The sequence below is a fragment of the Prionailurus viverrinus genome, chromosome X (genome assembly GCF_022837055.1).
Source record: "Prionailurus viverrinus isolate Anna chromosome X, UM_Priviv_1.0, whole genome shotgun sequence".
Classification (NCBI taxonomy): domain Eukaryota; kingdom Metazoa; phylum Chordata; class Mammalia; order Carnivora; family Felidae; genus Prionailurus; species Prionailurus viverrinus.
In genome coordinates this window covers 114029939-114102027 of record NC_062579.1, presented here as the reverse complement: position 1 = coordinate 114102027, position 72089 = coordinate 114029939, and positions in this window count along the sequence as shown.

Below are 72089 nucleotides of genomic sequence, written 5' to 3'. Positions count from 1 at the left end.
GGAGAAAATATTTGAAAATCATCTATTTAATAAGAGACTGATATCTAGAGCATATAAAGAACACTTACGATACCATAAAAAGAAGACAATTCAATTAAAATATGGATGAAGGATTAGAATGTACATTTCTCCAAAGAAGTTATACAAATTGCCAACCGGTACATAAAATATACCAAGAAAATATAATTAGTCAATAGAGAAATTCAAATCAAAACCATAGTGAGACACCACTTTACACACAGTAGGATGACTGTAATAAAAAAGAGACAACAATAAGTGTTGGTGGGAACATAGAGAAATTGGAATTTTGTGTATATGGTGCTTTGCAGTCATCTAAGGGGTATAACTGTGTATAGTGAACGTCATTATGGAGACATAAATTTTTAAACTTTATTTTAATTGCAGTATAGTTAATATATGTTGTTATATCAGTTTCAGGTCTATAATATACAAATTGAACAATTCTGCATGTTATTTAGTGCTCATCAAGATAAGTGTATCTTAATCCCCTTTACTTATTTCACCCATCCCTTCACCCACCTCCCCTCTGGTAACCATCAGTGTGTTCTCTATAGTTGAGTCTGTTTCTTGGTTTGTTTCTCTCTCTCTCTTTGCTCATTTGTTTCATTTCTCAAATTCCATATATGAGTGAAATCATGATATTTGTCTTTCTCTGACTAACTTTTCTCTAGATCCATCCATGTTGTTGCAAATGGTGAGATTTCATTCATTCATTTTATGGCTGAATAATATTTCATTATATATATATATATATATACACACACACACACACACACACACACACACACACACATACCACATCTTCTTTATCCATTCATCTATCAGTGGACACTTGGGCTATTTCCATAATTTGGCTATTATAAACAATGCTTCTATAAACATAAGGGTGCATGTAGCTTTTTGAATTAGTGTTTTTGTATTCTTTGGTTAAATACCAGTAGTGTGATTACTGGATCATTTGATAATTTTTGAGAAACCTCCATTCTGTTTTCCATAGTAGCTGTCCCAGTTTGCATATCCACCAACAGTACATGAGGGTTCTTTTTTCTTGACATCCTCGCCAACAATTGTTTCTTGTGTTGTTGATTTTAGCCATTGTGACCGGTGTAAGGTGATATCTCATGTGGCTTTGATTTCCATCTTCCTGATAATGAATGATGTTGAGCATCTTTTCATGTGTCTGTCTGTATGTCTTCTTTGGAGAAATGTCTGTTCATGTCTTCTGCCCATTAAAAAAATTTTTAATTGGAGTATTGTTTTTTGGTGTTAAGGTGTATAAGTTCTTTATATATTGTGGCTACTAACCCTTTATCTTATATGTCATTTGCAAATATCTTCTCCCATTCTGTCGGTTGTCTTTTAGTTTTGTTGGTTGTTTCCTGCGCTGTGCAGAAGTTTTGGTGTAGTTCCCAGTAGTTTATTTTTGCTTTTATTTCCCTTGCCTCAGGAGACATATCTAGAACAATGTTGTTATGACTGATGTCAGAGAAATTACTGCCTATGCTCTCTTCTAGGATTTTTTTTGGTTTCCAGTCTATGAAGACATAAATTTAAACTGACATAATAAGTACCATCTACATGCAAAACTGGTACTTTCAGAGTTCTCTATAGTCATTTTGTTTTCCTTCTATTTTCTCTGTCTAGTTTGGGTCTAAAAATTAATGATCTGTATAACTTTAAGGAGTTTCACAGAAATGTCTGATATGGCCAAAATATTCGATGTAGGCTCAGTGAAGTCTTCCTTGCTGCAGTCTGCTCTGGAGAGTGTCTGTCACAAACATGTCACCTTTTAAATTTGATGTGTGGACAAGATAAATTTCGGGAGATTATTTTAATCCTAGTCCCCCAAAGTAGAATATGAGATGAGGATTCGTGTTAAAATGACTTATTAGGAAATACTCCCTGGATAAACTAGTAGAAAGGGGGGGGATTGGAATCGGGAATGGAAGGAGGTCAAGCAAAGTTCTGTATCAAGCAAAGTTCTTCAAGGCTGAGACTGAGTCAGTCCTAGAGAACAGTCCTATAGATAACATAGATCACATCTTGGGAACTGTTCCACTCACAGGTGAGGGAGTAAGGGTGTTTATACCTGAATCCATCTGTCATGGGCTGCCTGTGAGTAATGGAAATCTTCCATCAAAAAGCCTGTACCAACAGAGGTGCTGGCTTTTGGAAGTTAAACCCCAGCAGGAGTCCAGGTGCATGAGAATGGTAAAGGGATCTCAAAGAATGTGAACAGAACAGTGACAGAGTCTGTATAGGGCTCGAACTTCCAACTTTATTTCCTGAATTTACTTTCAGCTTGAAAAGGGATAATCATAGATGAAGTCATCATCTCTGAATCAAAATGTATCTCTGACAAATATTTATTGAACAGGCCAGGCACAGCTATTTGTGCTATGGATACAACAGTTGACAAGACAAAAACAATCTCTGCTCTGATAAGCCATACAGACACATGATCACAGCTCTAAATGAGAGAGGCACCTAGGGTGAATGTTAGTAATTAGCTTGAGTTCCCACCCACGCTGTTTTGGGTTTTCAAACCTTGCCATTTGTTTCTTTGTTTTATTTTTCTGCGTTTGAAATCTTAACAGTTTTGGGGAGGGAGAAATTTAGAGATGTTTCTTGGCAAACTTTCTTTTCTCAAGTGTGATTTACCCTAGGTGATAAAACACACACACACACACACACACACACACACACACACACGCACACACAAACGCGCACACACACACACACACACACATGCAGGGGTCTCTCTAGCCTACAGGCCTTCTCCTTGTTGTGGCCTCCAGCTGTAAGCTCTAGGTCCTGATGACTGTTCTTGGTCACAGAGCTCACAAGCACCAATGCACAGTAGTCTTTTCTCCAAACAGTTAATTGTCACTTTCATAAGGATGTCACTCCTCCTGGTATATCCTTTTTCTTCTGACGCATCAATGTTACCGCTTCTGCTGGCTTATTTCTATCGAAGTCATTTCAGGGCTTTGGAATTTAATATTCCTTATTATGCCAATCCCCTGCTTTTTTGCACTATAGGCTTTGGAGTCAAAATATTTACAGTTGAATGTTCTCTCTACCTCCTATGTTTGTTAAGTTACTTAATTTCTTGGTCCCTCAGTTTCCTCATGTGTAAAATGTAGACAATGATAATACTTACCTTGTAGGGATGTTATGACTAAATGAATTAATGCAGGTGAAGTGCTTAGAAATATTTCTGACACTAGGAAAATATGTTAGCTGTGGTTAGTTCAAATGTCATCTCCATAACCCTCATACTCTGCTTAAACAGCCACCTAGTCATTTTAAGTTGCATTATCCTGCATATTTATTCAAATTGTATGTTACATCTATAACTGTCTTGTTTATGGTCTGTCTCCTTACTGTCATACCTCCTCTACAAACATATACACAAAAATGGCCAGCATGAGCTCAGGTCCTTTGTCTACTTTAATCGTTGCTCTATCCCCAGCGTCTAGAAGTGTCTTGCACGTAGGTGTTAAGCAAATATTTGCTTAACTACTAAATGATGTTAAATGAATCCGTGGTATTTTTGAAAGATAAATGAGCCCTCTAGTGGTAGTAAAATGATGCATTAACCCTTTTATAAAACACTCAATTTCTGTGGACTGTTTATATTTACCTACTTTCCAAAAGAATGTGGTCATATAAGAAAGGACTTGGATGCAGTGAAACCAAGGGAAAAACAAACAAACAAACAAAAAACTAAGACAATTTAATATAATTGAAGGCCACATTTGGTTTTTAATGTAGAAAAGTGGCAGGACCTTATAAAAAAAACAGCATTTTGATAACATTGTGCTAGAAATCATAGTAGATGCTTTGTATACATTATGCCATGCAATTTTCACAACAACCCTCCTAAGTAGATTATTATCCCCCTTTACAGGATGATGGTACTGAACGCAGGGAAAAGAAGTATATTTTAGGGTGCCTGGGTGGCTCAGTGTGTATGTGTCTGACTCTGGGTCTTGGCTCAGGTCATGATCTCATGGTCATGAGATCAAATCCCACATTGCTAAGCAAATGCCTGCTTAGCATTCTCTCTCTCTCTCTCTCTCTCTCTCTCTCTGCCCCTCCCCCGCTCATGCTCGCTCTCACTCTCTCTCTTTCAAAGTAAACATTTTTTAAAAAGAAGTATATTGTATGGCCATTAGTGATGAAAAGAGTAACCATGCCAAACTGTGATAGATGGTAAACTTTCTCTGAGACATTTGTCACATGAACATTTGTATATAAAGATACTGAACACCACATTGGGTAGTGCCTTCCATCATAGTCTTGCACGACATTCTGAGAGTTTCTTCAAGTGATTGTTTCTTATATTGGTCTTCGATGAAGAAATGAGGGCAATGCAATTGTGAATAACATAAAGTGTTTTTAAAGGGAAGTCAATTACTATAGTTGAGGTAAAGAGCTTTCTGATTACATAAGAGGAGAGCTTACTGAATCTCAACCGACAGAGCATTTATTATATTAATTGCCTCAAATATCAATTATTACAGATTTTTCCTCTTTTATATAAAAGTAACAAAATTCACTGTCAATCATGGGGAATAGAGAAATTTTTGAGGAAAAAAACCCACAAGTCACCCATATTCCTGCTTCCTATAACTTGTGGCTGTTAACATTTTATGTTTCTTTCCAGACATTTTTTATATTCTAATTGCATTGCTCTCTATTGTATGTTTGTATGTTTATACACACTAAAAATGGCTTTCAGGATTTCTATTTATAGCTGAGTTGGAGATATGATACCCTGACCTGTCCTCCTGTGGCAAAGCAACTACAAATACTAGATAAAATATTTTTAAAAACCCATATTTTATGTTGCATAACTGAACTCACTAGAAAATTAAGCAAAATCCTTAGAGGAGAGAAAGGGAATTAAATTGAGAATCCAGAAAGATAAATGAGCACTGGAACTAGTTTTGGCCAGGAGGTATCTGCCAAATCCTATGACTTTGAGCTTGCCTTTGATGGCTACGTGGGACATGAGTGGGATGCCCATACATGCCGGTGTGCCTGGGGTAGTCCTCATGTATTCATGCTGTTATTGCCTAATTATTAGTAGCACTCTTTTTCACTCTGAAAAGTATCCTGGTTTGGGCAACAATTTGTATTGTCACCTTAGGCACGGGCAGCCTGATAGGAGACGCCTTTACAGACATGACATGCAAGACCACCTCAATGTAAGAGTAGAAGCGAAGATGGCAAAAATTGTCCCTGATATATGATTACAAACGTTGAGGAAAAGAGGCAGACACCTCTAAACGCACATCGTTCAGAGGCCATCTGCGATAGGAATGAATAGTCATACACTGCTCGCTGACCTCTGAGTGCATCAGTGTGACAGAGTTCGTGTTCATAATGTTGAAACTGACTATTCTAAGAAGTTGAATCGGGTTTAGTATTAGCCTTTTAAGAGTATAAGAATGTGTAACAAAATAAGGCTTTCTGCAAATATAAATTGGCAGTGGAAAAGTTAATGCTCAAATCCATCTGGAAATATAAATACCAAAATCTTCAGTGATGCTAGCTAGATACATTAACCTTTCCTATAAGACACAAACAGGTGTGCTGTATGGCAGGAGCTCCATCCAGTCTAATGTTCAGAACCACTACAAGAGGTTTTGCTTTCTGTCCACTTCTGTTTCCTGCATTCTCCCTGGGAATCGTTTTGGAAAGGCTTTGTAGGTTAATGGAAAAACATGAAATATAAATACATGGCAGTAACCAATGGAAAGTAGGTTAGAGTTCCTGCTCGTGCTATTATTTTTCTTATTTTTTTTTCCGGCATTCTTCTCTGAAAAATCACAAAACATTAGATTTAGAAGGAACTTTCCTTTGTATAATTTTTTGAGGATTTAGAAATTAAGTGATGAGGCATCATCTTTGATATAGCTTTGATGTAGTTTCTTTTTAACTTCAGAAGAGGAAAGAGGAACTGGGAAGATTTCAAGCCAGCTATAGAGCCACAAACAGTTTCTATAGAAGCAATAATTCATTTCCATAACTAATTAAAATTAACAATACCAATCAATAACTTTAACTCTAAAAAACTAGATTGCTGTGATTAAAAGTCTAATACCTACATCTAGATCACAGTAATAAAGGATTTAATAAATAGATACAATTGAAAAAATGATTATTAAAAGTTACAGCATTTGTTTTGCGAGGACAACACCAATTAGTAGGGCCATTTTGAAATGTTATAAAAATATATTGTAATTTAACAGTTATAATATAGATGTGTGCTACTAGATGCTACAACTTGCATATAGATTTACTTTCATAATTTTAACCTCAGAATAAATAAAAATAGATATTTTACTGCATCTTGATTTTCTTTTATTCTGATTTTCAAATTTTATATATATATTTTTGAAGATTTTACAGTTTTGTTACCTGTCCTTTAAAAATATTATTTGTAATGGTTCCATTATATCCCACTTACTTAAATTATCCACTATCTTTATAGCATTTAATTTTTCTAATTTTTAATTCTCATGATTAATACTGAATGAACAACCATATACAGTACATATATCTTTGAACTTATCTGATGTGTTTTTAAGTATAGTAGAGGTGCAATGTAGAATTTGGGATTATATTTGATAGGATTCACATGGGACCCAAAATACCCAAATCCTGCCTTTCCAATCCTTCATCTTCCCTATGGAGCACCCAAGGATGCCATACAGAAAGGGAGTAATGTGCAAATAGAAAATCAAGATGCCGGGACACCTGGGTTGAGCGTCCAACTTCAGCTCAGGTCATGATCTCGTGGTTTTTGAGTTAGAGCCTCGCATCAGGCTCTGTGCTGACAGCTCAGAACCTGGAGCCTGCTTTGGATTCTGTGTCTCCCTCTCTCTCTGCCCCTCCTCTGCTCTCTCTTTCTCTTTAAAGTAAATCAACATTAAATTTTTTTTGAAAAAAAGAAAATCAAGATACTGCTTCAGAGCCTTTCTGATAAAAGTGAGTTTGAGACTGTGGCTCAAATTCAAGGTTTATGCAGACCCTCTCTCTCCTAAGTCCAAATCCAAATGTCCCCATCATCCATCCACTGGTCTAAATTGATGGGCACATCAGTTTTTAGCCATTTAGAGCCACACTTCTCCACCTACTCCCATTCCTAACAATGAGCAGCCACTAATCTGTTCTCCATTTTTATACTTTTATTAATTTTAGAATGTTATATCAATGGAATCCTATAGCTTGGAACCTTTTAAGATAAGCATTTTTCAGTCAGCAGAACCCCTCTGAGATCCATCTAGGTTTTTTCATGAATCCCTAGTTTGTTCCTTTTTATTGCTGAGTAGTATTCCATGGGATGGAGGTACCATAGTTTGCTTAACCAGTCATTTATTGAGGAACATTTTGATTGTTTCCAGGTTTTGACTATTACGAATGATGCTGCTATGAACAATCTTTTACATGTTTGTATGTGGACTTGAATTTTGACTTCTCTGGGTTAAATGCCCAAGAGGGCAACTGCTGAGTTGTATGATTAGCTCATGTTTAGTTTTGTGAGATGCTGTCAGTTTCGGAAGTGGTTGTAACATTTTATATTCCTGCCATAAATGTGGGAATGACCTGGTACCTCTGGTCCCTCACCAGTATTTGATGTTGTCACTATTTTTTTTTTTTTATTTTAGCCATTCTGATAGGTGTACTTTGGGGTCATTTATTTTTGTTGTGTGAATTTCCTTCCATTTTGTACCTGTCTTTCTATTAGAGCATGGGTAGGTTTTCTTTTGTTAAGAGCAATTTGTCTATTAAATATATTAAGATATTCCCTTTTTTGAGAATTTTCTTACCAACCTGTTATTTTCCTTAAATCTTTTTTTGGCATACGGAGGTGTTAAATTTTTAGGTAATCAAATTTGTCCCCTTTTTTTTGCAAAGTCCTCCATTACTTTTATATTTAAAAAGTTGTCCTTTACTGAGAGATTAATTATTCATCTATACATTCATTTTGAAGTTTTGTTTTTTACATTTGTTCTTTTGGTTCATCTAGAATTTATTTTGGTATATAGTTTAAAGATCTATCACGAGTCATTTGCCATGTAAAGAATTACCTCAAAATTGACTAGTCCCCCCATTTTTTCTTCTTGGATTATGCTGCTTTATCACCCACTCCATTTTTAAAAAATGTTTATTTATTTTTGAGAGAGAGTGAGTGAGCAGGGGAGGGGCAGAGAGACAGGCAGAGAAAGGATCTGAACCAGGATCTGCACTGTCAATGGAGGGCCCAACGTGGGGCTCAAACTCATGAACTGTGAGATCACAGCATGAGCTGAAGCCAGACACTTAACTGGCTGAGCCACCCAGGCGCCCCTCTCCCACTCCATTTTTATTTAGACTTGATTTTGATTCTGTGAAATCGATGAAATTCTATTAACCTGTCAATTCTTGTGTCAGTATCATTTAGCTAAGATTTTGGCAAGAACGAGATAGTCAAATCAAGACTGGGTTCCTAGAGTTTAGATATTCTGTGTAAATCACTGGAAATGGGACCATATGCTTTAGTAACCAAAAGTTTCCACGGGAAATGTTTTGTTACAAAAACGCAGGGGCCTGCCTTATTCTTGTTATGTAGGAGACTCTGATTGTGCTTCTTAAGAGGTTCTGCTTGTGGAGTTGTGCACCTAAGTCAGATATCCAGGGAAATGGCAGTCATCCCCAGTTCTTCCTCAGCCTAACTGCAAATAGCCCATGGTCATATATGCCTCCAGGAATAGCCTTGGGTGTCCAGTAATTCCCTTCCATGGATCTGTAACTTAAGAGTGACCCTAATTTATACCTTCACAGTGTTGTAACATGTATAGAGGACTCTTTTAAGGAAGTTAGTGATGTGAATGAAGTACATTCAGGTTAGTGCATTATGAGCAATGGAATCTGTCTCAGACTCCCAGAATTGCATGCTGGAAACAATTTAAGATCTATTACTAAGTAATAGTTGAAGAAATAATTCACCAGAGGGTATGAGAAGGACTTTAGTTCCTCCTGGTGGTATCCTAAGGTTTCAGAGACTACCCCATGGATTTAAAAGTATTTAGGCAGAGACTTTGTTATTTTTTTTTCAGTTGTGTCACTCAGAAAATAAATCTTAGCCTGAGTACCAGTTTCAATTTCATTTCACATTCGCCAGAGTGTAAATGGGGATGTTTGGGGCTGGAAATGACATATAACCTAATTCAAAATTGGTTAACAAAGGAATTTTTACACTCAGGTAACTGATAAATTCAGAGAAACCGTGAACTTCAGGTAGTCTGATTCAGTCACCAAACAGGATCATCAAGGACCTGGTTTATTTCCTAAGGCTAGTTATTTTTGAGGTTGCAGATGATTGTGAGCAACTCTCTAGGGATATGCTTCCTTGTTCAGTAGAGAGGATGCATGTGTCTTGCCATTTCCATTAATAACGTTGTGCTCAAATGTTTGGAAGATGCTAACTGGCTTAAGCCATTCAGAATTTACCTGTGGAGCTTGAGAGTAAGGTTAATCCTATACAAACCATCCAGTAGGGAAAGTTGAGGATACTGTTACCATGAAGGTTAGGAAACGGATGCTGGGCAGTAAACCAAAACTGTCTGCCACACCCATTATTTGGCATCTTAGAGACAGTTTCTAAAAAAAAAAAAAACCTTCTGAAGAATGGTTTGTGTTAATACTACTGGCTGTTCTAGTTGAGTCCTATACAGACTTTGAGTAATCCTGGATATCAATCAACAACAAATACATATTTATGGACCTTGTACTACACGCCAGGCATTTTCCTGTCATTTCACATGTCTTGGAAAGAATGAAAGGGAGTATTTCTCATCAGAGAATACCGGGTTTATTGAGGTAAAATTTGCAAAACTTGTGTAAAATCCACTCTGTGTAGACGAATCCTTTATTGGATAGCTTGGAATTTGACCAGCACAAAGACAATTAGGTTGCTCCAACTGTCCCTTCTCCTCAAGCCACCGTTGTTTCTTGGGTGGTGCTGCTTCGGTGTTACTGTCTACAGTCCTGATCTCCACCATGTGCAGATGCAGACTGGTCATGGTCGACCGTGATGGAGATACAGGCAATGTGTCTAGAGTTACTACCACTGCATTTCAGAATGTGTAGGTGGCATAAATTTCAGGTGTGTTGGAGTAGCTTCTGATGTTGGTGGCCATAATGCGTGAGATAGCATGGGCTCATGACTTCATTTGCTCCCCAGTTTGACACACTAAGCCTATAGACATACGAGGAAGAGAATGTTGCTTTTAAGTGAACAGTTTCTTTGTAATTTTTGTGAGCGATGATGGCAAGTCACATGAAAGCCATTCGAATCTCTGCTGCTGAGGTTTCTGGGAGAACAAGGTAGCACTGAGAATCTAGCAGGAATTTGCTCTTAGGTTTTGAATCAGGTCATATGGTGGTAATGGAAGAATTGAGAAGAATGTAGAGGCTTTTCAGATTTGTGGTGATTGCTTTGTCATTTATGTCTTTGGTGGAGGGCAAGAATTACTATCAATTGCTTCCTGTTCAGGGATGTAATCTGTGATATATATGCTAATAACTAAAATGCAAATAGCATGTTACAGTTTTCAGAGTGATTTCGAACAACATTTTAATTTCATTTGATCCCCACAAGAATCTTGTGACTTAAGTAGGAATACACAGTAGTTCCATTTTATATATTCAGTGCCTCAGAGAGGTATGTTAGTCAACGTCATAAAATAACCAAATAGTGAATCGGGGACTTGAACCTTGGTCACTTCATTCAAAATCTTATGCTCTTTTCGCTATAGAAACCACCCGTGCATTTTTATAAAAAGACATGGGGCAGGAGATCAAGATCAATAGCGACCTATCCTGAGTATTTCCCCACTCAGCTTTTGGAAGATTTCCCAGTGGAGATGGGGATAGGGAATGAGTAGTGGTCTCGTGCTATTAGGTATGTTTCAGGAAAGGACAACAAAGATGAGATTAAGAAATGTTTTTACAAGGTTGTTGTCAAAGGAGATATAAAAATATTCCAAATAGTGTTTTAGAGCTAAGCTGCCATTACTTTCCTAGTAAAGTGTCTTCATTGTATGTGTTGCCCACTTTTAATAACCACTTCTTTTATATTGGATCAAGCCACTATTATATCTCACTTGGCTCTCCTCAACTGGTCTCTGACTTACTATTATTTTTTTTAACCTATTAATGTATATAGTACAGCTAAAGTGATCTTTTTAAAATGAAAATTGGGTCCTGTCCACCTCTTGAAATGCTCCAGAGGTCCTGCATTATCTATGGGATAGAATCCAAACTCCATAGTATGACATATAAAACACATTGTGATCATCCCATGCATACTTCCTCATGCGTACCCTCTCCTCCAGGCATTTGGATGATGTCTATTCTTCCAGTTTAATACATTATGATCTCACATGTGCTAAGATTTAGAGGATGTCACCTCTGTCATGAATATGGTTTCCATTCCTTCTTTCCTATTATCCTTTTCCCTGGGCAAGCTTCTTTTTTACTCATTCTTTAGTATTCAAGTTAAGCATTAGTTGCTCAGTGAAACCTTCTATTATTCCTTTCCTTGCCAGACATATTTGGTGTCTGCTTCCTTGGACTGTGACCCCCATAAAAGCTTGCATATATTTTTAGTATAAATTCACCTCCTTGGTCTGCTATTTGTTTTTTGATGGTAGTCACAACTAATCTGTAAACTCTTCAAGGTTAGATATACTGGCTGATTGTTTTTTCTTCCAAGTTCTAAGTACAATGTCTTGCATATAATTGATGTTCAGTGTATTTGCTTAACGAATGAAGCATAAGTGAGTAAATGTTTACTGGGTTGCCTTACTAAAGTGCATGTGTGATGAGTAACTTAAGTTCGTATGGGGTCTTTTCTGATATGACAAGGAATGTTTCATTAGGCACAGACGTTGTATCATATCCGGAATGTTGGATATGCTCTTGTTATCCACCATAGTAAAAGGAGTAATTAATACTTACACATAGAGTCAGTATAAAAGTGTGGTAGGGAAAGAGACCTGGGGTCTAGTCATAGTTTTGTCAACATAGATTTGCTAATGACATACTGGTTGAGCTTGGACAAATTCCTTTATCTCTCTGGATTTCAATTTTCTCATCTGTAAAATAAGAATGGAGGAGGGAGGTAGATTAGAGGTCATCTGTAACAGAACTTCATGCTCTGAGGGTGTGTGATTCTAGGAAGCAGTATGAGAAGTTTACTGAGAATGGCAAAACTGTAAGTATTGGTGAAGCTGCCTGAGCTGCATGGTCCTTTCTTACTCAGACCGGAAGTGCTCCTTCGGGATATGGGCATTGCTAATCATATTTTGAACATAGGGAGAATTTTATTTCCCAGATGCAATGTTTATGTTACTAAAAATACTATTGAGTTAATTCCCATCAAATCCTTGCAGCTCCACAATTTTAAGAACCTTTCTCGTTTTTAATCAGACTGGACATATTTTAAGTGATGTGGGAAAAGTAGTTTCAGTAAAAAGACTTAAACAGAGTTTCTTCAGTGTTCTCTTCCCTTTCATATAGTTAACAGGCTCATCAAACATAATTTTTAAAAAAAAAGATGAAGAAATGATATGGATATGGTCCACTAAAGTCTTGGGAAAAATTAAGAAACCAAGTAGCAAATACAGTCTTCTTGTAATTTTAGTATGGCAACATAGAGTGGATGCCCATCAATGTGTCAATGTTTTTAACGTGTGGCTACTCATAATACACATGGACATTAAAACGTGATCTTTGGGGCTCCTGGGTGGCTCAGTCAGTTGAGTGTCCAACTTCGGCTCAGGTCATGATCTCACGGTTTGTGAGTTCGAGCCCCGCGTTGGGCTCTGTGCTGACAGCTCAAAGCCTGGAGCATGCTTCGGATTCTGTGTCTCCTCCTGTCTCTGCCCCTCCCATGCTCATGCTCTGTGTCTTAATAATAAATAAACGTTAAAAAAAACACGTGATCTTTAAGACATTTTGGAGTGAGTGAATTTGTTTGAATTTTCAAAATAAGCCCTCTAAGGCTTGTTTCTTTCAGCTAATTTACGATCTTGAAGCAGAGTTTACCCTCAATGTTGTTACAGATTCTTTAAGGGAAGATCATGCATGCATGCCCACACTTCAGTAAGCTTTTTCAATCCTTTTTTTTTTTTAGGTAAAAGATTTACTCAACGTTACCAATTTTGGAAATACTAAATAAACCTAAAGAATCCCATGACCTTTAGAAATTCCTTTATTAGGTAAATAATCAACAAAAAAATGTATACATACAATCACTACATGACATGTGCAAGAATGTTTATAGCAGTTCTATTCATAATAGCCCCCAAATGAGAGCAATCCAAATATCCATCAACATTAGAGTGGATAAATGCATAGTCACACAATGGAATACCAGACAGCAGTGAGAATGAATGAGCTACAGTTTTTCACAGCAATGTGGAGAAATCTCAAAACATACTTCTGAGCAGAAGTCATGAAGAAGAAAAATGCATATTGTTGGATTGCGTTTATATAAACTACAGAAACAGCAGAAGCTTGTCTATACTATTAGAAATTCAGGAAGATCTTTGGAAGAGTAGCAACCAGGAAAGGGCATGAAGGGAACTATTGGAGTGCTTCCTCAAGTGCATATCTTGATCTTTGTGATGGTTGTGGGTGTATCTGGTTAGTGAAAATTCATTGCACACTTAATATGTGTGTAATTCCGTGTGTGTGCATGTACTTGATTTAAAAAGGAAAAAAAATGACATAGGAAAAAAACCCTAAAGGAAAAAATAATTTGAATTAATAATATTTAAAAGGATCATACCTGGGGCGGGCGCCTGGGTGGCTCAGTCAGTTAAGTGTCTGACTTCAGCTCAGGTCATGATCTCATGGTTCGTGGGTTCGAGCCCTGCATCAGGCTCTGTGCTGACAGCTCGGAGCCTGGAGCCTGCTTCCAATTTTGTGTCTCCCTTTCTCTCTGCCCCTCCCCCACTAGTGCTCTGTCTCTCTTTCTCTTTCTCTCTCAAAAGTAAATAAACATTAAAAAATAAATAAATAAAAATAAAAGGATCATACCTTGGAACGCTGCCTATGTGCCTTACTGAGATTATAACTAATCTACAATAAAGTGATCCCTGTAACATAAAGTTCCTTTGGTATACACATATAAGTAGGCTTATCTCTTTTAGGGTGAATTTGGCATAGCTGTCTCTTGTGTACTGGCTTACCTTTGGGGCCTTACAGGGAATTCACTGGTGATCTTTTGGTAGATCATTGGAAACCTTTCTCTGTTGTGTTAAAGATGTCAGTAACAATTGAGCTTTCTGCTCAGATGTTTTCCATCTTGGGCATAACTACATGGGACTTAATTCTCAAGGACTTCCTGCAGAGAACTCCATTATTAGAAGGACAATTATATAGGGGCCTTCTGGTGGCCTGCAGCTTCTCACCCCTAGTCTTCCTCCATGTGGATCCTTGGACTCTGCTGTTGCTCTCACAGCATGTTTCCCCAGGTTGCAGTAGGCTGGGGACACAAATGTGACCATGATAGAAATGACAAAACGTGATGTTTCTGGCTCTCTCCGTAACTAATCTGTAGGAACTCCAAAATTCTTCATATTGATCTTGTAGTGTTTTATGACACTTATGGGGGTGAGTGTCTCATGTACACTTACTTATTATTTCCTTCACATTCGATGTGGCATTTGTCACTTTCCTCCTTTCCTCGGATGCTGAAGATGCCTGTGTTGGGCATACGTTTTCTTGCCTGTTCCTATCCCCATAATATCATTGGCCAGTCTGATTAGCTGCTCAGGGCACTGTGTGTTGTCTCCTAAAGGGCTCCACCTGGCCTGCACTCTTTCTGTTTTCTGAATTAATAATAGCAAGAGGAGCCCCTGTCATTTATTGAGGTCATTCTATTGTGACAGGGTACACTCACCTCTTTAAATGGATCATCTCATTTGATCTTTGCAACTACCTTATGATGGTGACACTATTGGTATCCATGTTTTATAGATGAGAAAATTGAGACATAGAGGGATTATATAACTTGTCCCCATTCACACAACTTGTAAGTGGTGGGGCCAGGATATGAACCCAGGTCTATCTCTTGCCAGGACCTAAACTCAGCCCTTAATAGGAATGGCCCTAAAATAGTACTAACTTGTATTCCCACTGTCATAGTGTGCATTGTGCTCAGAATCGTTCCTTCACTGACTGGGCCATCACCTTGGGCTAGATACAGCCCTTGTAGTGTGCCCTTTGCTAAGATGTGCCTCAGTCCTCCATGTGAAAAAGCCTTTTTATCCAGATAGGTTTGATCCTAAGCTGGTTTCTGTGTATTTTTACATTACATTGGGTTTTGTCACAAATTCTTTATTTCGTTTTCCTAGGCACTATCCTTAGCGTATCATTTTACTGATGAGACATTTTACTTTTCCTTAACTTTCTAAGTTTTATTGATTTATTTACATATTCTATTTATTTTATGGAAAATTTTATCATTTTTACTCTTTAAGTGTGTTTTGTTATTTAATTTAACCTCTTGGTAGGCCCTGTAAAAAAAAAAGATCAGCTTAAGACCATTATTTTTACTTAGCATTTCATGTTTGAGTATTAGTTTTAGATGCTTTTATTACTTCGAGACTTTTATCTTTGTTGTTTTCTTATAATAGTCTGTTTTGTCTCACTAATAATGCAAGCTCTCTATCTTTTATGCTAGGCGGGTGGGAAATGGCCATGGAAATTGGGTTAGGATGGGAGTACAATGGAGGCTCATGTGTGTTTGTGCCCAATCTAGCCTGCTCCCCAAGCAGGAGAGATGGAAAGCCAAATATTAGAGGTTTATAAGCACTGATACACCAGGCTTCGAACTAGGTGGAACTATGTCCTTTACATCTATATCTTATTTAATCTCTATATAGACCTGCAAGTACATACTTTGTCCACAAGGAAATTGAACTCTGACACAGTAAATTATTTGTAGAGCCTGGATTTGAATCCAGATCTGTCTAAATTCCAAAGCCCTTGCTTTTTCCACAAAGACCTCCTGAACATATACCTAGGGAGAAACAGGATTCTCTCTGAACAGGGGAGAAGCGAGACTTCCAAGGGCTCTCCCTTCCACCTGAATTTGTCTACTTCTTCCTGCAAAGGGAACCCTACCCACCCCAATCAGACATCTGCTTTCAGTGACTGCGTAGAATCAAAGGCCTTTCCCAGCTGAGCTGACACAAGGATCTGGTCTTCATGGGGACAGAGCAGCCTCAGTATGAAATTTTGTCACCTTGGCTTGCTTCCCTGCTTCCATTTTGGCTCAGATCAGCTGCTTCTGGGTATTCAAAAACCCCTGTAGGCTTGCTTTCATCCTGGCTGTTTTATCAAGGCAGTGTATCCCTTTTGCCTCTCTGCTAATGAGCACCAGAAGTAGCTTTCCTCAGCAAATTCTGTTTCTGTTTGCAGACACACCTGCTGAAGCCCTGAATCTTATTCTTTCCCTGTTTTCCCTCTTGGTTTTTGAAACAGCTTAAAATCCCTCCAGGAAGCACACAATGGCAAACATTCAACATCACCTCCCATTCACCAACTAGGATCAAGTTGACTCTTGCAGCCATAGTAACCATTGCTAGCTGCTGTGTAACTCACTCTTGAAGTTCCTTGTACATTGAAAATAATTTACATGAAACCACTTAAGATTACTTCTTAACTAGGCTAACAACTCTCATCTGTCTAGCTAAGTGTCTTTTTATGAAAACTTTATTTTCCCCTTCCAAAGTTGACAAACATGTTTGGATGTAACACAAAGACAGCTTTTCCTTGCAGCTATTGGAAATTTCCCAAAAGATTTACAAAGTGTGTTTTGTACCTTTTTGTTTGTAAAAGTTAGATTTACTGTTCTAAGTGGATGACTGAAAGCACTACTAATATTGACAGAGGGGTATAAACATATTAGATGGTATTTAAACAATGTCAAGTTACCAGAGGAGGAAGAGAAGATCATTGGAAAGACCACAGTGCTGGGGATCAGAAAATCTGCTGTGCTAATACCAAAAGTGAGCTACTGGGCTTGTAATTTTACCTAAATATCAGTTTTAGTCATGTTTAAATGGAGGTGGGAGGTAGTGACACTAGATGGTTCTTTAATCCCTAAGACTCTTTGGTCTATATGTCATCTGACAGAGGAGAACCTGAGCCTCAGCCCCCAAATGACAAGAGCATAGCGGAATGGATTTGGAGAGGCCAGCAATAGCTTAATGTGACAGTTATTAATTTATATTCACTCATCTCTGAGTCCACACCTCTTTGTTCTCCTTTATGATGCTGGAGCTGGACTATGCAGAGGTTTCTTCTCTGCTGGCTGGCTTGTTGTTAGGCTGTACCAATAGAGGGCACTGGAGGGACACTGCAGGTCTCCAGAAGGAGGAAGGAGCCATCTTTCTCTGTGCTGTTTTCCACTGGGATTAGTGTCAGGGATACAGATAGCATTAACCTTAGTAGCCTTCACTGTTCTGCAGTGAGCCACTTTTGGCATGGTTTTTTGCCACCACAGCGACAGTCCTCACAGTTCAGCTGTGGCCTGTGCTCTCCAGCCAGTTTCTACTGCCTCTGAGTTTCAGCTGTAGCTTTTGGCCTCCGGCAATTTTCTCCCCGCTGGCATGCTATATGCCCCTGCATAGTCATATTCCTCCCTTTGAAGGTCTAAATCTTATCTTGGGGAGGGCCTCTTCTACGTTTCTGAGTTCCTTCCATGTTCCATCTCCCTCAGCCTTAGAGTCCTCTTTTACCTCCCCTAGTAGTTAGCCGTGTTTAACTACTTAACAATTATCTATATTAGACTTTTCTTAATGAAAGTACCAATGTGGTTTCTGTATGTTACCTGAATGGACCCTGACTGATAACACACGCACACACACACACACACACAAACACACACACACGTAGCATATGATAGACGTCAAAATAGGCTAACCAACAAACGAGACTTTTGGAAAATAAGATAGAAAAGGAAATGTAAAAGTCAGAAAAGGACATGAGAAATGTTACCTTCATAGATAGAGTCTGCCCTGTCTACAATTGGGACAGCTCTGTTGGCAAAGCGGACCTCACTGGGTAGGGAGGAAGGCTTAGGGAAATGAAAGTAATAAAAACACTTTTATTGAGTTCCAAAACATTGACTTCAAAACAATTAAATTAATAAAATAGTTTCACTATTTTTTGAACTCAATGAAAGTCTTTAAAAATTAAATTGTTTTTAACTCATGATTTGTTAACTCAATAAATGTGGTTTTCAATTTAATTGCTTTTGAAATTACTGTTTTTGAATGTAATAAAGTTTTTTAAAAAATTTCATTACCTTACTTGTTTTAAAGGCTTTCAATCAAACTTTCCTCTCTACTTAGTCGGCCCCAAAGACCCATTTGTGGAGTTTCGGTGCCCCACAGGAAAGCACCACAAGTAAGAGCCCACAAGGTGTGAAATAGACGTGGGGAGACTAAATGCCATCTATAGACAGGTATTTCAAGTTTCCGTGTACTTTCCTTTCTCATCAATTCTCACCCATACCGTTCCCACCCTCACTCTTGACTGATGACATTATATCAAACTTCACTGGGAAACTGAAACAATCCGAGGCATGGCCTATAAAAATACAATCTGTAGCTATTTCCTTGTTTTTTCCCCCTTCCATTACAACAGAAAAAGATGACTGTCTCTCAACAAAGACCGACTCCTCCACTTGAACTGTGGATCCCATCCTCAGTTGCTTTCTCAAGGCTTAATTATTGAGTCGATTGTCAACACTTCTATTTTTGCTTCACCATTTTTGTTACCATAAAAAATTATGATCTTTAGGATAAAAGTTTTAATAATTATAAAAAAGAGACAAGTTTCTTGTCTTTATTCTTGTCTTATCATCTCATATTACATATTGAACCCAATGCAGTTATCTCTCTGCCCCACCACTCGATTAAAACTGGTTTAGTCAAAATAACAAACATATTCCTTGTCACCAAATCCAAAGGACACATCTCAATCCCATTTTATTCAGTCTTTGAGCATCCTTTGTCAGTGTTGGATACTCCCTACTTGAAACTTTATCCATCTTGGCTTCTATAACACCATCCTCTCCTGGTTGTCTCACTGGATGCATAATTTAGTGACTTTTTTAATGTTTATTTATTTTTGAGACAGAGAGAGACAGAGCATGAGCAGAGGAGGGGTAGAGAGACAGGGGGAGACACAGAATCCGAGGCAGGGTCCAGGCTCTGAGCTGTCGGCACAGAGCCCGACGTGGGGCTCGAAGTCCCGAGCTGTGAGATTATGACCTGAGCCAAAGTTGGACACCCAACCGACTGAGCCACCCAGGTGCCCCTAATTTAATCCCTTTGATGGAAATTTCTCTTCTAAATATTGGGGTCCTTAGGGTTCAGTCTGGAATTTATTTGTTTCCTGAAGTGTTTTACTCACAGTGGCTGAATTGTGACCCCTAAATGTCATATGTTGAAGTTCTAACCATTCGTATGACTGTATTTGGAAGTAGGCCCTTTAGGAGGGATTAAATTAAAATGAGGGCATTAGGGTGAGTTCTAACCCAATCTGACTCTTGCCCCTATGAGAAGAGGAAATTTAGATGCCAGGAAGCATTCATAGAGGAAAGACCATGTGAGGATACAGAGAGAAGGTGTCTCCAGAACTGTGAGGTAATAAACTTTTGTTGTGTAAGCCACCCAGTCTGTAGTATTTTGCTATGGCAGCCCAAGCAGACTTCTTCATCCTCGTCTTTATGATGAAGATACATTTTTAGAATGTGACCCTCATCTAACCACCAGACTTGCATATCCAGCTGTGTTCTTGACATCTCCACTTAGCTATGTCACAGATATCTCAAACTTACCAAACTATGCTTGGTGCCTGCCTCCCCAAGTCAGTTCATCTCTACTCCCGCCAACTAGTACCACTCTTCTCCATAGATGGCACCATGATATACACATTCCTAGACTCCACATCACTGGATTAGTTTGAGTGGTGTGGAGTCTAGGAATGTGTGTGTGTGTGTGTGTGTGTGTGTGTGTATAGTGTATGTGTATAGATATCTGTGCATGTGTGTGTGTGTGTATATATATATATATATATATATAGTGTATGTGTGTATATATATATGTAGTGTATGTGTATATGTATCTGTATATATTTATATAAATTTACTTATATAAATTTATATGTAAACTTATTTATACACATATGTGTGTATATAGGTGTGTGTGTATATAGATATGGATATATAATACCTCCAGGATATATTTTGAATATACCTCTTTTCCTTTTTCTCTACTTGGTCTTCCTCCTTCCCTTCTCACCTGCCTTCCAATCCATTCTCCATGCAGTAGGCAGAGCACTACATATTGACAATTTATGTCTGCTCTAAATTCATGTGTTAAAACCTAACCTCCAAGGTGATTGTACTAGGAGGTGGGGGCCTTTGAGGGGTGATTAGGTTATGGGGTAGAGCTCTTATGAATGGGATTAGCGACCTTATAAAAGAGGCTGCAGAGAACTCCCTTGCCCCTTCCGCCATGTGAAAACACAGTGAGAAGATGGCAGTCTAGAATCCCGAAGAGGTTTCTCACCAGATCCCAAATTTGCCAGCACCCTGATCTTGGACTTCCCAGACCCCAGAACCGTGAGAAATAAATGTTTGTTGTTTATAAACTGCCAGATTTCATGGTATTTTTGTTGTAGTGGCAGAATGCATAGAGTCATCTTTAGAAATGCAAATATGATCATGTTACTAAACTCAGAATTTTTTAATGATTTTCTGTTGCGCTTGAAATGAAATTCCAACTTATTATCAGGGTCTACAATCCCTGCATATGTGGGCCTTCACCTACATAATCCTTGCCTCATCTTTACCAGTCTCCCTCCCACCCACAGAGCTCTAGCTAAACCGTCTGTTTTCCATTTCTTGAATATGCACAACTCTTTCCTGCTTCAAGACTCCTGACATTTCTTCTCCATGGAATGCACTCTTTTTCATTTTTTACATGGCTTGTTTATTCTATCACTTCAGGTCAGCATAATTGTAACTTCCTCAGAGAAGCTATCCATGATTGTAATATCCAGACTCCTCTCTGTTATTATTCTCATAAATATAAAATAAAGAGAAACAAAAAATTCTTATATGCTTCCTTCGTAGCCGTATTCAACCTTGTAGTTATTTTAATTTAATTGTCTGCATATGTGGTTGTTGCCTGACATCCCAGTGAGAATGTACACTCTATGAGGTCAGGATGCACGTATGTATTATATACTGCTATATCTCCAGAACCAAGACAAATTCTTAGAACATAGTGGATACATAAAAAAGTGAATATCTTTCCTTTGTGCCCTGTTGGCTTGACCATCCTCAGTACTGTGAGCCTTCACCCTTGATGCCTCCTCATCTACTCTTAACTCTACCTACTCTCTTGGCTGTACTCTTATCTCTGCAACTTTTATTTTCCCCAGAGTCTAATTTTTAGCTATTTGGCCTCAGCCTGTTAATTTCAATCTGGACCCTAGGCAGCCTTCTTGCTGGATGGTTGTCTGTCGTCATGTTTGAGCCTGAACTGATAAAATGAACTCTATCCCCAATAAAATGTGCTGGAGATAGTGCCTTACCCAAGATGAGAATTCTATTTTTCTGGAACTTTGAGAGAAAAGACTCTTGTTTTTTTGGGATGTTCTTATTTTGCAGCATCTTGCTTCTTGTGAGACTGCTAGGAGTCAGCCGAGGGGTCATACTGAGAGAGGAGAGTATGTGGTAGTGACACCATAACCCCAAGTCACTTCCAAGTCTGCCTAAGACTGCAAAGGAACTTTAAAGACATTTTTTAATTGTCCTATACAAAGAATGTGGGAGATACTGAGTATTAACAAGAAAACAGAACAGGGCTAAAAAATTCCTGATTCAGTTCTTTCTGTGAAAGATAATTACATTATGTATATTTCCTTATAAGATCATCTCTCACCTAATTTTTCTAGATTTATTTTGTTGCATGATCTAATTTGAGTTTAGTTGAGGGAATAAAAAGAATACTTACTCTACCTATTGCCCTGTTTGCTACCTCAGAAATGTCTACTAGTCCATAATGATAATCAAAGAAATGTCAATAGAAATAAAGAAGGTTCAATAATTAATTCATTTCATAAAAGTTTAGTGAATGCCAATTATATATAAGGTAATGGGGATGTACCAGTGAATAAAACACTCTTCTTGCCTTCAAGGAATTTAGATTCTACTGGGAGGAATGGGTGGGTATCACCACATACTTACTAAATTAACAAAAATGTAAAACTCATGAAACCCTACAAGGAGGCTATAATTACTGGAACACACAGAGTTTTCTGGTAGTTTAGAACTTGTTACAATCTTTCCAATATGCAATGTCTGGTAATGATGCAATTCAAAAAACATTGATAATTATAGATATACGTTGACCCAGGAATCTCATTTTTGAAAACATTACTCAACAAAGTGACTCAAAAGGGAAAAGGGCCTCCTTTTACTAAGGTGTTTACTGCTACATAATCTATAACAAATCGGAAATAACAAAAATTTGATATATTTTGGAAATTGTTAAAATACTGATAATACAATATAGTCTTAGCTTCGATTTTCATAGGAAACATATCCAGACTAGGATTGAAGTAACATTAGTTTATTTGAGAAGTGAAAGGGATACCATGAGGATTCCAGAAGGATACCAGTAGAGACGTGAGACAGGGAAGGGGAGGAAGCCAGCAAAGGGTATATTACTGAGGAAGCTAGGATAAACTGAGGGTGAAACTGTTCCATGGGAAAAGTGTGAAAATGACACGATACACCTCAGAATTATGCCACTTGAGGGATGTTGTATTGATACTGTTAATTCCTAAGGGTCATAGGCCTCAGCCTTTTCCAAGGTGATGTTAATTCTTTAGCACTTCCTACTAGTCATGGGTATAGTCAGCATGGCTTGTAACAGTTGGAGGTGGGGTGGAGGAGACCCCTCAGTCACAGAGACAGATACTGGGACTTTTACATAGTCTGGAGCACATTGAAAGGTTAGCTAGTGTAACGGAGCAGTGATGTCATACATTGCCATTAAATGTGAAAAATGAATAGGCTGTGTACATATTTGTAGCTATAAGAAAAAGTTGTCAAAGAGCACAATACTCTCACACAGTGTTTATGAATGTACCCAAACCAGTTATGTGAACACATTAGAACACATAGAATCTTATAAAACACCATTGTTAACAGGGGCTATTTCTTTTGATTACAAAGGTATTGAATTAGTTAATGAAAATGACCTACCAATGTATACAGAAAAAAATAACTCTTCAATTAGATGTCAATATATTGGTACCTTTTAAATGTTAGCAGTAATGATGGTGAGGTACAGATACAACAGTTGTAATAGAGGTAGAACCAATGGAACCTGGTGACACCTTGGATGTGGTAGGGGAAGGAGCAAAAGTCAACAAGGATGACCTGAATGTTTGTGACCAATCAAATGAAAGGACGGTGGCATCTTTAATAGTGCTAGGCAAGTCAAGAAGAAGATCTTATATTAAAGCAAAAGATTGTTGGGTGGAGGTGAAAGACTATGATATTCTTTTGGGGTGTTCCTGAGTATGACATTACGACTGGAGAAGCTCGAGGTATTCCCTAAGGGTTCCAGTCTCTGAAATGTGGAGAAATGAAGACTGGAAAAAAATTCACAAAAAAGGTGAAAAGAATGTCACGCCTATGGGTTAACCACCCCCCCCCCCCCAGAGCACTGAAAAGGCACACGAGGAGGAAAAATGGTACCTTTCAAAGGGAGTGGTCTTCTCCTTAATCATTCTAACAATTTTTTGTTAACTGTCCTGTGTCCAATAGAGATTAGGAAGCCAATCTTTGCTAATTAATTTCCATAATACAAGCTTTAATGAAAGGAGATAAAACACTGGAGGAGGCAATATAATTAGTAGATACTGTCAGCTTATAAATTTTGTACTTATCGGAACATGGACATTTGTTGCCTGGCTCCTTGGCTGGCATTAATCTCATTTTGTATCTCTGGACCGTTGCCATGGCTTGGTTTTAACCGAGCCAGAATATCTGCTCTTAGATTGTCTCTGATAAAAGGATGAAAGCAGTGATAATTATGCAAGGAACTACTTTGTCTCTACTTCTATGGTTGACTTAAGATGCTCTAGACATTGACATAAGTAGGCCACAGTGTTTTATTGACCTCAATTAACAAGAAAGCAACATTTCTTTTATTTGTGCCATTAATATGGGCAAGGGATAAGAAAAGTGCAATAAATTTCTAATTTAAATTTGGAATCCAGTACAGGGAGAAAGTTTGACTTGTGCATGTTTGCAGTTCTGTGAGTCATGGCCAATTTTTTAAACATAAGCCATCTGCCAGCATAATACTTTTAATGATACATTTACTTGAAATTCTTTTCGCATGCTCCCCTGAGTTCCTGTACTCAAATAGATCAGAAAGAATATTTGGCTCAGGCATTTGGGGCTTCTGTGATCTACTGTCTCCATTGATTTGAGTTGACAATAACTTTCATCATTCAATGTGTCTCCTCAGGGGCTAATATTCCATTTATCTTGTCTTTTTTTTCCCTGAAGATCTTTGATATTATTTAACGGCAGTACCTAAGCTTTGTTGGCTGAAGTGTTTGGATTTTGCTAGAAAGTTGTATGTTGCACAGGAGCTGATACGTGACCATCTGATGTTTTGCATCTTATCAACAGTAATATTTTGGGGGCAGTCTAAATAGAATAAAAACTGATTTTCACAGAGGGATTTACAGAGCTTTACCTACTAGGCTACTTCTAAGAGTCACTTAATGATTTCCCTTTGCTCTCATTTTTTTTTTTATTTTTGTGTCTGGGTTTAGTTTTCTCTTACTACTTCTAGAATCAGAACATCTACAATCTGTTTCACTTCTTTGTTTTGTTCTTACCAGTTCTTAATTTATACACCTCACTTTGTCTCTAGTATTGGGTGAATTATATACCTGTTATATTTTTCTTTTTAAAACTTCAGTATATTCAGTCCCTAATACCAGACTCACTCATTACTTCTTTCCAAACTCCTTTTATAGTTCCAGAGCACTATTTCAATGTAGGCTCATTTGCTTATTCAATAACTATTCGCCAAGGGTCGACTCCTTACTAGATTCAACATTAGGCACTGGAGATATAGAGATGACTGAGGCACACTCTGTCCTCAGGGGAGCAGAGAAATATAGTGATTAAGGGCAGAAACTTCCAGGTCAAACCTGGCTTTCAGTCCAGACTGTGATAGTTAATTTTATGTGTCAACTTGGGTAGGTCAAGCACCAAGGATAAAACATGTCTACATGTTGCTGTGAAAGTATTTTTTTAGATGTGAATAATATTTCAATCAGGTGACTTTGAGTGTAAAGCAGATTGTCTTCTATCGCATGGGTGAGCCTGGTCCAATAAACTACAGGCCTTACGGGTAGAGAGTGAGGTTCCCCGAGGAAGAGGGAATTTTGCCTTAGAAATGCACTGTAAAAATTCTGCCTGAATTTCTAGCCTGTTGCCCTGTAGAATTCAGATTCAAGACTGCACCGTGAACTATTACCTGAACTTTCAGTCTGCTGGCTTGCTGTATAGATTTTGGACTTACCAGCCCTCACAAACATGTGAGCCAATTTATTAAATCTCTCTCTCTCCTGCTCTCTCTGTATGTGGCCAGGTAGGTAGGTAGGTACATAGATACCAATATACATTAATATGTATAAACATCCTATCATTATCTATATGTCTTTCTACATAACTAGAGATATGTATATGTAAATATCTATATATTCTGTTAGTTATATTTCTGTAGAGAATCTTGACTAATACACCAGTTCTTCTACTTGACAGACTGTTGACTTTGCTTGTCTGAGCCTCAGTTTCTTCTTTGGTAATGGGTTTTAGTGAGGATTAAGTGAGTCAGTGTATGTGAAAGCACATATCACCATACCTGGACATATGAGTGCTAGACGAACGGTGACTCTAGCTTCCTAAGTTGCTTAATGTCTGAAGGGTCAGATGTGATATAGGCAGTGAAAGAGACATATAGGAGGGAACAGAAGGCAGGGGGTTATCTAAGTCTTGGGGCAAGGGTGGTCAGGAAAAGATTTCTGGAGGAATTGGTACTTAAACTGCATCTTAAAGATTGAGCAGAAAGACCCATTCATGTAACTAAATTGTTTCAAAAAGATATTGTGCAGTTATTTTATGCTAGACTCAATGATGTGCTTTGGGACAATAACAGTAAATAAGATAGACATGTTATTAGTCCCAGAATGCCAAAAAAAAAAAAAAAAAAAGAGGAAGCTTAGGACAAATCGAGATCCTGTCACCCTGGCAGAATCAAGTCTTGTGGAGACAAATCCGGATGTTGTAAGTGACTCTGGAGATGGCATACAACGTTTCAGCTGCAGTGTCTTAGTGACACCAATGTCCTCTTAGTTGTGCCTGAGTCATGGGATCGGAGTCTGAAGGGATGATTCAATTTCAGTTGCGGAGCCAAGACAGAGGTGAGGGGGAGGAGGAAGCTTCTGCCTGCACTCCTGCCACACCACTAAGCCAATTCTGACTGGAACACAGTAGCTTAGAGAAAGGAAAAATGGACTGCGGCTTTTAACACAGATCTAATAGGTCTAGCAGAACAAAGTGAAAGAGGGAATACTGGTTAACTAATATTCAGAGAAATCGTAGCTGACAAATTCCAAAATTGAAGAAAGATTTGAGTCTACTCATTGAGTCACAAACAGTATTGCACAGAATAATGTATATATATATATATATATATATATATACACACATATGCATATATTACTATTGCATTTAACAGGCTTAACTTGTGTGATGTAATTACAAAGCAACTTGACTGTTTTTTTTTTTTTGCTTCCTACTGATTAAATTTAATAGGTGAGATCTTTCTCTGCAGTTGGGGGAAAACTCAAGATAATCGCACTACTTTTCTGATCATTCTTAGATAAATTTAAAAGAATTGATTATTGCTTTTAGACATGAAAGACTATGCCAATTCAGAAATTAGAATATCAATTTTCATACCATGATTGACATTTCCATGTTCAAATTCGGGCTTTCTCAATTCCCTTTGCTTGGGTTGTGTAGTGCAAAGCTTACACTCATGGAAAGAGGGTATAGCAAGCTTCATTTCTCTTTCTTTTTCACCTCATTCCTTGACAGTGGGGTATATTGAGGAAAGGTGTGACGGGAGAAGGAAAGCTCTTACTTGATGAGCTACATACTTTATTAGCCTAGCAAAGTTTTAAAGCTAATTCTTTCTTTCATGGTGTACTTTTCAGAGTTTCTAGAGTCAGCCTCTCCCCACCCCCATCATTAAGGATTCCCTGTGATTCCGTTGATACAACTAAATGAAACTCTGGTTCTTGTGGCTATTTACTCCTAAGCGTCCTAGGAATTTGACGGTTTATCTTAGCTTCTTTCTGCTGAGGTCCCATTGGCCTTCCAAAATAAATTCATGCCAACTATATCTTACACACAGTATATATCTGGTCCCTAGAAAACACATTTCCTCTTCCTGAAAAACTCTAGGACTATAAGCCCGTCTCGCTGTAGGCCATTTGTTGACAGCTAATCATCTGTACTGTTACCATTTAGTTTTCCCAATTTCAGTTAGATATCGGGCCACCGTGTCTCCCATATGTCTGGGAATAGGTTTTAAACTCTCTGGCTTACAGTGAGGAGCAACCACATTGCCCTTACCATTTTTAGGGTGTGTGTGTGAGACTCACAGCACAGCAACAGCTATTTCTAAAAATTTTCTCCCCTATTCTCCCTCTCCTGACTCTTTCAAATTAGTGTTTTCAAAATTAGTGATGGGTTTTAGAATTATCTAAATGGTTCTTGGCAAGATATTTTGTACACGTCATATAAGCTGACGTGTCTCACAGGACACTTGGGTATCTGATATGTATTATCTTATGGATTTATTAAAATCTTATTCACAGAAATAGATTGGAAATACAATAAAATTATAGAACATGATAAATAAAAAGGCAATATTAAAACTGCCAGACTGAAAGAGTGAATTATGTAGTAGCAAAATTCAAAAGTTGGATAAAAATGCAAGGTAAATTTAACACCAAAATTTTTCCTACGTACCAACAAAACCTTATAGAAAATTATATGCCTTTTACAAATGCAAGAAAAATACAAAGTTCATAAGAATAAATCTGTGTATACTTATATACATATATATGTATATATATATATGTATATATATATACACACACACACACATATACATATATATATATCCATTACAGAAAAAAAGTACAAATTTTGTTTAATTTTTTAAACTTTTTAAATGTTTTTACTTATTTTTGAGAGAGACAGAGACAGAGTGTGAGCAGGAGAGGGACAGAGAGAGAGGAAGACACAGAATCTGAAGCAGGCTCCAGGCCCTGAGCTGTTGGCACAGAGCCTGACCCAGAGCTCAAACTCACAAGCTGCAAGATCATGACCTGAGCCAAGGTCTGATGCTTAACCGACTGAGCCACCTAGGTGCCCCAAAAGTACAAAAATTTTTAAGGAAATATAAACATATAAGAATAAATGGAAAGTAATATATTGTGCCTATAGGACTGAAGACTTAACATAATAAAAATGTCAGTTCTGTCCAAATTGCATTGCAAATTCGATGAAATTCATTTCAAACAACCGAAGAAGATTTTTCACCAAACTTGAAAAATTTGAAAAATTTATATAGAATAGTAAACATAATTCTAGAAAACTAGAACAAAAATGTAGAAATTTCTATACCACATTAAGATTTATGATAGAACCATAGCAACTTTTAAAAGAAGGCATTGAGCTGAGATAGAAAGATGGGTTAGTGCAAAAAAGGAGAAAACACCAAAACAGATCAAAGCATAAATGTGGGACCTTGGCTTATATCAGAGGTGACAGTACGAATAACTGGGGATAAAGTATGTTTTATTTGATATATGGAGAGAAGACATTTGATTTTTCACGTAAAAAAAATAGATTCTTTCATCACACCAAAATTTCACATGGAACAAAGAATTAATGTGAAAAAGAGAAAGAAAATATATGACAATGTCTTAATTTCCATTTGTTTATTCATTATCAATTACATTATCCCAAACTCAGTGGATTAAAGCAACAATATTTGTTATCTCAATTTTTTGGTAGATTAGGACTTATGCACGTGCCTTAGCTGAGTTCTCTGTTTCAGGATCGTTTGTAGGCTGTTGGCTGGGACTATAGTGATCTGAAGGTACCCCTGGAGAAAGTTCTACTTCCTAGCTACTCCCATGATTGTTAGTGACGTTCAGTTCCTCATCAGTTGTTGGACTGAGGCACCAGCTCCTCTCTAGCTATTGGTTAGAGGCTGCCCTCAGTTCCTTGCCCATGGGCCTCTCCAAGGCAGCATTTTACTTCATCCCAGTTTCTTAAGCAGAGCTTGAAAATAACAAGGGAAAAGAGTAATATATTTGACTACATTGCAATTATAAGTGGTCTATGAAGAACATAAACTGGAAGGCATAAAATGGAAAAGATATTTTCCACAAATTACAGGAAAAAAATAATCCAAAGAGAAACAAGTGGCCAAAGAACATGAATGAAAATTCATAGAACATAGACTTGCCAGTCAACATAGTATTATGGTCAACTTTACCGGTAATCGGGAAAATGCAAATTAGAACAACAATGGGATGCCAATTATACTGTGAGATTGCCCCAATTTTTTAAAGATATATGACACTAAGTGATGATGTGGGGAAGCAGGAATTCTCATGCACCACTCGTGTCGAATTAAACTGTTAAAACCACTAAAGAGAACAATTTGTACTATCTATTAGGGTTGAAGGTGGCAGTCTATAACCCAGAAATTGTACTTCTATGTACATATTGTGGAAAAACTCTCAGTCAAAAGGAAAATTTTAGAAGTGGAAAATGCCAATAGGCCCAATGTCATTAATGAGGGAACTCCATAATAAATTGCGGTAGATTCATAGTAGACAGCAGTTAAAAGATTGAATGAGATATATATGTAGCAACATAGATAAATCTGGAAAGGATGACTTTGAATGAAATAGTAAAGTTATAGAACAATAGAGTGTGATACCATTTACACAGATTAAAAATAAATTAAAATGTAAATATTAGTTGATGTACATATGTAGCAACAGTATACAAAACATGGACTGTATACAGGAGAAATCAAGGCACTGATTGAAGCTGAGGAGGAAGTGGGGGTTAAATCAGTAGTAGTAGGGTATAAAATGTTTCAACTTTATCTGCAATGCTAATTACTAAAAAGATCCACGACAATTATTCCAGTGTCTTGGTCCGAGTAGGCTAGTTTATGTTATGTGAGCAAACAGTCCAAAAATGTCATTGGTTTAATCCGTGAAATATTGTTCTCGCTCCCATCACAGTCTCCTGCGAGCTCAGCAACTTTCATGGCCCGGGGGCACGGCTGCTTCCACCTTTTAAATACTCTATATCTAACTCGGGGTCTAAACCATCACTGGAGGGGAAGGATTGCATGGAAGCACTGCACCAGCTCCTTTCTTCCTTCCCCACAAATGGGTCCCTGGCCCTGCGACTCATGTTTTATTTGCCAGGAGTAGTCACATGGCCCCCGCAGAACTGTAAGGAAAGCCGGAAAGTATGGTTTTGTTTTTTTTAAGTTGATTTATTTATTTTTGAGAGAGAGAGAAAAAGAGATAATGGAAGAAGGGCAGAGAGAGAGAGAGAGAGAGAGAGGGAGAGAGAGAGAGAGAGAGAGAGAGAGAGAGAGCGCTCGCGAGCATGAATGCGGGAAGGACAGAGAGAGAGAGAAAAAAGAGAGAATCCCAAGCAGGCTCCGCACTGACACTGCAGAGCCCCACATGGGCCTCGAACTCACAAACCGTGAGATCATGACCTGAGCTGAAATCAAGAGTTGGTCGCTTAACCAATTGAGCCGCCCAGGCACCCCTGGGAAATATGTTTTAAAAAGTACAGAGATGTTTGGTGAACATTAATAAGTCCCTCTGCCATGAGTATTTGTTCCTTTAGGATGATAGGGACGTGGAGTTTTGTTTTATTGTGTTCTGCATTTTAATTTTTAGTTATTTTAGTTTAGCTCTATTGAGGTATAATTGACACATAAAATTGAAAGGTATTCAAAGTGTACACGGTGGTGCTTTGCTATACACATACATCATGAAAGGATCCCCCCATCTACTTAATAGATCCAGTACCTCACATATTTATCTTTTATTTTTCTTGCATACGAGAGAACATTTACCTTCGATTCTCTTAGCAAATTTCCATTATGCAGTGCAGTGTTGTCAACTACACCCACTGTGTTTTACATTATAGCCTCAGACCGTATTCAGCTTATAGCTTGCAGCTTTAAATATTTTGGTTTTAAGTATTTTTTTTAAATCTGACCTAGAAAATAAATATGAGCATGTGAACGCTCTGTACCATTGTTTAACAATGTTGCCACATGTTCACACTGTGTATAAATGGATTTGACTCAAATAAGTTTGTGAAACGCTGCACAAAATAGAGCAGGCTTCTTTTCTGTAGGACTTCCTAGGGCTTTTAATGAATTCTACTGAGCGTTAGGTATGTGACTTTAGGTAAATTATTTTCTGTCTTTGTGCTGATTTGTTATCTGTAAAAAGGGACAAGATAGTACTTAACTTCTACCATTGCTGCACAAATTAGATTACATGATGCATATGAAGTGCTTAGCATAATGCCTAGAAGGTCGTAAGCCCTAAATAAAATTGGTAGTATTGCTATTCATTATGATGATCATGATAATAACGGTGATGCCTCCTGCTGCTGCAGCTAAGATATTCTAGAAACTTTTCCCTCAAGAACATGTCACTGTACTAGTGTTCTGTCGAACACACTTCAGGGAAATAGTGATCTCTACCTTTTTTTTTTTTTTGCAACGTTGCAATCTGTGCTTTGCACGTTCAAAAACTAAAATAACACACAGAAAACTTCTTCTGTAACTTGATAATTGTGTATTTTTAGTGATTGCCATTTGGTTTTTATTTGGTGGAACATCCTGTTATTAAAAATGACCTTGTAGTGTAGTTGCTGCTGGGAATTTATCCAAAGGATACAAAAATGCTGATTCGAAGGGGCACATGCACCCCCATGTTTATAGCAGCACTATCAACAACAGCCAAACTATGGAAAGAGCCCAAATGTCCATTGACTGACGAATGGACACACACACACACACACACACCATCTATCTACTTTATATACTTCATATCTCTCTCTCTATATATATATACACACACACATACTTGTTATACATATACACACGTACTATCTATCTATACATACATATACAATGAAATATCACTCACTCTTCAATGAGTATGAAATCTTGCCATTTGCAACTTTGTGGATGGATCTAGAGACTATTATGCTAACTGAAATAAGTCAGTCAGAGACAGAATGATACCATATGATTTGATTCATGTGGAATTTGAGAAACAAAGCAGATGAACATAGGGGAAGGGAAGGAAAAGTAAGATAAAAACAGAGGGAGGCAAACCATAAGAGACTCTTAAATACAGAGAACCAACTGAGGGTTGCCAGAGGGAAGGTGGGTGGGAGGATGGGCTAAATGGGTGATGGGCATTAAGCCGGGCACTTGTTGGGTGAGCACTGGGTCTCACATGGAAGTGATAAATCACTAAACTCGACTCCTGAAACCATCATTACAGTGTACGTTCACTAACTTGGATTTCAATTAAAAATGAGCTTTATCCATTCATAACGTTACACTGGGTCTCTTGGTCAGTATCTTCACACAGCAGCTGGTCATACCCATGGCGAGTTCTGCAGCAGACCATGGGAGAAACTTACTTGGGTGTTTGGGAGCTGCTGAGGCAGTTCCGTGGCACTTTCTTTAGCAATCGCTTCACACAACAGAGCAGCGTGTGCCTCTTTTCACCCACCCTGGAAATTATAAGAGCTTCCTCATCACTTGTCTCATCACCTGCAGGAATGTGCAAACAGTAACAGTCCTTTTCAGGCAGGGGATGAGCCAGCTGTGCACGTCTCAACCTCCCCACCTCTCAGGCACGCCTGCCTACTCTCCTGGACTTTCTTCTCCAGCTAAATTTATACTTGGTGTCAGGTGAATATTGCTTTCTCGGTGGCTGAAGGTTTTCATGCCTACTTGAACAGAATCGCCAGAAAATTCAGGAAGAATTCAGGAGAGTTGAAAGAAAAGAGCACCACTGGAAGCTGCTACAACTGGCAGAATCCTGCTCCAGAAAAGACCTTGATGCTTTCTCTCCAGCTCTGTGACTCCACAGGTGATTTTGAGAAGGAAAAGGAGAGAGAATGAAGCTGCACTGATTGTACATTTTTACTGATTAGGAACTCCGGCTTCTGGGAAGCCAGAGTGGGCCATACCAGGAGCCCAGCAACTGGGAGATCTGGCCTTGAGACCTGGCTCAGCTCTGGCATTAAAGATCTTGGGACGTTCTCTACATTTATAAAGGAAAATTATTATGACTCAAATTCCATGTATTTTCACTACTGAATCATTCAGTGTAAATCGTGTTTCAATATAAAGGTAGATTTCTATAAGACACACACACTAAAATTTCTGCAGGCAGAAAAAAGGCAAACTAAACTAAACAGTAAAAAAATAGTGTCCTTGAAGTCCTATCTTTAACAGTGACAAACTAGCTATAATTTGACCTGAAAATTCTGTAATTATTCGAGGTGGTTATGTAGGCTTTTCCATTCTGCCCTTCGGTTTCCTTATCTTGAAAAGAAGTCCAAGAGATCTATTAAGATACTTTCTTGCTCTAATGTTTTTAAAATTTTGCTTTTTTGCCCCATTGTGGAAATAGTATGTTCAGGTTTCTTTTTCTGAACTGTGAAAATCTTTATAAACACAAGCACTACGTGATTATCTCTAACACATCCTCAATTAATAGCAGCTCCTTCCCCTGCTGGCTCACCTTAATTGCAGGTGGCCTTGAAGTTCAGTAAACTCTTCCTCAGGAATGTGGCCTACACTCTCATCTCCCGAATTCTTTTCCATGCTGCAGTGACTTTTCAGAAATATCTCCTGGCTCATGCCTCTCCTTTGTTTAAAATCCTTTATTGACTAAGTCCTCCTTGTTGGCAGGGTACAGCCGACGCTCTGTAGCATCTCCTATGAGGCTCCTCAGTCTGTCTCACCTGGCCCATCTCCATGACTTGCACTAGGTCCCTGGACTAGAACTCTGTGGCAGGCTGAATAATGCCTCCCAGAGATGTCCACACCCTAGTTCCCCAAGTCTGTGAATATGTTACCTAACATAGCAAAAGGGATTTTGCAAATGTGATTAAGTTAAGGATTTTGAGACACGGAGGTTACCCTGAATCTGGGGGGTTGGTGATCCCAGCAGTCCTTAGAAGATGGTAGGAGGATCAGAGTCACAAATGTGTGATGGCAAAGGCAGGGATTGAGTTGATGCAGGGCGATGAACCCAGGCAGGCAGGCATCCTTTAGAAGTTAGGAAAGGTAAGGAACGAATGCTTCCCTTAGAGCCTCCAAAAAATAGTGCAGCTCTACCAACACCTTGATTTTAGTTCCATAAGACTAATTTTGGATTTCTGAACTCCAGAGCGCTAGGATAACAAATTCCTTTTGTTAAAACAAAAAGCCACTATGTTCACCACAATTTGTTGCAACAGTGATAAGAAACGAATACAAGCTACCAGAAGTAGATCACATTGTACAGCAGTTTTCTTAAGTTTCAGTACGAGATAATAATTATGTTAACAATGTATCGATAAAACTAAAGTGCAAAGCTCTGAAATCTGTCTTGAACTATGTAGAAAAAGAATTTTGACAGTATGCCATAGCAGAAATAGAATTAGACTTAAAAAAGAGAAAACAAAGTGTTATCATGCAATTGTCCCAGAAATCTTACATAAAGATATGCAAATCTCTTCCTTTCACTGGGACTCAGTTTCCCTTATCTGTAAAACTGTTTCAGAGTCTTCTGAGTCCAATAATTCATAGTCTACACATGCACAGGATTTAGTTAAGTCATTAAAAAATGCAAGGTGTGGGTATTAGTCACTAGATCTAGCATTGATCTTGACATTTTTAATGTTTTGTGTGTGTGTGTGTGTGTGTGTGTGTGTGTGTATGTTTAAAGCATATAAATGAAACTAAAGTACAGATTCAGAGATTGGATAGAGGAAAGGCATTTGGGATAAGGAAAGAAAGCTACTTCTCATATTCCACTTTTTTCGTTTGAAAAGGCAAAATAAATTTGCCAGGTCACTACTTCTGATAAGTACAGAGGCTAGCAAATTACCCTCAGCAGCAATATATTCCCCAAACCTAGCCACCCAAACTTGATGTACAATAGTAAATTAGTGATGTGATCCCTAAGGGATACTGTAGAATTGATCATTTCAGGGGCATAGTTTTATGCTTAACTCCAAATCTAGCCATTGAATTAAAAGTGTTTATCTGAATATATTTTGAGCCACATGAGTACCATGATCTTTTTTTAAATAATCAACCCACACATATGGCAAGTTGGGTAATATTAAAAGACACTTTATCATCTTTTATCATCTTGATTTTATCCTGGAGTATGAAATCATCTGGCATTCATTCTTGCCTTTTAAAGGACTTGAAATATCGTGACCAGCAGAATCTATTGCAATCTATATCTTAATTTTGGTTATATACTATTATATCTGAAAAAAAAACAATAAAGTATTTACCTAAAACTGAAAGTGTAGCTACATGGCACATACATATGATATATGCACTTTAGTACGGCCTTTTCCAAAACTTGCTAATCAATTTATCAACATGTAAATTGTGAACTCACGTAAAGTGTATCTTAGACATCTTTGCACCCTCAGCAAAGTGTGGAAATTCAGTAAATGCATGCCATGATGTAATGAGCGTTTTTCAAAGACACAGCATTATGCTAGCTGTCCTACCAACTTAGTACAATCAAAGGTACCTATTGGGGATAAAATAGCTTTTAAGCTTTACTTTGTTGAGTTCTTAACATGTGTTAGTCAAACTCATGATGACAAGCTCATGTGAAACTATAGGGTAGACAGTTGGGCATTGATAAACTGGAACGTATCTACGGAGCGGTGAATTAGTGGCAAGTGGACACAAAATTGTGTCCCGTGAAATTATTCCATATACGATATTTATATAGCACATTGATCATTGGCTTCATTGTTATCATCAAACATTTCTTGATCAACCATTATATTCAACATAATTTAATGGCAAGTATATTTATGCCATTTCAATATTGGAAAAAAGCATTATATGAGATATTTACAACTCTTTATTTAGAATGTTTCAGTTGTTGGTGCGCCTGGGTGGCTCAGTCGGTTGACCATCCGACTTCGGCTCAGGTCATGATCTCACAGTTGGTGGGTTCGAGCCCTGCATCAGGCTCTGTGCTGACCGCTTGCTCAGAGCCTGGAGCCTGCTTCAGATTCTGTGTCTCCTTCTCTCTGTGCCCCTCCCCCGCTCATGCTTTGTCTCACTCTGTTTCTCAAAAATAAATAAATGTAATAGAAATTTTTTTAGAATGTTTCAGTTGTCCAAAATACTAGATATTCCAAGTACTCAAATAATCAATTTCATGTACATACATTCATAAGGTTGTGTGAATTATATTTCATTTATTTTTATTCATTTACTCAAGGAATATTTATTTACAGTCATTTACAATGACTTATAAAAGTCATTGTTTTTGCAGTATGTTGGCTGCAGACAACAGCTAGTTAGTAGCTACAACATTAAATCTGCTCGTGATCCTAATGCAGAAAATTTAGAGTCATCAGGGTACACTATACCAGTCAACTGATTTGATTTACTACTAGAAGAATAGAATGCGGTGGTAGAAAGGAGCCTTAGAAATGAGCGGGTCTAAACCTCTTCCATATTCCAGTTTTACAGATGAGGAATCTGAGGCCCAGAGAGAGGTAACTTAGCCATGAACAGAGTAAGATAGTGTCAGAGTGAGACCCAGATCTCTGACTTCCTGACTTCTAGGCCATTGTGTTTTTGCTGAGCTTCCTCCATAGTTGTTTCTCTCAATTGCCTTAATTAGCCTTTCTTTGTTTTGACATCATAGATACAAAACTCAAGAGAAAGAGCTACAGGGCAGGTATGCTATTTTGAGATTGAACCTTTGAATTCTCTTTGGATAACAGAAGTTGAGAATGTTCGTAGGAGGAGAAATTATAGGACAGGAAAGCTCAGAGACAGCTCCCTCCCTAGAGACAGTTGAGGGTAATAAAGATAAAGACGGCTTCTTCCATTCCCCAGAGACATTTGCTTACCCAGAGTTAAGATAAGGTTTCTCTCTCCCTCCAGAATGAGAGGATCAGCAGCTGTGTGTAAGGGCAGAGCTTCCTAAGTTTGGGCTCCTTCTTTGATGCAACCCATTGCGTGTGCAAGTGTCATCCAGCCCTCGCTGTGTCACCCCATGAGGATTTGGGCTCAAGGAGCTGGTGCTAAGACAATGCTTTGACAACTGCTTCTACTGTGAGTAACGAATGGTCTTTGTCTCTGATCCGTCTCTGATCTCTGTGTGCGTGTATATATACTTGGAAGGATCTGAGATTTTGTCTTACTTGTAAACTAACAAATTAGTGTGTGTGTGTCTCTATATCTATAGTGTACATATATATGCATATATCTATAGATAGATCTAGAGACACACACTAATTTGTTAGTATACAAGTAAGATAAAATCTCAGATCCTTCAAAGTTTCTAATTTAACAGGCAGATAGAGGTGGATTGTTGTCATAGTATTTCAAATAGCTCATGTAGTAATGAAATACACTATAAATACCAATGAGAACACAAGCGTTTTTGGGTTACAGAGCTGTTAGATATCCCCATCAATCACTTACAGAACTATTTTCATTCTCAGTACATACTTGTCTGTATCCAGTTGTATAGTTCAGACACCAAAGTGTCCTTTGGGGACAAATGAAACAAACTGGTGCTCTTTGAATTTATGCCCCTGGCATTCTAACTTAAGACTGGAATCATTTAATTTATACCAAGGGCAAAATTACTTTCTGTAAAAATGGACCTTAGACCTCACTAGTCCAACCCACTCACATTTAAAGTTTCAAGTCTGTAATTGATGAGAGTCTAAACTTTCCAACTTTTGTTGGGGCCAGATGGTTGGAATGAAGCAAATTTAGAGCAAGGCTAATACACAAACAAATTAAAATCTTTGAAAGTATTTCTAGAGCCAGTATTGTCATTTGAGTTCCTATCAACCACACAATCAGCCAGGATGCGGCACTATTAATTCTCAAAAACACCCTGTGGTGTAAGAGGCATTATCACCATTTAGCAAATGAGAAAAACCCGGACTCAGGACTCAGAGTGGGTCACCAAGGACACAAAAGTTAGTAAATGGCAAAGTTGGATCCAAGCCCAGCTCTTCCGTATATAAGTCCTCCTTGGTTGCTTCCATTTTGTAATCTGAACACACCCTGTCCTTATCAATATTTGAAAAAAAAATTAAACTTTATAGGCATTCTAGGCATAATGGAAATAACTCATTATTTGCAGTGTGGAGGCCCACTTTTGAGCACTGATTTTTCCATATAATATTACTAATTTGTGGAAGTCATTTGAAGAATGCGGAGTGTAAGGGCTCACTACGTGACAGCACTGGAACTAGAATCCAGGTCCCAACTCCTAGTCTAGTCCAGTGTACTTACTGCTACACCCTGCTACTTCCAGAGGATTATATTCAAATTATTTCAGTTATGGTGTGTTGGATTTTATGTCTTCAAACGCCGTCTGCTTACTTTCCTACCAGTGCAGAAAGGAGAAGGAAAATTCCAATCTAAGAAAGGCATCCTCTCAATGGGGCTGGTAAAGTATCTAAAATTTTAGTCAACGAAGGCCAACTATTTATTGCTTGCAGAGGACAGTGACTTCTGATTTTTAAAAATGATTCCTGCATATGGGAACTTATCATTCGGTTCAGGGGCTACTGGCTAGATTGCATTACATGTTCATAATTGGCTAATTTTTCACATTCATCGATAATTGTTTTTCATACCTTTTTGTAGATCATTTAATTTACAGATAATTTCTTTCCTGTGAAGTTTTCCAATAACTTAATTTAAAGGTAATTATTTTTTATTTAGAACAAATGTACTTTGATCTTGGGAAAATAGGGTATTGCCTTCCTAAAACTTATTGCCATTTGAATTAGAAACGCAAGCATTTCCAAAAAAACAAATATTCAGATATGAGTTAATAACATACCTTACTTAAAACTCCACAGGTAACAGAATATAATGATGCATAATGTACTAGGATGTTCAGTTCCTTTCCCTGGAGGTTTGCACTGCAGACGGTGACAATAGATTTTATATACAAAAGGTATAGTCCTATGTAGGTACAAGGGGTGGTTTAGGAACAAAGGCAATGGACCTAAAAATGGGAGTAAGATCCATCTGGTGCTACTCTCCCAGAAATCACAGATAGCCAGGGACACCGGCCTGTAAATAACTCAACTACAAAACTGCAAGTGTACAGATCTTGAGTGGCAAGCCAAGAAGCAATTAGAATCAATCTACATTTTGCAAGCAGCGAAGTCACAGGATCTGGGTTCGAGTTTTGAAAATTTTCTTTGATGGCCGATTGTAAGGTAGAAGAGATGGGATTCAGGAAATGGAATTTGCGTGACAATGCCACAGTCCAGGTGAGAGCTGAGCTATTGGTGTGCAGATGGCCCAGAGAAGACTGTGCACGGGAGGAAGAGGATCTTCCCGCTCTTTTTCCTATTGCACAAATTACATCTGGAGCTTTGTGTTCAGTTCTGAGTATGACACCTTAAAAGATACATATACAGACGTATGCCTAAAGCCTGGGGAGCGAACTCACCCGCTTTCGGGGGCCAGACAAGTAACATAGATGAGAAAATAATGCCAGCTGTGAGGACGCATGCAAACACTCTGTGAGTTGGGGCCTGGTTTATTGGTGGGCTTGTGTGCTGTTGAAAGAGCCCAGGGATGCCCAATTGTCTGCAAAAGAAATTTTGTGTGCGGCCTACTCATTTGTAAATGCCGGGTCACAATCTACAGTGCCTGTAAAACAAAATTCCGCGGGCCACCGCTTTGTGATGTTTGTTTTAAAAATTCCGTAAACTGTCATGAGGAATGTTTGGAAGAGATAGAGCTTTCAGACTGTGGAAGAGACGGCTGATTTGGAGACAGTGGGAAAAGAGTGGCGGGATTTGAGAATGACCTTCAAACAGCAAAGGACTGTCATGGGTGAAGGAGTGATTTGTTCTCTGCGATTATTTTAGGACATAAATAAAAAGAATAGGCACAAGTTCTAGGAAGACAGATTTTAGCTACAAATAAAAATACTTTTGAATGGCCACAGTTCCATAAACTTGGTACTGGATTGCCTTGGGAAGTGAGCTCACTGTCACCGGATGAGCTTTAGCAGAGAAAAGGTGATCATTTGATGAAGACGCTGTAGAGGAGATTCATTCTAGAGCCTTGGTGAAGGAAGATATTTCTATGATAACCTTCCATTCTGAATATCTAGGATTCTTTTGTAGATTTTTAGCTCAGCATGAAGAAACAGTTTGAAAAGACTGTCGAAACTGTTAGAGGAAATATAGACTCCATTAATATTTTTCCAAATTTTTATTTAAATTCTAGTTAGCTAACATACAGTGTGGGTTTCAGGTAAAGATCAGCACCTAAACTGCTATGAGAAAGACAGTGTGCTATCATTGGAAACAGCCCTAACGTAGGCATTAGGATGCCTGAGTTTGAGTAGTCTGCTACTTACTTGATTATATGATCTTGAAGAAGTCACTAAGATTTTCTGGGTCTCAGATTCCTTACTACTAGAATGGGCAGTTTTGACTAGCTTAGTGTTGTCACATTTTAGTATACCTAAGAATCACCTGGGAAGTTTGTTAAAAATGCAGATTCGTTGACCCCATTGCCAGAGATTCTAATTTAGTGAACCTGCAAGAAACTTTCAAAACTCTGTGGCTATATGAACTTCTCTGCATTTGGATGGCTGGATTTCAACAATTAATTCTGATTCTTCAATTGATAAATAAATGTTTTCGGTTCCAATGATACTACCCCTTGTCTTTTAGACAAAGTTTTGAATGATCTATTTCCAGCTTTTCATCTTTGCTCTTGTTTGTTTATTTTGTTCTTTTACTTCACCCTAGGAATGATGGAATAGGAAGACTTTAAGAGGGAAAATGATGTTAAAAAATTTTATTATTATTATTATTTTAATGTTTATTTTTGAGAGAGAAAGGCAGAGCACAAAGGGGGCAGGGCAGAGAGAGACGGAAACACAGAATCCGAAGCCGGCTCCAGGCTCTGAGCTGTCAGCACAGAGCCAGACGCAGGGCTCAAACTCACGGACCGCAGGATCATGACCTGAGCCGAGGTCAGACACTTAATGGACTGAGCCACCCAGGTGCCCCAGGGAAGATGATATTTTCTTATGGGCTATGGCTACGTTTCTTCTCCCCCACCCTGCCTCCCAATGCAGAGAATTTTAGAAAATCAAACAGTGGAGAGAACTTCTTTATGTCAGTGATGCTGCTGGCTTGGTGTACTGTCTTTAAGTGCAATGTAGACATAGATATCATCACTCAAATGGAAAGAAAGGCCAGTCGAGCTCACTCACCGATACCAAGGTCAAAGCAATGATCATTAGAGTGACAGAGAGGTTGAGGTTCCTCCCAGAAACTACCTGCAGACTTCTCTTTCTTAGTGGCAAGAGATGATCTGTGTGTTCATATATGAGGTGTTGGTCAGTGAGAATCCAAGTTAAGGGATTAAACTGTTTTGGTGTAGGTAATTATGTCAATTGTGTCACAATTGTATTAACACTAGTATTGGCACTTTCCTTTCTACTCATCTTCATGATATAATAAAGGCACATGAAAGGAAAATGTTTAGATAATTGCATCCAGAGGTATCATGGTCCTAGAGGACTTCGCTGTCCACGAACCCCTTGGTCTATCTCTTCATCCTCAATGGTCAGTTGTTCTTCCCTCCATTGCAGGGAAGAGAGAGAGGGAGAGACAGAATCGGGGGCAGACTCCAGGCTCTCAGCTGTCAGTAGAGCCCAATGTGGGGCTTGAACCCACAAACTGTGAGATCATGACCTGAGCCAAAGTCGGACACTTGACCGACTGAGCCATCCAGGCGCCCCACCATTTTCTTTTCTTTTTTTTTTGTAGTTGGAATACTTAATATTTACCTTCTTAGTCATTTTCAAGTATGCAGTACAGTACTGTTAAATAGTCACCATGCTGTACATCACATTCTTCAGAACTCATTGGTCTTGCATAACTGAAACTTTGCATTCTTTAACTGTTATCTGGCATTTCATCATTCTCTTTTAAACTTTGTTTCTATTAAACTTTGTTCAATTTGTTAAGGCACCAGCCTCCCTCTGGCCTCACAGCCTTTGCACATAAAAGTTTTCTCTACCTAGAACATTCCTTTCCCTCTTCTTCATCTGATTATGGTGAAACACTGTGACAAACTGCTGTGCCTAATCCCCAACTTCTCTCCAAATTGGGCCAGTTTCCGCTGTCCTCTGCCACAAGTAATTTATATGTCTCCTAGCATAGCACTTGTCACAGGTGTTTATTATCTCTGCTCTTTGATATATTCTCTGCTATACTGTTGGCTCTATGAAGGCAAGGACTATGTACATAATATTACCTACCATACTCATGCAATTTTTCTTCATAGTATTCCACTATTTTTATAAATTTATCTGAGGTGTTATTCATTACTGGCCTGGTTCTTCTAGTAGATTTTAATTTCCCTACAGGCAGAAACCAGGTTGCTTTGTTCACTGGTGCATTCCCAAAGCATAAGATAGCACCTAGTTCATAATAGATGCCCTATGCATGTCTTTTAAATGGATGGATGGATGGATGGATGGATGGATGGATGGATGGATGAATGGATGGATGCATGGATGGACAGACAGACAACATAGAAACCAGACTGCATTGGTTGGTTTGCAAAGATACCACCATGTGATAGATTGAAATACAGCTGACCCTTGAGCAACAGTTTGAACCATGTGGGTCCACTTACAAACAGATTTTTTACACTAGAGTACTGTAAATGTATTTCCTCTCCCTCATGATTTTCTTCATACTATTTTCTTTTCTCTAGCTTATTATATTCTAAGGATCCAGTATATAACACATATAACATACAAACTATGTGTCAGTTGACTGTTTATGTTATTGTGAGTCCTGTGGTCAACAGTAGGCTATTAGTAGTTTAGTTTGGAAGGAGTCAAAAGTTATACATGGATTTTTGACTTGTTTGTTAGTTACTATAGGGAAGTTGGAATAAGGATCTGGGTGTATCCTGGTTGAAAGTTTAGTTTATGTGGAATTTAAATATATGGAGGCTGAAGACTAACTGTACCATTCAATTTGTGAATGATCATATGTCTAACACTGCTACATTCTTCATGCATCATTTTTTTATTCATAATTATTAATTTTTTTATTTTAATTTTATTTTTTAATTTACATCCAAATTAGTTAGCATATAGTGCAACAATGAATTCACGAGTAGATTCCTCAGTGCCCCTTACCCATTTAGCCCATCCCCCCTCCCACAACCCCTCCAGCAACCCTCAGTTTGTTCTCCATATTTATGAGTCCCTTATGCTTTGTCCCCCTCCCTGTTTTTATATTATTTTTGTTTCCCTTCCCTTATGTTCATCTGTTTTGTCTCTTAAAGTCCTCATATGAGTGAAGTCATATGATATTTGTCTTTCTCTCATTGGCTAATGTCACTTAGCATCATGCCCTCAAGTTCCATCCACGTACTTGCAAATGGCAAGATTTCATTCATTTTTGATTGCTGAGTAGTACTCCATTGTATATATATACCACATCTTCTTTATCCATTCATCCCATCGATGGACATTTGGGCTCTTTCCATACTTTGGCTATTGTTGATAGTGCTGCTGTAAACATGGGGGTGCATGTGTCCCTTTGAAACAGCACACCTGTATCCCTTGGACAAATGCCTAGTAGTGCAATTGCTGGGTCGTAGGGTAGTTTTATTTTTCGTTTTTTGAGGAACCTCCATACTGTTTTCCAGAGTGGCTGCACCGGCTTGCAGTCCCACCAATAATGCAAAAGAGATTCTCTTTCTCCGCATCCTTGCCAACATCCGTTGTTGCCTGAGTTGTTAATGTTAGCCATTCTGACAGGTGTGAGGTGGTATCTCATTGTGGTTTTGATTTGTATTTCCCTGATGATGACTGATGTTGAGCATTTTTTCATGTGTCGCTTGGCCACCTGGATGTCTTCTTTGGAGAAGTGTCTATTCATGTCTTTTTCTCATTTCTTCACTGGATTATTTGGTTTTTGCGTGTTGAGTTTGATAAGTTCTTAGTAGATTTTGGATACTAACCCTTTATCTGATATGTCATTTGCAAATATCTTCTCCCATTCTGTCAGTTGCCTTTTAGTTTTGCTGATTGTTTCCTTTGCTGTGCAGAAGCTTTTTATTTTGATGAGGTCCTAGTAGTTCATTTTTGCTTTTGTTTCCCTTGCCTCTGGAGACATGTTGAGTAAGAAGTTGTTGTGGCCAAGATCAAAGAGGTTTTTGCCCACTTTCTTCTGGAGGATTTTGATGGCTTCCTGTCTTACATCCATTTTGAGTTTATTTTTGTGTATGGCGTAAGAAAGTGGTCCAGGTTCATTCTTCTACATGTCACTGTCCAGTTTTCCCAGCACCATTTGCTGAAGAGACTGTCTTTTTTCCATTGGTTATTCTTTCCTGCTTTGTCAAAGATGAGTTGGCCATATGTTTGTGGGTCCATTTCTGGGTTCTCTATTCTGTTCCATTGATCTGAGTGTCTGTTTTTGTGCCATCTTCATGCATCATTTTAATCCTTGCAACAACCTGAAAAATTATCACTTATTGCTTTTCTTATAGCTGATACTTAGTCTTAATGAACTATAGATGTCCATATGTTTTCCATTTTGTAGGTCATAGAGGTTAAGTATCTTAAGAAGTTCACAGAATTGGTAGGGCAGGGGCTGGGTCTGGGACTAAAACTTGGGTCAATCTACCTTGAAAACATAGGTGTTCATAAGACAGCCCTTATCTATCCTAAGTGGGGCCCACAGTGATCCTTACAGTTTTGAATTCTTTGATTATATATAAGCTTTCTGAAGTAGAGAAGAGAAAAGATACCTTGTGGTATAAATGCCCCTCAGTGCTTCTCTCTAAAGTAAATTTCTATTCCAGTGACCTTCCCTCTCATGGTACATGTAGCCATGTGTTTCTGGTGCTGACTTGTTAATTAACTCTTAATTCTTGCATTTTTATTACTTATTGTCTTAGACTTGGAGAGTATTGTTTATTAGATCAAATGGACATGGTGAATTTTCTTATCCTCTCAAATTGTCAATTTTCTCCCATGCTAAATAGGTAAAAAAATAATAGCAACTTTAAAGGGATTTTTCTAACAAATAATCCAGTGAAGAAATGGGCAGAAAACATGAATAGACACTTCTCTAAAGAAGACATCTGGATGGCCAACAGGCACATGAAAAGATGCTCAACGCCACTCCTCATCAGGAAAATACAAATCAAAACCACACTGAGATATCACCTCATGTCAGTCAGAGTGGCTAAAATGAACAAATCAGGAGACTCTAGATGCTGGCGAGGATGTGGAGAAACGGGAACCCTCTTGCACTGTTGGTGGGAATGCAAACTGGTGCAGCTGCTCTGGAAAACAGTGTGGAGGTTCCTCAAAAAATTAAAAATAGATCTACCCTATGACCCAAAAGTAGAACTGCTAGGAATTTACCCAAGGGATACAGGAGTACTGATGCGTAGGGGCACTTGGACCCCAATGTTTATAGCAGCACTTTCAACAATAGCCAAAGTGTGGAAAGAGCCTAACTGTCCATCAACTGATGAATGGATAAATAAATTGTGGCTTATATACACAATTGAATACTACATGGCAATGAAAAAGAATGAAATATGGCCTTTTGTAGCAACATGGATGGAACTGGAGAGTGTTATGCTAAGTGAAATAAGTCATAGAGAGAAATGCAGATACCATATGTTTTCACTCTTATGTGGATCCTGAGAAACTTACCAGAAGACCATGGGGAAGGGGAAGGAAAAAAAAAGTTAGAGAGGGAAGGGCCCAAACCATAAGAGACTCTTAAAAACTGAGAATAAACTGAGGGTTGATGGGGGGTGGGAGGGAGGGGAAAGTGGGTGATGGGCATTGAGGAGGGAACCTGTTGGGATGAGCATTGGGTGTTGTATGGAAACCAACTTGACAGTAAATTTAATATTAAAAAAATAAAGGGATTTTTCTGAGTATTAAATGGAATAATGTATTTAATGTCCAAAGCAAAGAGCTTGACACTTATTAAATATTAGATACTGATGTGTTGTTTTATGATCCACTGAACCTGGTTGACTTTGCTACATGCACCTAATTGGAAAACAGGGCCAGAGCTATTGCATAGTAGTATCTTTTTTTGCTGCATAGTCCTAATTTGTTTTTGGAGATACAGTGGACCTTCAGTGTTGCCGTTAATAAAATATGAGCCATGGAACCACAATGAAAAAAATTTCAGGGGCATCTGGGTGGCTCATTCAGTTAAGCAGCTGACTTTGGCTCAGGTCATGGACTTGTAGCTCGTGATTTCGAGCCCTGCATCAGGCTCTGTGCTGTCAGCTCAGAGTCTGGAGCCTGCTTCGGATTCTGTGTGTGTGTCTCTCTCTCTACTCCTCCCCCACTCATTCCTCCCCCCCCCCGTCTCTCTCTCTCTCCTTCATACAAAAAGCATTAAAAATTAAAAAAAAAAGAAAAAAATTCAGGTTTCCTTTTGTTTTTTAAGAATTGAAATATAATAAGGTTTGTAGAATATAATTAAGTTTATAATCCTTATATTTTACTATACAGTTAAAAATTATGACAGTGATTTTCTTAAAGACATGTTCTTTTTGGAGTTTTTTTCTCCATCATGGTACCTGTACAGTGACATGGCATATAGAATCTGAGGAATAAATGAGGGAAGAGAAGGAGAATATTTATGGTTCTATGACTACAAAGGGCATCAATTTCTCTACTTTAGGCTCCTGCCCTTGTTGTGCCATTCCGTAGATTACAAAGGAAAGCCTCAATGTGGAACTTCTAGTAATAAGAGGTGAATCCAATTCCTATTCCAATCCTCATTTGATCTCACCTGTAATGAAGCTAAGTTCTGTAGAACTTCAATATAAAAGTCACTTAAACTCAGAGAAGTGTTGTTAGAAATGTATTATTTTGGGGGCGCCCGGGTGGCTCAGTCCGTTAAGTGTCCGACTTCGGCTCAGGCCATGATCTCACGGTTTATAGGTTTGAGCCCTGCGTCGGGCTCTGTGCTGACAGCTCAGAGCCTGGAGCCTGCTTCGAACTCTGTCTCACTCTCTCTCGGCCCTTCCCCTGCTCACACTCTGTCTCTCTCTCTCTGTCTCAAAAATAAATAAACATTGAAAAAATTACAGAAAATATTACTGTTAACATCATTAGTATACTGTATTACAGGCTTCACTGTACCATTAGAAAATATCTAATATGGAAGGAGTTGGTTCAAGTGATATATCTAGTCACTGATGATTTATTGATATTTTAAGTAAATTAAAAGAAAAGAAAAATGACAGATTTTGAACTTCTAAGAACTGGTTCAGAAGAAAAATCTACCCAATAATTTTGTTTTAAAGGAAGAGATGAAAGATGTATTTCGTTTTTAAACATCAATAAAACGTATTCTTAAATTTTGTAACGATGAAGAATATAAGAAAACACATTTCTGTATCTCTCATCAGTCATGGTGAACTTCTCTCTTCCCCAAACTGCCATTTGGTCTTTATAGACTTGCTATCAAAGCACTTATCGTAGCCAGCCCTATATCAGAATTATTTAGCTTCGTGTCTGGCATGTCCTTGAATAGAGAATGTCATAAAAGCATTATCTCTTATGTATTACCACCAGATTCTGCAGCTGCACTTCGCACAAGAGCTTAGAAGCCAAGGCAGTTAAAAATAAATAAGGAAAGAAGAAACGTATATATGCCTTAAAAGCGGTCCGTATATGGCTAAATTATAGCATTAGCAAAGCAAAAGACATAAATATCATTATGACCACATAACAGTGGTAGAAAGTGAGGCCAAATTCTGTGACTCATCTCCTCAGTTTTGTGTTTGTAGGCTTAAGGTTAAGCTTTTCCCCCAAAGCCAGACATCTACCAAGAAAGTATAACTCGTTTGTGAGTCGTTGTAAGCATATAAAATTTTGAGCACACAAAATTCTAGAATAAATTCTACTCTGGTCAGTATGATGGACTTGATATCCTTAGGGGTTCTCCTAATAAAATACAAGTGGGTTCTGGATAAATGAGAACACGCTGAATTTTAAAGAACCACCATGTTTCATGAAAGCATTGAAAACCTCTAAGAGTTCAAAGAGGAGATTAATGAAAAAACATCAGGGAACTGAAACAAACCTCTAAACGCGAGTGGTCAGTAAACAGGAAAGAGTTGCTCTGGGAGCAAAAGCCAATTGTATTTCTAGAACTGACACTGCTCCCTCTTCCCCCTGCCCCTGCAAGATGTGGGAGATGAAAAGAAGACTTCCGCGTGAATCCCATGCCCCTGAAGATGGCTACGGTATCAAGGGTCTAAGTGGTCCTTGCCTTCTGCCAGAAGGACATGCCAGTTCTCTTTGGAGCAACACAATTCCAGTTGAGGTCCTCAGTATTCTGAACAGGTCATTTCAGCCACAGTAAAACATCACCAAAAATATGAGGAAGCAAGGGATATAAGTGGGAATTTATACCTACCTAAAAGTACTGCTTCTGAGCCATCTCCTTGATTATTCCTGTGGAAACTTGGTGGGCACCTTCTACAGGGTACCATCCTTTGTCTACTTTCTGGTCATCCCAATTCAGTCCAAGAATTTTCTGCCTCAGGTGTTTGTTTAAAAATCTCCCTCTTGGGGCACCTGGGTGCCTCAGTCGATTAAGCGTCTGACTTCGGATCAGGTCATGAGCTTGTGGTTTGTTAGTTTGAGCCCCACGTGGGTCTCTGTGATGACCGCTTAGAGCCTAGAGCCTGCTTCGGATTCTGTGTCTCCTTCTCCTCTGTTCCTCCCTCTCTCTCTCTCTCTCTCTCTCTCTCTCTCTCTCTCTCTCTGAAAAATAAATAAAGATTAAAAAAAATTTTTTTAAATCTCCCTCTGTCTAGGGTTGCCTGGGTGGCTCAGTCAGTTGGGCATCCAACTCTAAATTTCAGCTTGGGTCATGATCTTGCAGTCATGGGATAGGTCCCTGCGACGGGTTCGCCACTGAGCCTGGGGCCTGCTTGGGATTCTTTCTCTCCCTCTCTGCCCCTCCACCATACATGCACACACTCTCTCTCAAAATACATAAATAAACATTAAAGTCTCCTATAAATAGGCACTTTTGCCAAAAGTCATGCAGTTTTCTTCCTCTTGGGTATAGTAATGTGACACCACCCACATTAAAGGTTTATTTTTCATCTTTGATATTTTACGAGTTATGCAGCTGCTTCTCCAGAGAATCTGGACTCACGTTCCATAAGCAGAACTTCATACTTGGTTTATAGTTCTGTTGGTACATAATTTTCTCTTCTCTTTTTTTTTTTTTTCTGGCTGGCTGTCATCCATGGGATTACAAAGCACATGACATTAGCCTTTATAACTATCTATCCTCTCTAAGTATTTTTCTTCTTAGCTTTTTTCCTGGATCCATTTTCTTTTCTTTCTGAAAATACTTGTTTTTCTCTACTGTATTTGAGGATAGGTATTCTCCCAGTGTGTTTTCTTTCTGCTATAGTGTCCATTTTGCTTTGTTGTGTTCATCGTCAACACCGATTTGGGTAGAAACACGTGTGGAGCATATAGTGTGTTTATCATATAGTGTTTTCAGCCTCCTTGCAACATGTACGTATAGATTTCTGTCTCTTTCTCTACATAATGCTTCCTGAAAGCACATTAGGATATATTTATTTTTTCATGTGAACTAAATTGCCAGCCTGCTCATCAGCATTAACAGTTGACATAGTATCTGCCATTTTTCTAATAAATACTACATTTATTTTCTCCTTTTGAAACCGGACAAAGTGGATTTCTCTTATCCCTTAAGGGACAGTGGAGTCACTCAGCAGAAGAAGCCTTGATTCTTTACTGACTGAATGGAACAGACCATACTAATTTATTAAGACTTTGTGATTTTTGAACTGTTTATTACAACAGTCAATCTATCCTGACTATTTCAGGAATGGACTAATACACCAATTAGACTTTGAAGAATTGTGTAAAATGTTTAAAAAAGGTAGATCTGTAGTATTCTTGGGGGCCCCAGGAAGGTACTCAGGTGTTAAAAAGGCTGAATCACTCTTTTTTCGAATCACTGGATTATGGCTTTAACAGATTTTAAAATGGAGTTTACTAATATAGTCATTTTTTATAAATAGCTGAGGGTAAATCCACACCAAGACTCAGTTATGACCCTTTCTAGGCCAATGCAGATAACAAAATAAAGTTAAATTAGAAAAAGTTAAATGAGGAACAGAAAATTTAAGCTCACCTCATGACCCCATAGTCAGACCTGAGTTCATTTTCTCCAAGGAAGGATTCCTGCTGACCATGCATAACTCTACAGGAATAGACTTTAAAAATGTTTTCCCTGTTATATAACCATGGCAACTCCTTCACCAAGCTGAAAGGGAAGTACCCAAGGTCAAATTAGAGATCTCTTATAAGTGGCAAACTTTTCCCTTTTCTTTAGAGGAAAAAATAAACTAGGAAGATTGGGGCCCTTCTCTGCAGAAGAAAATGTGTGTGTGTGTGTGTGTGTGTGTGTGTGTGTGTCCAGATGACCACATAAGAATACATGTCTGTGCACACATGTGTGGTTTATGTCTAAACCTTCCCCAAAAGGAACAAAAAAAATATTCAGAATCGTTTGGAGCTACCAGTTCCAGGACTTTCCTTGCTATCCTAAGTGAATAGAATATTATATAAGCTATAAATAATGCAAGTGTCCTTTTAGGTTGCAAAACAATAATTTACTTCAACTGATAGAGCTTTTCCTTATCTCTCCCTTTAAGTATTCTCTTCTCTGCAGTGCAGGCCGCTGATGACTTTCTGCTCATATAAGTTGTTAATGCTGAGGTGTCGCCTTGGAGTTGGCAGTATGATCAATCATAGCCTCACCTTGCAGAGGGTCTTCCCCAACTTGGTGACAGGACCCATTTCTTTGGACGCTTGCTGGTTTGTAAACCTTACAGGCAGACCTCTAAAATACTATAAACATGCTAATGACAGTTCCTAACATTTTCCTCCGCTTTCTTTCCTTCCCCTTCCCCAAAGAAAACACCACAAAGTTCATAAAGCAACAGCAGCTTAATACTCAGTTTCGAAAGGGGAAAACAATGACTGATTCTATAACCAAGTGATAAACAGCATGGTTTCTTTATCTCAAGGGAGCTTTTCATTACACCATGTACCCTTCTCAACCTGTAGACCCTTCCGCCACTAAGCTTTCAGTAATGTGCTGCACTAGTTTTGGAATAGCAGAACAAAAGAGATAGTTTCACATGTGGTGTATGCTCTGCCTAAAATATACCCTCCCTATCACCACTCCTCCAAACTCCTCTTATTCTCTACACATTGAACAGCCACTATTCTTTCAAGTCAGTGACCAGATGTTACTCTCCACCGTGAAGACTCTCCAGCCACCAAGCACAGTGAGTTGTCCTCCTAGAAGGATTTCCTCCTATCCTTTAGCTATGATGGTTGTCTCACTTCATATTCATTAGTAAATATATTAGTCACCTTCAGAGAACCTTGAGCTCCTCAATGACGGAGAATATATCCTATTCATTTCTGTAGCACCCAGTCCAGTTCCTGGTATGTACAAAAGAGTCATCTATGAATAGGTGATGAGTACATCTGGAGGTAAGCTATTTCTACATTGAATCAACAGAGTGTAGTAGTTTGGAGTATGGGTTTGGAGACTCAAGTCCTAGCCTTTACATGTATCGGCCTTGTGACCTCAGGCAAGTTATTTACTATCTCTGTTTACTTGTCTGTAAAACATAGATGCCAGGAGTACTGGCATAATGGACTGTTGAGAGGATCCAATGAGAAAACCGATGCAAGGTGCACCGCAGAGTCAGTGAAACACACTACATGTTCAACAGATGGCTCTTTTCTTTCTTTTACACCCCTTTCTCCATCTCTCTTTTAACACATCAAAACCTCTAGGTAAATGATATTCACAGGAAGGGACTAAGGAGAGACTTTTTCCCACCAGACCCAAGTCCCAATCTGAAATAGGTGAATTTATACTGAGTGAATATTCACAGTACATATGTCTTTCTTGATAGTTGAAAGTATGGCATATTGCATTTATGTTTGATTACAAATAAAACTGAAGCTAATCAACTTTGTCCTTCCTCTGCAATTATAGAGGAAAGGGAAGTGTGAATCACATTTAAAAACCCCACATAAACCTTTAACCCCATTACTGGATCAATTTCAAGATAAATTGCTGCATATTATGCATGAGTGTATTTCGTTTTCAAGGGTTCTTTTGCAGGATTTTTCTTTAGATCTGCACATCCCCGTAGACAATTGTAGGTTAACAGCTTGTAACACTACGAGACTTGTTGTTACTTTCAAAAATTATTTGAGGAATATCATGTCTTGCTGATAAAACTGTAATTACACTTTGCACTCTTGATCATATTACTTAGCAAATTGTATCTTCTTGTACAGACTCTTTGTCCTTGAAAATAAATTATTACAGCAAAGTCAGCTCTAACTTTCCAAGGCAGATAACTTTACTGAGAAATGGTTTTAGATCTTCACAGGCTGTCTCTGTTCTGTTCTTGTCTACACTTTTCAAAATATCTGCAATGTATTGGAAAACCTGCAGCTGCCTTTGCAAAATACTGTCAGACTGGTTGATACAAAAAGATATTACCAAAAAAATTGGGTGGGGTGGGGGTAAGAAGCAGATTGTATGATTAAGAGTCCCCAAGATATTGCTTTAATATAGTATTATATATATACTGCATTCTGCCTATACTAAGGTAAACCATATTTTTTTGTCAATAGGAATGCAACTCAAATAACCAAGGGTGGAAGACAACCTGAGTAAACTTGAATAGTGTTTCTGCCGAGAAAGCCTATGGTTTTCTTTGTATTTATGTATTTACTTATTATCATTTTGTTTCAAAAGATTTTATAACCTTTTAGGAGAAATTTAGTTTACAGTTGCTTATCTTACTAAAAACTCCATGTTAAGAAACACGCACATGCATAAACCTCTTCCGAGCAAGCCAAACCAAGTCATTTGAAATCATTTGGTTTCTCTAGAAAATTGTGTGCCTCAACAATGAGGCATGAGGAAGGGAATGTGGTAAATCATGGACTCTAATATGAGCTATAGGGTAGCAGTGACCTCATCCACTTTGTTTGAAATGTTATAGATTCAGAAACTAGGACAGGGCCTGACCCATAGTAGGTGCTCTATAAATATGTGTTGAATGAATGAATGAACATTCTTCTATTATAAATGCCATCGAGGACCATTGTATAAAAAGGGGAAAATGGAGAAATTGTATTGAACAAGATAAAAATCACTGTAATGTCATCCATAATTCAACCACTCAACAGTGATCACATATTTATTTTATTTGCTTTAGTTACATTCTTTTGGCTTCAAGAAAAATGAGCTCATTCAATCTAACACAAATAAACTAGGATTTTGGAAGGTTCTCCCCTGGTGTCTCTGGGACCTTGTGGTCTTTCAGTGCTCTCTTTTTCTCTTCCATTCTCTTGCTTCTTTCTGTAGACTTGTTGTTTTTTCCCTCCGTGCTTCCTCATCACCTCATGAGTTGCCAAATCCTTCCCCACCATCTCCTCAGGACAACCTATTTCAGATAGTTCAATTTTAGCCACCACCGTCACTTGACTCTGTTCTCTGCATCTCAAGACTCAGGAGAAAAACGTTACTAGCTAGTTGGCCAATCAGTAGATTACCTCTCTCTGAGTCAGCTAAACGCTTCTGTCCTGTGCTGATCAACTGGAGGACTGGGGGTATCTTGTAGGATTGTGGGGTACCTAAGCTTATCTCTTGAGCATGGATTGTAGGGCTTTATTTAAGGGGCAGTTCTGAAGGAAGGCACCCAACATGCAATCAGGAACCATGTCTTTCATCATTTCTGATGTTTGATAGGTACTTAATAAATGAGTGATGAGTGGACGAGTCACATGAAGGGATACAAATGGGAACCTCTGAAAGCCAATGTTTAAATTGAGATATAATAGACATATAAGATTTTGTAAAGTTAAGGTGTATAACATGTTGGTTTGATATATTTATATATTGCAAAATGATTGTAGTAGTTTGAGCTAACACCTTTATCATGTCATATATTTGTCGTTTCCTTTTTATGCTCAGAACAGCTAAGATTTAGTCTCTTAGCAACTTTGAAGTTTTCTAATCAGTATAATCGACTACAATCACTATGATGTGCATTAGATCTTCAGAACTTACCTACTCGTTCAAAGTTTGTACCCTTAATATCTCCCCAATTCTCCCACTCCCTGCTCCTGGTAACTACCATTCTGCCGCTTTTTACAAGTTTAGTGTGTGTAGATTCCACACAAGTGATATCATACAGTACTTGTCTTTCTTTGACTTATCTCACTGAGCGTAATGCCCCTGAAAGCCATAGTTTTTTCCTACAACAAATGTGATGCATTTCTATGCATGTATGTGTGTGTGTTTGGGTTTGGGCATGGTGCAGAATCCTGTGTGTAACTATTTGTGTATGTATGTGAAAATGTTACTGCTTTCCCTGGGCTTCTGTCACTGCAAAGAGGGTGATCAGTACCTGGCACTGGTAACATACTCGTATAAATTTGATGCTCTCCTTAAGGCCGCAAAAACCATAAGTCATTCTAAGACATGCAGTGTGGCATGTGCACAGAATGCAAGATTTTTCTTATAAAATGTTTATTTATTTTGAGAGAGAGAGAAAGTGAGACCATGAGCCAGGAGAGGGCTTGAGAGAAATGGAGATCATGACCTGAGCCCAAATTAAGAGTCGGATGCTTAACTGACTGAGCCCCCCGGGCGCCCCTAGACTGCTAGATTTTTAAAGTAGGAAAAGATGGGCCAGGAAGTTGCTTTCTTTTGTGAAATAGCTTTGTTTTCAATTAAATATGAAGGGCTCACAAAGAACTCAAGGGCACGGGACAGGCTTTCAATACTACTTTCAATTCTACTTTTGTCACTAGTAAATATTGGGCTTTTGTGACAGATTTCATTTTGTGGCTTTGTGAAATTTGAAAAGAAATGCACTTAATGATCTCGAGGGTCCTAATTCTGATAATGCGGTGCTTCAGTGAAATTCATGATTATTAAAAATGCCATAATTATTAATCCCTTCCCAATACATATACATACAAAAGATAAAAATGCATTTGTACTGTCCATATAGGATTCCTACCTTACTCTGAAAATGTGGAAATAGTTGTATTGCAAATGGATAGACAATATTTTATAGGTATTTCAAGAACACAGTTGACAGAGAGTGAGAGTTAATGAGACTCTCAAAATTACATTTACCACCTAGAGTACCTGGGGCCAAGAATTATTTGTATATCATATTTCAATTGTTACATCCCAGCATTTTTATTTGTATTTATTTTTATTTTTTAGGGAGAGCACTTGAGCAGGGGAGGGGGCGGGGCAGAGGAGCAGACGGAGAGAGAGAACCTTATGCAGGCTCCAAGCTCAGTGTGGAGCCCATCACAGGGCTCGATCCCGTGACCCTGGGATCATGACCTGAACCGAAATCAAGAGTCCGATGTTCAACCAGCTGAGCCACCCGGCTGCCCCAATCCCAGCCTTTTATAATCAGTTTTATTTTAATAGTGTAGACAGCATTTTAAAAATAACTCCTCTCAGATTTTGTAGTAGATAATTACATTTTATTTTCCCTATAAAATGCGTCAGTTCAAGCCAAGGCCCTCCATCACGTAGGCCTTCTAGTAGTTACCCGTGTTGACTCACAAGGTGAGTTAACCGCTCCTGTCTGTTGCAGAAGTTTGGTAACTGCATCTGGTTCTCAAATTGTGTATGAACTATTATCAGTCTCCATTCAGTAGCCACTGTTTGACTTTTGTAAACCCTATTTTAAGTGATCCATTACACAGAGAAAAGTATCTTGGTCCATGAGTAAAATTTAGAATTTATAGATTTTCATTTGCATGCCATTTCCCTCATTTTAGATGCTGCACATCTATTTATTTTGTTTAGTTTAAAATATATTTATTTATGAATGGCTGATTATAGGAGCTCAGCAGTCCATTCAGAGAGTTCTGGGGATGGTTACATGGCAATATGAATCTACTTAATACCACTGAGTTGTATATTTAATAGTGGTTAAGATATTAGGTTTTATGTTGTGTTCATTTTACCACAATAAAATCTGCACATCTGTTATACAAAGGAACATCTTCCTGATTTGGAAATAATCTACTCTGTAATGCTTCCTATTGAGTATAAAGCTTTAAAAACCTTTTTGCCTTTTTTGGCGGGGGGGCAGTTTCAGACTAGTGGAACGTCCAAATCACATAAAATGTTTGAGCTGCATCTGTATTTAGATTGATTTTGCTGGGAAGTTTAAATCAAGTATATGTCACAGAAGCTGTGCATGCAGATGACACTTATGTTTTAAAGGAAAAAGTGTGAGCTATTTTCAAATATGTTAAAGAATGTTGAATTAACTGCAAAAACAGTTTTATAACTCAAACACATGGTTGCAAAGAGTGCAAATAACTTGCATAAACATTTTTGTCTATGTGGAAACATACTTTCTGTAAATGATCATGTAACAGTTAACAGATGGGTGTTAATATCTGGACACTCATCAGCAAAGACCAATGTTATTTTTTTTCTCTATAGTGTTAGATGTTGTATTAAGTAGAATAATATGTGGATGATTAGTGACATGTTAAAAATTTGCATTTGGATGTGTTGATCATGTCAGCACTATTTCAGTGCATGCCCATCTTTCAAGTAAGGCAATGTTTCCACTTTAAAAGCAATAACAATCTTAATGTCCATTTAACTAGAAGGCTGGACTATCATTATATGAACTGAAGTCAGTTTTCTGTACTTTGAAAAAAAAAACATACTCCATACTTTGCAGGAGAGAATGATACAAAATTGAAACAAAAAATAACTGAAACAATTTTCAAAAATGCCTGTCCCTTTTAAAGTTCATCATCAACACAAGGTTTTGAACTTCCATTCAAGAAATTTGCTTAAAATCCATTGAATCTCTGGAAATAGTATCATGGAAAATACATCTTCAGGTACTTCCTTGGGTTGATTTCACTCTTCTTCCTCGGAAGTGGAGATACATTAAATTGCTGAAACGCACTTTAAACACATGCTTATTTCTTGGCTGACACAATAACAATGACAAAAGGGTCTGTTCTTGTTCTTATAAAAATTTGATAATACTTTTTGGTTTTTTGCTATGAAATGTTGTTAAAGAAAAAAAGATTCAATTACCCTTGTTAGAGATGGTAAGGCAGACTTTGTTCAGAACCACCATACTTAGGTATTTTCCAGTGGTGGATTCAGACTAGGCTCAACTCCGAATTCAGCATGGGCAAGTGGGAAATTCTAGCCAAGGAGCTGAGTGGACAGTCAGTGAATGGAAAATTACCAAGAGAAAATTCAGGAGCAAGGGGGATTCTGGCTAAACCTACCTAAAGGGATTCTCTGCTGAAGATGGGCCAGGGCGATCAGACATCAGATATCAAGGGGGATCAGATATCTAGGGTGGGGAGTTCTGGTTACACCGACTTAGCAGGGTCACTGCTAAAACCGGGTTTTGCAAGAAAATACACAGATGCACTTGGGAGAAGGTTCAGGAGCCTAAGGTTTGGTTAAGCAAAGAATTTTTGTCAGTGTGTGGCATCATACTAATGAATCAGTTCACATTGTTGTTTTTGTCTACTGTAACCCTGTTTTTATAGTTTTAAGAATGTTTTGTCTTGCTTTCAAATGATAAAAATATATTTGAGTTAAATGTACTGTCTTTGCCAATTTCTTCACTTTTTTGTGGAAGAAATTTTTATGGTTAGGGAAGAATGCTTAAAATAATCCTTACTATTGATTTTATTTTTCTTGCTGCAAAAGTACTTAATATTTAATAACAATGTTTCACATTAAAAACTTAAATATAATTCATCTCTAATCAAGATTTAAATTTAAAGTCTGCTTTTCTATGAGTGCCTCTTGAATTCATCCCATATCCTATCATTCAGTATCTCCCAGTCTACTGCCTCTTTATGCAAAGAACTGCATCTCAAAAACATTGATTTCATTCTGTTTTTCCCTGAGTGCAATTTGCATGATCTTCCAATAGCTAAAACAATGAGGAAATGTCTTTCTTTTCTTCTTTCTTTTCGTCTTTACCTTATGGACTTCAAATGCACAGAATTGATTAACTTCTACTCCTTGGCTCATGATATACCATTATTTGCCTGTGAATGGTTCTATTCTCTTCTATATTTCATTACTTTATTTATATATTTAAAAATTCATTTTCTGAATGCCTCCTATGTGTTAGTCTGTCAAGGTCACCATTAACAAGGACAATTACTACAGCACTTTGCTCTAATGGATTCACCAATATTAAAAGTGCCAAAGCTTGGGATATTGGATGGGTACTTATTGAGGAAAACCTGCTTGGAGGTAAAGGAAATAGTCAGAAAGGAGGCATGGCAGTGTGCACAAATAAATGACATAGTCACTTTTGAACTTTAAGACAGGACCATCCCATCTCTCAAGCCACACTGTGGTGGATGGATATGGAGAGATGGCGAGGGAGAGCCTGGAAGTGGTCAGATCTTAGCTATTCAGAATTTTCAACACACCTTGTTTATATTAGCTTCTGGTAAGGTTTACCCCATTGTCTGTGGAGCCCTTTTTTATCACAGCTCCTCCTGACATTTTCTCTTTTGATCTCTGTAAGTTCATAGGTATTTACTGAGGTGAGAACGAACCAATTCCCCAATGTTTGCTAATTATAATCATGTGTCAGCAAGGGTCAGAACCCATTGTGTCTATGGGGATGTGTTGCGGCATTAGCCAGCTATTGGTATTCAGAGGACTCTGTTTGTGAGAACATTTAAAATTAAGTTTAAAAATATTTGTCTGTTGCTGCGTTTAAATATTTTAATTGTCTTAAAATGCTTACCAGTCTGAATACTAAAGTGCCTGGATAACATGAGCTAGGAATGGTAAATAAAACATATGCCTCTACTGTGATCTATGGGAGTCAAGTCAAATTGTTTTGTTTGTTTATGTACCACCAGAAGAATTGGATATTATCCAAAAATGCTGCTACCAAGTAGTCTCTGATGGCCAACATTTTGGTAAATGTAATGTGGAAAGGCAGTTCTCAGTTTTTTCATTAATCAAAAATTATTCTGTGAAACAGAAGCCACTGTTTTCAAGTCAACAGTCAATCAGCAACTATGATTGTAAGGGTTTGTGCTATAGGGGATGAGGTATAGAGCAGGACTTCTGAGTCTCCATGCTACTGACATTTTGGGCTGAGATTTTTTTTTTTCTCACTGGGGGACTATCCTGTGCACTGTAGGGTACTGGGGAGCATACATGGTCTTCCCAGTGGATGCCAGTAGTGGCCCTCACACACCCAGTTGTTGACAATTGAAAATGTCTCTACCCATTGAAAACTGAGCCCTGAGGCACAGAATTATCCCCTGTTTGAGAACCAATGGTGTAAAGTGTGGAATAAAACCCTGTCCTTGTCCTCAAGAAACTTGCAGTTGAGTAATTTCATGACCCAGATTTTCCAATTAGGAAACCTCAAGTTTGAATATTCACTCTGCCATTTACTAGTCATATGACTTTAGATAGGTTACTTAACCTCTCTGGGATACACCATCCTTAACTTTGAGGACATTCAAGAGGATACTACTTAATTTGCGGACTTACTGTGAAGATTATAGAAAAATAGAGAATGTTATCAATAATATATGCTCATATGATTGCTAATCTAAAGTTTCCAACATCAGCTGTGCTTATGGCTGGGTTTTACTGCTTTCTGCCTGGTCCTAATAGGGGTTCCTTCTTCAAGGTTGTTGCCTCCACCTATGCGCTGGTTGCTACCCCTTCTTGCTTTCTCAGTAATCTGATTTCCTATGTCTCTTCAATGTTCCCTTCTCCTTTACAGATGGGCTCTGTGGTCAGAGAGATTTGGGTATCTACCCATAAAGTTATAAGTATTAAATGAGATTAGACTTGAGTCATGTAGTCAAAAAGGATCTGCCAATAAAATGTAAAAGCTGGGTCAGGCCAAAGCACTAATGAATCACATCCATTTATGGGACTGATAAACATTTAATGTTGCATGTAGTCAACTTAAGAAGTTTTCATATCTCTCTCACTAGTAAATATTCCATTCTTTGTTGTTTTGCCTTATTACTGAGAGAATATAATTCAACTACCAAAATGAGGAAGAAACATGTTGTATTGGTCCAGATGGGTTAGGTTATGCTGTGGTAACAAACAAAAGATATCAGGGATTTCAACAAAGTTTACATCTTGGGTCCTGATACGCATCCATCTTGTGTTTACTGAGGAATCCAGGCTGCTGGACTGTTTACTTTTGGAAACATGGTTTCTCATTCTGGCCAGAAGGAAGGGATCATGGTGATTCGTTCCTGATGTTTTAAAGCAGAGGGTTCCACCTACAGCCTGTGGGCCAAATCGAGCCCAGCATCTATTTTATTAAAACACAGCTATCCTCATTTGTTTATGTGTTCTCTCTGCTGCTTTCCTACTACAAGGGCAGCGTCGAAGAGCGGTGACAAGTTGTATGTGGCCTGGAAAGCCTAAAATGCTGCCTGGCCCTCTACAGAAAAGGTTTGCCAATCTTGTTTTACAGGGTCCTGCCCAGAAGTAAATACACTATATCCACTCATATTGCACTTGTGAAAAGAAGCCATGTGGCCACGCCTACTGACATTTTATGCAAAACAAAAACCTTCTCCTGATCACTTACTGAAAACACCTGCGCCTTCTACGGTAGCCCAAGAGCATCTATTGTGCTCTCAGCAGACTTAGGGATAAGTCTAAGAGATTTACCTATAAGATGAGGCATATTGGTAATAAAATCTATTTTTTCCATTCACTGAGTGATAGAAGAAATCAGATTTCCTCTTGCGAATCAGCATGTAGGAGACAAGAGTTATATTTGGCAATGGTGGACTTAAATTATTTAAAGAAAGATGAGTTCCTCCTCTAGTTTTAATTTCGGTGCTGATTAGTTGTGGGTGGCACACATTGTTCATCAGTCGCTAACCTGATGACCATTTCCCCCTTTCTTCCTTGCTAGCAGAAGTCTGACTTTGTTGGGGCAGGATCCTTCCTCCTTCCCTGTTTTATTCCTGCCTTCTGCTTTGATCACTGTCCTGTGGTGATATGATGCTTGGAACTCCAGCTATCTTGTGACTATGAAGTGACAAGCCTGAGGACAAAAGGCTAACACAGTAAAGGGGACAGAGTAGAATTATGGAAAGAATATGGGCTCCTAATGATAAGAGCTGCCAGACTGACTCTGGAACCACCAGTGTCAGAACTCTTGGTGAGAAGATCAAATTCTTTCATTGTTTAAGCCTCTCTAAATTGGGTATTCTATTACTTAAAACCCCCAAAATCCAGAGTCATAAACTGTGCCCTTGGGCATACAAATATTTAACCATTTTAGCTCTTAGAGCCTTTATTGGTAAAAGAGAGATAATTCTATCATCTTTTACTAAGGATTAATTTAGGTAATGCACGTGTGGAAGAATGTTCAGCCGTAACATCCTGGAGACCTTGCATGTCTCCACAAAGGCCCCGTAATCAAGGCTCAGCCACAATTTGCCCTGAATCTTGGCAGAACACTCTGTGATCCTCCCAGGAATATGGCGAGATGGGAGTTTGTGAAGACCGTCACAAATCTGTTTCCCATCCACCTCCCTATCTTGTGGGAGGCTCCCTATCTTGTGGAAGGCTCCAATAAAGAAGGCGTTCATCTGTCTCTGCTACTAATGAGGCGTGGGCCTTTCCACTTTGCCCTGTTCCAAGCTGCTGTGTAAACCTACAACTGTTTGGCTCCTCTACGCCATAGTGAACCACTGCTCGAGTCATTTGACACCTGGCTCCTCGGACAGATTCAGTGTCATCTTGAGAATCTGGGGCCGTGTGAAGGTGACGGCATGCTGATTTTGCTTTCACTCTTTATGTAAGTAAGTAAATCTATTTCTGTTTGTTGTCTCCTTACTGGTCAAATCTATGGAACCACGGCAAACCAACCTAGCACCTGCAATGTGCAGGTGTTTATGAATACTTACCTGGCACAGAGTAAGGACTCAATGAATGCTAGCTGGGCATTATAGTAACACTAATTGTATTATTTTAATCATGTTACTGAATGTCCATTTTCTCTTATGTGAAACGGGGATTACTTGGGAAGGAAAGTAATTTTCAGCTTTTAAGTGTCGTTTATATAGAAGGCAGTAATATTTAGTTACCTCTTTTCTCACGTCACTGGGGGCATTGTTTTTATTCATGGTTTTGATTTGTGACATAAGGAAATTAGAATTTAAATAGTAAACTCTATTATATTTTATCATGGAAGAGAATTCCATTTTCTAGACAGCCCCAAATCATGTGCCTTTGACTATGGTCACATCGAGAGCTTTTATCACAACTCTTGGCCTTGTCTTCTGACATCAGCGATACACACATGTTCTGGTTTGTTGTGGTTGGTTCAAGTTGAAGAAAATAAAATCCTGTATGAGAAACTAAGTAATCCTCCTAACGTGCTTCTCTAGTTCTAATACTCATGTCCAGTCTCACAAAGAGGTATTATAATCTGCCTGTTCCCAGGCTGTGTACAGAGCTGAAAATCTAAAAATTCTTTCCAGGAAAATGATCACTATGACAAAACCAGCGTGGAGCATCTTTCAGATAAAACTTCAACACCCCAGTGAAGCAGAGTCTTGGTTATAAAGGTGATATTACCTAATAGAAGATTGGTTTAAAAAGAATTTGCTTTTTATTTGTGTTGAACAAAGAATCTGTAATTCCACTTCAAAGAACAAAATCCACTTTTTCCAATATTCACGGTCAGATACCCAAAAAATTTATATTATTTGCATAACACTTTAATTTAATGTAATTTTGTATAAAGTGGAAACCCAGACTTCTGAGCAGGAAGGGAGTGAACAGTGGATGGAAATAGAGTAACAGGTGGCTGGCTCTTTGTAAATGTCTCTCTGTTTTCCAGGAAATATGTGTCATCTTTATCAAGTGTATTTTATTCAGAGACATAGGTTTATATTTTTATTCTTTTTGATTTTAAAATGTGTTTTATTTAATTTTGAGGGAGAGAGAGCATGAGTGGGGGAGGAGCAGAAAGAGAGGAAGACACAGAATCTGAAGCAGGCTCCAGGCTCTGAGCTGTCAGCACAGAGGCCGACGTGGGGCTCGAACCCACAAGCCAGGAGATCATGACCTGAGCCAAAGTTGGACGCTTAATTGACTGAGCCATCCAGGCACCCCAGGTTTATATTTTAAAAGATGTTTCTTTTTTGTCTATTGGGCCCCTTTCAACCCAAGAATGAAAAAAATAATCACTAAGAACTTGATGTTCTGCAAAAAATATTATTTTATCAACAAAAAAATGAAGGATTTTATATTAGTATGTGCTTTTGTAGCTCACAAGGCAAACATTGGTTTTATCAACGAGACCAAGGTATTAATCATAAAATTTCAGTCCACTAGTTCATGGACTATTGATTTTATACTACTAATTGACAGCAATAACTAAATAATGACAATAATGTTAAATAACATCAGTAATTAGCAAAGACTTACTATTCATGATGGAGCCAGATTATGGATTTAGACTTTAAGGCAGCTGGTATGCACTAAGAATCTTAGCTTTTTAGAGTTGGAATGATCATTTGGCTTTTCTCCATTTATCTGTTAACATAGAATATGATATTGACTGATTTTCTAATGTTAAAACTATCCTTGCACTCTTAGAATTTCTTAGGATACAAATTGGTTTATTTTATTTTTCGTTAAGAATTTTGCTTCTTCTATATTTGAGAGATTAACTTGTGATTTTTCTTTCTGCTGATGTCCCTGTTAGGTTTTGGTCTTAAGTTTATGCTACCCAGCTTAAATTGTTCTTTTTTGATTCTTTGTAACAATCATATATGTTACATATATTCTTTGAATATCTGTAGACTACACCTGTATAACTACCTGAGTCTCTGTGTGTGTATGAATGTATTGATGTTTTTCAAAGAAGCTGCTCATTTGTCTACGTTTTGACAGTTATAGGCCTAGAGTTAATTATAATATTGGATCATCATTTTATCAATAACTGCTATATTTGTAGTTTTGTATACTTTAAATTTTTGATATTGTTTTGTTCTCAGAGAGAAAGACTATTTCATTAGTCTTACCAAAGAAGTAGCCGTTGACTTTGTTGATCCTATTTTATCATTATTTCCTATTTCATTATTTTTATCCTTGTGTTCGTTTTCTTTCATTCTCTTTGAGTTGATTTGACTTATATTTTATAATATTTTAGGTAATTGGCTCATGAGTTTTTGGCATGTCTTTCTTCACATAATTACTTAAGGCCATGTTTTCTCTCTGAATATTTGCTTTGGCTTCGTTGCATCCCACTAGTTTTGAAATGTACTGTTTTCATTCAATGTGTAGTATTTTCATTAAGATCTAAAGAATTTCCAGTTTCTGTTTTGATTTTTTCTTTGACCCATGAGGTATTTAAAACCATATTTAAAAGTTTCATAATTTTTAGTCTTTTTTATTAATCTTTTTTCCCCTTGATATTTAACTCAATTGCATTGTGATAGAAGAACGTGGTTTATATAATGATCCTTTGAAATGTATTGGGACTTACTTTATAGCCTTTTGCCTCATCAATAATTGTATATGCTCTATAATATGTTTTATCTAATATATTTAGGGCACAGTTTTACATATGTTCTTTAGATTAACCTTCTTAACTCTCGTTTCAAATCTGCACTCTTAATAAAGAGCAGACACTATCTAGCATTAGTGAAAATATATAATGATAGGGATTCTCATACATGACATATGGGATTGTATAAACAGGTAGAGTCACCTTGGAAAACAGTTTATATGATTCAGTAAAGTTGAAAATATGTGTATCCAAAGACTGGAAATTTCACACCTAGGTAAATGCCCTAGAGAAATGTGGGCATATATGCATCAGATACATGCATAAGAATGTGCATAGGCACATCATTTATTATAGCTATAGGCTGGACATAACACAAATGCTCATAAAGTATACATGAATCAATACAGCATATTTATATACATAATATAAATAATAGTATATTTATATGCTTTATATATTAGTACACTTATGTTATATTAATATGTAATGTAATTAGATTATATTATTAAAACAATCTTTTATTATATATTTTATTTATATATTGTATGTTTTAAAAATATATATTATATATTACATATTATATTAGTACTATATTAGCATATTATATAATTAAATCACATACAGAAATGCAAATGAATGACTTAGAGCTACATGCCACAATTTGGATAATTCTTTAGAATAATGTTGAAAGAGTAAAAGCCTGATACAAATGAATACATAGAGTATGATTAGGTGTATAAAAGATCAAACAGACAAAATTAAATTATTCTTTATAGATATATATTCATGTGGAAAAGCTAAATAAAAGCAAAACATTGTGTGTTTTTTTTTATAAAACATCAATGTACTTTTTGCCTTAGGGAAAAAGATTTGTAAGAGATAGATGGAGTCTTCTGGGATACTGGCAAGGTTCTCTTTCTTGATTTGGATGGTGATTACATTAAATTTTATACAACTTGCTTATAATTACCTTATATAAATATTTACTATTTTGTTATATTTACATGAAAAACTAAAATGAAAAACATATGACAAAAGGTAAAAATTGTTAGGAAAACTCAAAAGCAGTACATAAGTAACATGAAGGACTATGATGTTTATGAACTGTGTTATATAGAGTGGTGGGAGAAGGTCTCCCTTTAAAAAGTAATGAGTTGAGACCTATAGAAAGTGAAGGATGGAACCAAGCGGATAGCCATGGGAAAAACATTTCAGGCAGAGGGAACGGTGAGTGAAAATAAGGCAGTGAGATGAGAGCGTGTTTGCCATTATCCAAGAACAGATGGCAGATCAGTGGAGCTGGAGAAGAGCACACAAGAGGAAAATGGTGTGAGATGAGGTCAAAGGGGTTGCAAAGAGCCAGGGCCTGATAGAGTATGGCCTTTCCCTGAATGAGATGAGAAGACTTTGGAGGGTATTAAGTAGGAGATTGACGTGATCAGACTTACTTTTTAAAAGGATTACCCTTGGTGCCTTCTGGGAGAAATACTGCAGGGGACCAAGGGAAGAAGCAGTAAGACCAGTGGGAATTTGTTGTTGTTTATTTTGTTTTGTCTTTTAATGCAGAAGATATTGTAGCATGTTTTCATGCTGATAAGAATGAGTGGACATTCTTTGTAATTTCTAATCTATCTTTGTCCATCTTTAATATGTTTATTTAAGTAACCAGTCCATGAGGGCTGGAGTTTTTATTTTCAAAGATATGTATCTTTCCCTTCTGCATTTTATTCCTTTTTGATATTTTTCCAAGCAATTTTATCATACTAATTTGGCTGTTTATTTTCTGATTCCTGATCATGGTAGCTTGATTATACATGTATTTTGTAAGTATGAGTTGTGAGCTTATGTTTAGCAGGGAGTTATAGAAATCCCAAGAGTGTTGACTTGATGATGTTTCTATTCGTGAAGAATTTGCATTTGCTTCTAATTACCCTAGGGTCAAAACAAAAACTAATCTTTTTTTTTTTCCTGTTGAAGTTGTTTTATTTGAATTCAAGTTAGTTAACATACCGTGTAGTCTTGGTTTCAGGAGTAGAACACAGTGATTCATCACTCCCATAGAACACCCAGTGCTCATCCCCACAAGTGCCCTCCTTAACGCCCATCACCCATTTAGCCCATTCCCCCGCCCACCCTTCCTCCAGCAACCCTCAGTTTGTTCTCTGTGTTTAAGAGTCTCTTATGGTTTGCCTCCCTCTCTGTTTTTATCTTATTTTACTTTCCCTTCCCCTCTGTTCATCTGTTGTATTTCTTAAATTACACATATGAGCAAATCATATGATATTTGTCTTTCCCTGACTGACTTTTTTCGCTTAGCATAATACACTCTAGTTCCATCCATGTTGTTGCAAATGGCAAGATTTCATTCTTTTTGATTGCCAAGTAATATTCCATTATAATATATATATTATCTTCTTTGTCTATTCTTTAAATTAATTGTTAGCTTGGAGTTTCCCAAACCTTGGAAGAATTTCCCATTCAAAGACCATAAAAATGAGGCATCTGGGTGGCTCAGTTGGTTGAGTGTCTGTCTGACTTCAGCTCGGGTCATGATCTCACAGGTTGTGGGTTCCAGCCCCCTATTGGGCTCTGTACTGACAGCTCAGAGCCTGGAGCCTGCTTCAGATTCTGTGTCTCCCTCTCTCTCTCTGCCCCTTCTCTGCTTATGTGTGTGCGCTCTCTCTCTCTCAAAAATAAATAAATATTTAAAATAATTTAAATTTGTTAGTTGTAGATTTATTGTAGATTTTCTTCTCCAAGTTGAGGAAGTTCCATTCATAGTGTACTGACTTTTGCTTTTAGATGATGTTGAATTTTGTCAAATGTTTATTCTACATGTATTGAGATGGTATTATGGTTTTGCCTTTTTGGGGGGCTGTTAATATGGTGAATTACATGCTAGATCATTTAATGTCAATTAAATTTGCATTCCTGGGATGAAACCTATTAGTTATAATGTTTTTATACCTATTATATACTGCTGAATTTATTCAAAATTTGTTACAAATTTTTGCATCTATATATATATGAGATATCGGTATACAGATTTTCCTCTACTTCACAATAGGGTTACATCCTGATAAACCTATTGTAAATTGAAAATATTATGAGTCAAAAATGCATTTAATATACCTAACCTACTGATCTTAGCCTAGCCAGAATACTTATATTAACCTATAGTTGGACAAAATTATCTATCACAAAGCCTATTTTTAAAAATCTTTGTTTTCATTTATTTTTCTTAAGTAAACTCCATGCCCAATAGGGGATTTGAGCTCACGACCCTGAGATCAAGAGTCCTATCCTCTACTGAATGAACCAGCCAGGTGCCCCTAACACAAAGCATATTGTAATGGAGTATTGACTATCTCATGAAATTTATTGAATACTGTACTGAAATTGAAAAACACAATGGTTGTGTGGAGACAGAATGGTTGTCAGTATATCAGTTGTTCACCCTCGTGGTTGTGTAACTGACTGGGAGCTGTGTCTCTCTGCCCGGCATCACGAGAGTGGATCATACTGCATATCGCTAGCTCACAAAAAGATCCAAATTCAAAATTCCAAGTACAGTTTTTACTGAACAGGTAGTGCTTTCACACCATTTTACAGTTGAACCATTGTAAGTCCAACCATGGTAAGTCAAGGAAAATCTGTAAAGTTAAAAAAATTTTTTTTTGGTATCAGAGTAATACTAGCTTCATAGAATGAGTTGGGAAGTATCCCCTTTGTTTCCATTTTCTAGAAAATTTTGAATCAAAATGGTATTATTTCTCACTTAAATGCTTGGTAGAATTCACCAGTGAATCCATCTGGACTTGGAGGTTTTTTCATATTAAAAAAAAATCTATAAATGAAAATTTTAAAATATATATTTGTCTAGCATGTGGTTATAATTGGTGTTCCATTTTAAGTGCAGTAACGTTTTATTTCACCCATATTTCCACAAAATCCAGGTGTGTATTTACATTTGGACAGTGACTAAATGATACATATCGATTTTATATTATTTCATGGCTTAATAACAATATATCAGTTTAAAGATATGTTACCTACTTTCTGGCCACTTTTTTTTTTTCTCTCTAGCTAAGAGATCTTGCTGAGTGGCATTTCAACATTCATCATTTTTCAGTGTTAGTCTAATGTGGTAGAATTCTGGAATCACCTAATTTCATGCTGAAGCATCTAATATGAATTATGGATCTTTGATTTGTATTAATGTAAGTAAGTTTCTAATTTTGATATATTACCCAGGTTGGGGAAGGAGGTGAGGTAAAGAGTGGGACTATTCTTGCTATATTTCTGAGGGAGTTGTGGTGACTTAGTGATTATGCATATTGAATGGTACCCCAGTTTTAAAAATATAGTGTTAATAGCCACAGTCATAATAATTATGCCAATGTTTTCCCACAGGTTAAGAAATCACTGTTCATCATATAGGTCAAGATAAAAAGGGCATCCCCTTGCCCTACCCCTCTAAGAATCAATATTAATGGCAGGGGTGAAAGTTTACACCTTTGATAGAATCAACAATTGCAGAAATAACTTCAAATGAGCTCTGATCTAACGGTAAGATGACAGACGGATTGCTTGTGTTGCTGGGCAGAATATGCTGGTATTAAGTAATATCCTAATGAAGGAAGTTCAAATACACAGGTATGTACGTTCCTCCTCCCTTTTCCAAAAGCATCTGAATATCTTAATTCCAACTTTCTACATAGTGTTAAAAATTCAACTGAGTAAATTTGAAAATCAAATCAGCTTTATTCAGTAATTGATGAATCGGGCAGCACTCCATCTAGCAATAGAAAGGAGCTCCACCAAGCTGTAGAAAAGAAAACCTTTTTAAATGCATAAGGGGGATGGAAAATGGAAAATATTAGCAAAGAATGCGTTGTTTCAGGCAAGGTCACCTTCCTAAGAGGAAGGAAGGGCCTCTTGGGTGGATTACCTCACTAGTGCTAACCAGGTAATTGCAGGGTGACTGGTTAAAGGTTACATTCCTGAGGGGTTGAAACTACAATTTCATTAGGTATCAAGTCAACGTTTGTTGGCATGATGTTTAGCATAAGTGACTCCATTTGGGGCCTATTATCTCCTTTTGTAGCAATAATAAAATATTCCATGGAAACTGAGAGTTAACAGAGGAGTTCATTTTTTCTAATCTAACAAATGCATATTGATCTAATTAATTAAAATAAACAAATGCTGTGTATTATATATCAAGCACTAAGTGCAAGGATTTGTGCTTAATATACCGAACAGTCTAAGAATATTGATTTGCTCTTCTGAAACTTTAAAAATGGTTTTAGTCACAGTGATAAAGGATATAAACATGCCATAATATATAAAGGTAAAGTTCTATCCAAAACTAGGGAATTTTCTCTGAATTTTTACCTTCAAGGGATGTTCTGGGGGTTAGTAATTTTTTATCATTCCCAAGAATTACGTATTCATCAACATGCCAGGTATGTTAAAGCCTGTCACTACCTGACACCAAAAAGAGTGGAAGACCAGAAAAGTGAAGTGTGTGGCAATGTGTTATCAAAATAAGCTATCCAATTTAACCCTTTATTTCTCAAATTAAAAAAAAAATAAGAGTAAGATTTGTGAGTTTTCATTTAGAAGATATTTCCACTAGTTATTATATGTTGAAAATAACTTATATAGGAAATATTACTATAGAAGATCAATAAACTATAACCTCTTTAGGGACTATGAGAAGACAATTTATCTTCATTTCTCTAACCTAGCATGGTAACTAGTATTCCTTCTCTTTATTTATTCTTTCAGGAATTTATTCATTTACCATTTATTCATTCCTTTCTTAGGGAGAGCCACTCCCACTTAGACTAGTTATGTCTGTTGTAAGTTCCGATAGCACCTTATTCTGTATTTCCCCTCTGACTCTCTCACACTTGCAATCTCCTGTTTACTTGCCCGTCCTACTTACTCAACTGTGAACTTCCCAAGTGGAGAGGTTGACAAGTGCTGCCATTTATTTAACACATGGTACACACCGGATGCTCTCCTTTGGTTTCACGTCTATTATAGCCAGATCAATCATATGAAAACCCATTTGGGGTGGGTATTACTATTTCTATTTACAGACAGGGAAACGGGATTTCACAGAGATTAAGATCTATTTTATTTATTCATTTATTCACTCATTGATCAAATGCCTACCAACTCTATGCCATACTTACATCAGTCTCTGGGGATACAGTAGATCAGCTAAAGCAGGCAAGGTTCCTACCTTCATAGAACTTACTACTTAGTTTTAGGCACAGACTTTAAACAAATGAAACACATTTCTATAAAATTGCAATGAGGGTTATGAAACTGAAGAATATATTATGAAGAATTGATATTTACAGGGAAGTCACTGAAATCTTTCCTAAGGGAAAGGACATGTTATTTGAGCTTTGAAGGACATGTAATAAATAGCCAGGATAAGACCTGAAAAAAAAATTCTGAGCAGAGTGAACAATACAGGTAAATACCAATGTGGTCATAGGAAATATTACTGAAATTAAATGAACAGTAGCAGCGAACATTTGGAGAATGTATTTTACAAACAAACTGTGTGGACTAATGTATTGCATATACCACAAGTAAAATTTATAGACATTTTGAAACTATAATTAGCATGGTATGTTTCTGTGACGTTGGTGTGAAATTGAAGATATCCTATACATTCAGTACCAAAATAAATAAATTCTAACACAGTGTTAAATAACTAGAATTTGTGAA